General features: G+C 41.5%; 3 protein-coding genes, 1 long non-coding RNA gene, 1 other non-coding gene and 3 pseudogenes across 5 annotated transcripts; 5 read left to right on the top strand and 3 right to left on the bottom strand.

Annotated features, from left to right (window-relative positions):
- Positions 1-17252: 17252 nt before the first annotated feature.
- On the bottom strand, positions 17253-17359 carry LOC148843178 (small nucleolar RNA R71). The gene has a single exon (XR_016103918.1). It is a non-coding gene; the product is annotated as a small nucleolar RNA R71 (small nucleolar RNA).
- A 19446-nt stretch (positions 17360-36805) lies between these two features.
- Positions 36806-39387, bottom strand: LOC148843177 (uncharacterized). The gene is made up of 2 exons (XR_016103687.1): positions 38894-39387; positions 36806-37198 (listed from the first exon to the last, which is right to left on the bottom strand). It is a non-coding gene; the product is annotated as an uncharacterized LOC148843177 (long non-coding RNA).
- Positions 39388-39414: 27 nt separating this feature from the next.
- Positions 39415-40751, top strand: LOC148843176 (cytochrome P450 71A9-like; annotated as a pseudogene).
- Positions 40752-46814: 6063 nt separating this feature from the next.
- LOC148843175 (cytochrome P450 71A1-like) lies at positions 46815-48686 on the top strand. Its single transcript, XM_088956974.1, has 2 exons — positions 46815-47777; positions 47899-48686. The coding sequence occupies exons 1-2, from the start codon at positions 46866-46868 to the stop codon at positions 48505-48507; spliced, it is 1521 nt and encodes a 506-aa protein (XP_088813100.1). The 5' UTR covers positions 46815-46865; the 3' UTR covers positions 48508-48686.
- A 327-nt stretch (positions 48687-49013) lies between these two features.
- On the top strand, positions 49014-50337 carry LOC148843174 (cytochrome P450 71A1-like). Its single transcript, XM_088957086.1, has 2 exons — positions 49014-49403; positions 49525-50337. The coding sequence occupies exons 1-2, from the start codon at positions 49029-49031 to the stop codon at positions 50131-50133; spliced, it is 984 nt and encodes a 327-aa protein (XP_088813212.1). The 5' UTR covers positions 49014-49028; the 3' UTR covers positions 50134-50337.
- Positions 50338-50639: 302 nt separating this feature from the next.
- Positions 50640-51961, top strand: LOC148843173 (cytochrome P450 71A1-like). The gene is made up of 2 exons (XM_088957087.1): positions 50640-51029; positions 51151-51961. Exons 1-2 carry the CDS (start codon positions 50655-50657, stop codon positions 51757-51759), a joined length of 984 nt encoding a protein of 327 aa, XP_088813213.1. The 5' UTR covers positions 50640-50654; the 3' UTR covers positions 51760-51961.
- A 10842-nt stretch (positions 51962-62803) lies between these two features.
- On the top strand, positions 62804-62973 carry LOC148843172 (U2 spliceosomal RNA; annotated as a pseudogene).
- Positions 62974-64240: 1267 nt separating this feature from the next.
- Positions 64241-64347, bottom strand: LOC148843171 (U5 spliceosomal RNA; annotated as a pseudogene).
- Between the last annotated feature and the right edge of the window lie 7359 nt (positions 64348-71706).

The following is a 71706-nucleotide window of genomic DNA, read 5'->3' as shown; positions in this document are numbered from 1 at the left end:
AACAAATAGGCCTAGATCTATGCCCCTTAATGAATCGAATGGTCCTTCGACCTTCGTTTGATTCCGACGGCCGGCATAGATCTCATGAGACCCGCCCACTATTACTACGAAAAAAGCCCTGCCCTTTTCCTTCGCTACTAGGAGAGTAAGCAACTTCTATTAGCGTCGGACCTTGAGTCGAATTGATCGGGTCATGTGCAACGTCCATCAATGATGGTTCATTAATGTCCATTGATTTAGACTCCTTCCCCCTTCCCTTATACGAATAAGATCGAGAGGGGCTTTTGCCAGATCTAGAGAGATACTACGAGTCCTCCGTCCCAGATTCCATCGCCGCGGCCATCTGGTTCACCGGTACTACCAAAAAGTCTCATGCTTACGTGACTGTTACTGATGTAACTATTATCTCGGACCACGAAGACCCCGGTCGTGCTTCTGGTTTCCATTCCCATCATCATATTGATGATAAATCTCCTCGTGCTCTGCCATAAGAACTTGGAGTCCGTATCATGGTGAAGGTAAGGTAACGCTGTGATTCTTGCTCAAAAAACAGACTGAACGCGTTCGAGTTATTGGCTCGTCCGACACGGCAGCATTCATGAGTCGCTCGTTCAACTGTCCCTCGGAGACACGGTCGAGAAGTGCCATGCATGGTCGCCCCCCGTCCTTTCTTTCTCTCGGTCCCACCCAGCAAGATACGCGAAGCCAACAAGCGAGAAAACAAGCAACGGATGAGCGCGTCAGCGCGAAAGCATGCGAAAGCCGGAGTGCGCTAACGCGCACTGTAGTTTTATCGCTTGTTTGTTGGTTAGGGGCTCCCTAAAGACTACAGAAATGGATCAAAAAAAGGGGGGACTTCTGCAACGGGCTATGCCACCCATTACTTGAGGGAAGTCGCATCCGTCCCATCGCAAGCACCTACAATGTCATGATCACATTGGTTTACCCTTTTTTCTTTGGTAGTTCAACGGACGGTCGCCCCTCCAACAAGAAAGGGTATAAATATTGAAACTTCTCCCATTTGGATCGGAGAATTTATGGAGGAAATCGGATTTTAAATTTCTAGAAACCGCACGATTATATAGCCAAAGGGAATGCGCCGCGCCTAAAATCATCCCAAGCGCTGCTAATGTGGCTACCAAGCTATTTCTTTGGAAAGCTCCTACTGAGATGGGGAATTCCCCGATAAAGCTGCTAGTACCAGGTGAACTCATATTGGACAAAGTGGAAGAGAAGGAAATGGTAGGGAGATTCGGCATGGTGCTCACTGAACCTCCGTAATATCTAGCAAGTCGAGTCTTATGTCGGTCATATAGAACACCAACACAAAGAAAAAGGGCTGGAGGAACCGGTCCATGACTTGACATCGGTGGAATGCTACCTCCAATTCCATGTATGTTCGATAGAGCCAAAGATTCCCCCCCACTGATCGGAGTACGCCGATTACCCCCCGAACCGTACAAGATAGTTACCACCTACCCATAGTTAGCATGTATCTCCCCGGGTCATACTTTAGTATCACATGTAGACCCCCACCCCAACTCTATCTTCCTTATCAGTGAACTGGAACATAGTGCATAGGTAATGAGGGAGCGCGATCCGGCTGGTCTTAGCTGTCCGCTGCCTTGTTTCCGAACGGGGTAGCAGGGAACCTGAAACGGAGGAGACGGGAAAGCTCCGGGGGGAACCCGGTGTAGAGGCTCCGAAGCTCAAATTAGAATCCTTCAAAAGCAAGGTAAAACCAGATAGCGCAAAGTTTGCATACCTCCGTTGTCGGGGGGCAGGGGGTTCTTATAGTCACTTTGTGTACTCGTCCCGAGGCCCTTGTCAGATCGGGTATGACTACCCTTGTGCTTGTCAATTCGGCCGTCACCCTTTCTGCTGAGACAGAACCGTCACTGCCTAACTGTCTAACTGGAGATGGCGGCGTCAGTGGCGGTGGCAGGTGGCCGTTTAGAGTGCTGCTGCCAAACGTCAGATCCCAAGTCAGTCAGGCGTGGCGCCCTCGGGCACGGACTTCCCTAGTGTCAGGCATGGTACGACTTGTTTGGCTTTGGTGCCCAGAAGATGATGCGAAGTGCTGAGCGAGGCGGTCTTGAGCTCGGAGGTATCTATAGGGCAGGTCAGTTTCGGCGAGGTGTATCCCGAACTGTTACAAGGTGGGTCAGTTCGGCGAAGTGTATCCCGAGCTGTTACAAGGTGGTTCAGTTCGGCGAAGTCTATCCCGAGCTGTTACAAGGTGGCAGTTAGGCGAAGTCTATCCCGAGATGTTACAAGGTGGCAGTTCGGCGAAGTCTATCTCGAGCTGTTACAAGGTGGGTCAGTTCGGCGAAGTCTATCCCGAGCTGTTACAAGGTGGGTCAGTTCGGCGAAGTCTATCCCGAGCTGTTACAAGGTGGGTTAGTTCGGCGAAGTGTGTCCCCTTGTTCCCGCCTAGGCTTGGCCCCTTTTGCCGAGCTGTCGTTTCTGCCACGTGTCACATAATAGAGAGGTCGGGCCAAATCTTCCTTCATCAATTGCCCCCCACTCCTTGCGCCGAGGGTCTTGCCATGGTGCGGGGAGTTTTCGTGAGGTAGCTGGTGGATTTGTCCCGTCCTTCAAACCTTCACTGTACGAGATGCTTTTGCTAGGGTTCTTTCGGTTTCCGAGAAGGTTGGAAACGTGCTTACTCAAGAACGCTGGTGGTTGTGACCGCGCGTTTTAAATTTCAAACCAATTCGCGCCGCTGGGACGTGACAGCGGGTCATTTCAAAAAGGCACGCCACAACTGTACGTGCGCGGTCGACTGTAAGGGAGACGTGCGGCGCGTCAGTTTCGAAAAGACGCGTGTCGAAGCGACGTCGATTTAAAAAAGATGCGCTGACGTTTCGCTTTTTTCGGAAAGACGTGCGCCAGTCACGTCTCGACCTTAAGGGTTGTGCGGTCAGTAAGAACATGGGCCGTCGGATCGTCTTCGGTCTGCATGGTCGATTCTTGGTTACTGTAGATATAAATAGTGGGGGACCCCGGTTGTTGTCACTTCTGTGGTTTGTCTACTGAGTTCGCGTCCAACCCTTCAGCTCGCGTCCAAGTCTTTTCCAGCTCGCGTCAAGTTTGGTTATACAGTTCACGGTTCTTTGCTATTTCTTCAAACCTTCCGGTGAGTACTTTCTTGAATTCGTCTTTTCCCCAATGTCTAGCTTTGATAGCTCAAACGATTCTTCGAGTAGGGCCGATGTAGGTTCCACCAACCGAGTCGTGTCCCCAGACTGCCTCAGTGATCCTGAGGTGGAGTTTGAGGACAACGAACCAATAGGTCGAGTCGCTTCGGGCAGTTTGGCGTCTACCTCCCGTCGAGGTCGGATGCTAGACCGGTTTGGCCCTTCGACCATGACGCCTGAGGGGCTTTAATTCATACTTCTGTCTTACAATCTTCCTGGGGGGTACACATTTTATTCCTTCGGGTAGCTTTCCTTGGGAACACGGTCCTGACGAGATCGTGATTTTTCGAGAGCAGCTTGCCGCAGGGTTGCGACTTCCTTTCCATCCCCTTCTCGTCGAAGTCATAAACCACTTCGGTGTCACCATTGGCCAGCTTCATCCGAACTCTATTCGGAACCTGGTGGGGACAATTTCCCTTTTTTGCGAGCAGAACTTTCCCTTAGACTTAGAGATATTCTCCTCTATATTGATGCTCAAGAGACAGGTGGGTTCTCTTCTAGGGGGGAGATGGGCGTATTACCTTTCTCCTCGCCAGGGTTTTAAGCTTCTGCACGATCTTCCTAATAAGGTCCCGGCTTGGAAGCGGGACTACTTTGGCGTGCGAAGTGCACAAGGATGGCCCTTTCAGACCGGGTGGGGTGAGGCCGCTCCCGATTTGGGCGTAACTCTTGATAAAGAGACGGTGAAGGGTCTCCGGCAAAGGGCACGGCAAGGCTTAAAGTGCCACCACTACTTAAACGGAGGCTAAGCTTATTGCAGCCGGCCTGAGTTCGGGTAGGTTTCTTGCTTGCTTTGTTTTCTTCTTTTTTTTTTTTTTTGATGTCGAACTCGTTTCTGTAGGTGTGATGGATGCGGAATGAACTCGTGGGGGGCGCTTGTTCCAAGGTATGAAGAGGAGCCCCAAGCCCCAGACCATACGCTAGAGGATCTGCCCAAGGAGCCCGAAGTGACTCCACCGGTGCACGAGACTGCCGGGGCACCTTACGCTGAAACCACTCATACGGGCGCTCCTGCGTACTCAAGTGCTCCTGCTCACTCTGGGTCTGCTCATACGCGGGCTGGGCCCTCAGGCTCGGGAGCTCAAGGGGAGTTTAGGAGCGTGTTGACGCCGAACTACGCTCTTCAGAAGAGTAGGGACGCTACTTTCCCCGAGGAGGTCGCGGCGTGGACCGATCTTCCCTTGAATCAGGTCGCTTGCCGCGCCGTAACACATGCCATGGTGGTGAGTTAGATTCAGTCTTCCTTTTTTATTCTGTTGCTTCTGCTGTCATTTTGCTCACTTGTTTCTTTTGGTAGGTGAATTCTTCGATTCATGCCTTGGCGGCCCAAGTGGAGATGAGCTCGCGATAGGCGCGAGTTGCTGAGGCTGCCGCTCATGCTGCTGAAGAACCCTTCTGTGCTGCAGAGGCAAATACCCGGGCTGCTGAGGCGGCTGCTTATGCTGCTGAAAAGGTTGCTCGCGTCGCGATGGCCAGACAGGCGAGGTCTCAGCGTGACGCCGAGGCCATGGGGGTAGTTGTCAAGCATATGGCGGACTTGAAGTTGGATTTGCAGCATCAAGTCGAGTATCTTCAGGAGGACATCAGGGAGAGAACACAGATTTTTTCCCAAGGCATTGAAGACGCCAAGAAGAAGGCAGTTGAAGACTACATTGCCTCCCCGCGTTTTGACGATCTGATGGTGGACTCTTACAGGAGGGGGTTCAAGTTGAGCCGGTGGATGATCCGGAATACATACCCTGACCTCGATGTAAGTGCCATAACCACTTCGCGTATAACTCAGGAGATGGCAAATGCTGCCAATGGCGAGCCGGACTCTGAAGGAGAGGCAGGGCCTTCGGGTGTTGTTGAAGTGCCTTCCGATGGCGAAGAACTGGCTCCGAGCATGTAAATTTTTTTTTTTTTTTTGCCAATGTACTGTTTCTTGCAATGGAGTGTCTTTTTCCCCTTGCTCAACTTCCCCGAGCTGTTTCTTTGCCAGGTTTTTAAATTTCCGTGGTCTTTTATGCCGCGAACTGATTTTTTGCCGAGCTGATAATGTGCTGTACGCCGAAGTTCCTCGGCTTGCCTTGTGGCACATAGGGCCTGATTTCGTCCACTTCGCTAGGTGGTTTATAGGTAGCATCGCCTCAAGTTCACGATGTTCCACGTTCGGGGTACTCGTTTGCCTTCCAAGGTTTCGAGTTCGTATGCGCCCCCGAGCACTATTTTTACTTTATAGGGCCCTTCCCAATTAGGTCCAAGCTTGCCGATGCCGGGTTCGGGCGCCATAATCTTACGGAGGACCAGGTCGCTGACTCGGAAGCTTCGTTGCTTTACTCTGCTATTGTAGTAGCGAGCTACCTGCTGCTGGTATGCCGCTGTTCGGATGTGCGCGAGGTCCCTTACCTCATCCAGTAGGTCGAGGTTGGTGCGTAACTCATCTCCATTCGTCCGATCGTCATATGTTTCTAATCGCAATGTTGGTATTTTGATTTCCGTCGGGATCACTGCTTCAGTGCCGTAGGTGAGGTTGAAGGGGGTTTCTCCCGTGGCTACATTTTCGGTCGTTCGGTGAGCCCATAAGACACTTGGTAGCTCTTCGGCCCACAATCCCTTAGCTCGATCCAGACATGCTTTCAGTCCGCGCAGGATGGCTCTGTTCATTACTTTCGTCTGTTCATTTGCCTGCAGGTGCGCGACTGACGTGAAATTTTGCCGAATCCCCATGTTTTGGCACCACTCTTGGAAATTGATATCCTCGAACTGTTTGCCGTTGTCGGAGATTAGAACCCAAGGTAACCCGAACCGACATACTATGTTCTTCCAAAAGAAGTTCTGTATGTTTCGAGCCGTAACAGTTGCCAGAGGTTCGGCTTCTATCCACTTCGTAAAATAATCTACCGCAACAACTTAGAATTTTCTTCCGCCTGTTGCTGGTGGGAATGGCCCTTGGAGGTCGATGCCCCATTGTGCAAAGGGCCACGGGCTGACGAGGTATTTGAGGTCGGAGGCAGGTTGATGGTGGATGTTAGCGTGCTTCTGACACTTGTCGCATTTTCTGACAAGCTCGACAGCTTCTGCCTTCATCATTGGCCAGTAGTATCCTTGTCGAAATGCCTTTTGGGCGAGTGCTCTGCCCCCCAAGTGTCCGCCGCACAGGCCTTCATGAGTGTCGCGGAGTACGAACTCGGCTTCGCTAGGTCGCAAGCACCGCAAATAGGGGAGCGTGTACGACCGTCGGTATAACCGTTCATCTATTATAACGTATTTGGCCGCCTGGCGCTGCACCCTCTTGGCCGCATTGCGTTCTACAGGGAGGGTTCTGCCTATCAGGAAGCTCGCGAGAATACTAGGCCGAGGTAAGTCCTCTATGTACACAGTTCTCATATTGTTGTGACTCGTACTGGCTAACCGGGACAGGGTGTCGGCCTTAGTGTTTTCTGACCTCGGGATTTGCCTGATGATGTGTGACCGGAAGTTGAGCAGTGCTTCTTTTACTTTGGCCAAATATGCGATCATGGAGAGATCGCGTGCTTCGTATTCGCCGGTAACTTGGTTTACCACGAGTTGAGAATCGTTGCAGATGACCAAGTGTTTTGCCTTAACCTTTCGCGCTAGGTCCAGCCCGGCGATCAGTGCTTCGTACTCTGCCTCGTTGTTGGATGCCGCGAACTCTAAGCGTAGTGCGTATTCTACTTTTGTGCCGCTCGGGCCGCACAAGACTATTCCAGCTCCGCTGCCTTGCCGGTTCGAGGAACCATCCACGTGAAGGATCCAGGGCTCCTCATCCCAATTCGCTCTTCACCTGACCAAGAGAGATGCCACACTGGCTGCTACTTCACGGGGTTCAGACTCTATGGGCTCAGGAGCTCCAAGTTCGCCGCAACTGGGGACCTCGGGCTCGACCTGTGGGGCTTCGTGGCTGAAAGTGCACTCGGCAATAAAATCTGCCAAAGCTTGGGCCTTGATAGCGGTTCTCGGTTTGTACTGGAGGTCGTACTCGTTGAGTTCGATGGCCCATTTCGTCAGTTGACCGGAGACTTTGGGTTTGAGTAAAACTTGTCTAAGAGGTTTGTCAGTTAGGACGATGACGGTGTGAGCCTAGAAGTATGGGCGGAGTTTACGAGCTGCTATTACTAGGGCGTATGCTAGTTTTTCTATCTCCGGGTACCTTGCCTCTACTCCCTGTAAAATTTTACTAACATAATATATGGGTTGTTGGACCCGGTCTGTTTCTTTTATTAGTACCGAACTGACCGCCTCGTCACTCGCCGAGAGGTACAGTTCTAAGACCTCGCCCACCTCGGGCCGGGCTAAGGTTGGCACACTAGCGAGGTAACCTTTTAGTTCGTCGAACGCGAACTGGCAGTCTTGGGTCCACTCGAACCCTTTGCCTTTGACTGCCTTGAAGAAGGGTAGGCAGCGGTCTGCTGACTTGGACAAGAACCGGCTTAGAGCGGCTATGTGGCCGTTTAGCCTCTGAACCTCTTTTACTTTCCGAGGTGGTTTCATATCTAGAATGGCTTTTATTTTGTTCGGGTTGGCCTCAATACCGCGCCGATTGACAATGTAGCCTAGGAACGTGCCCGAGGTGACGCCGAAGACACACTTGTTGGGATTCAACTTCATGCTAAACTGACGCAGGATATGGAAAACAGAATCTAAGTCTTGTATTAACTCTTGTGAAAACTGAGTCTTGACGACCAAGTCGTCTACATAGCACTCTATCTCCGTACCAATCAGGGGCCAAAATAGCTTATTTACAAGTCTCTAGAAAGTTGCCCCGGCATTTTTTCGTCCGAAGGGCATGATTTTGTAGCAATACAGGCCGAACTCGGTAATGAAGCTGGTTTTTTCCTCATCGGATGGGTCCATCCTAACTTGGTTGTAGCCCGAGTAGGCGTCCAGGAAGCTTAGCAACTCGTTTCCCGAGGTCGCGTTCACTAGGCGGTCAATTCTAGGGAGGGGGAAGCAATCTTTCGGGCAAGCTCGGTTCAGGTCGGTATAGTCGACGCACATGCGCCACTTGCCGCTTGCCTTTTTACCAACACTGGGTTGGCCACCCAGCTCGGGTAATGGACTTCCCTTATGAAGTTTGCTGCGAGGAGCTTCTCGACCTCCTCGTCGACTGCTCTCCAGCGTTCTGGGGCTAAGTTGCGTTTCTTCTGTCTAACGGGTCTGACTACAGGGTCAGTATTAAGTTTGTGAGTTATCAGTCCGGGTCTAATGCCGGGCATGTCGACCGCAGACCAGGCAAAAATATCTAAATTTTGAAGTAAAAAACTCACCAATTCGGCTCGTAGGGGGTCTTCGATGGAAGCTCCGATGCTTAGTGTGCGAGATGGGTCCGTAGCTGAAGTCGGGATTGCGACTGTTTCCTTCATGGGCGAAGCTCGCTCCTCACCTTGCTCCGTCGGCCACTCCAGTTCGAGTTCGTCGGCCGCCTTGGTTTTTCCCTTCAGGGCGGCATCGTAGCACTTGCGGGCCTCGAGCTGGTCGCCCGGCGCTACCCCTATACCGAAGTCCGTAGGGTACTTCATGGCCAAATAGTAGGTGGAGACCGCCGCCCATAGGATATGCGTGATCGGCCGCCCTATTATGGCATTGTATGGGGAGGGGGTCGCGACTACCAGGAAATCATGGTTGAGTCTGACCGCACAAGGCCATGTGCCGACTTCCACAGGGACAGTTACTTTTCTAAGGGGCCTAACTTCCTCTCCGCTGAAACCTACCAGGGGAGTGTTCGCGGGCTTCAGCTCGCTCCTCTTTAACTGCAGCTGGTCAAATGCTGATTTGAAGAGGATGTCCGCTGAGCTGCCCGAATCTACGAGTACGTGCCTGACCTCGAAGTCGCTGATCCTTAGCTTAATGACAAGCGCGTCATCATGGGGGTGGTGGACTCCTCGCGCGTCGTCCTCCGTGAAAAAGATTGGTTCTTTGGTCTTTGGTCTCTTTGGGGAGTTCCGTTCTTCGAGGGCCGCTTCGCGAACTGAAGTCCGGGCTGCTGCCGAGGTACACCCCACTACCACCGAACCTCCCACTATTACATGGATGGTTCCGCGAACTGGCCTTTCTTCCGGAGGCTGCTTCTGCAACGGATGAGTCCCTCTATCTCGTCCCGGAAGTTATTACACTGTTCGGTGCTATGACCATGGTCTCTATGGAAACTACAATACAAATTCTTGTTTCTCTCGTTCGGATTTCCTTTTAGGCGAGGTGGCCACTTAACGTACGGAGCATCTTTGATCGTCATTAAGATCTCTGTCCGCCTCGTGTTTAACGGTGTGTAGTCCGTCCGAACTACTAGGGGGGCCCGGAAGGACTGGTTCGTCTTCGGCTCCCGGGTCGGGTTTTTTCTATTCACCGGGTTGGAGAGCTCGCCTTCTCTCTTTCTTTTCTCGTTCCCGCCTTCGGTTCGTTGGTTGATTTCTTCCTCTGTCCTCATGAACTTATCCACGAGTTTAAGGAATTCGGCCACGGTCGCGGGCTGGTTGGCCACCATGTGCCATTTGAACTCTTTGTGCGTCACCCCTCTTTTGGCCGCCGCGAGCTGCACTACGGGGTCCAACCGCGGTATTTGCAAGCATGCTTCGTTGAACCGCTTGATGTAGCCCCGAATAGATTCTCCTTCTCTTTGGACCACTCTGAAGATGCTTTCCTCTGTTCGGGGGCACCGTCGGCTGGTGACGAAGTGTGTGGTGAAGACTTGCACGAACTGGGCCCAGCACTTTATCGACCCGGGGGCCAGGTTCCTGTACCAAGTGCGGGCTACCCCCCTGAGGGTGGTGGTAAAGGCCACGCACATGCACGATTCGCTAGCCCTGGCGAGGTGCATTTGCGATTGAAAGGCGTCAACCTGGTCGTTGGGGTCGAAGGACCCGTCGTACTTGTCCAGAGGTGGGAGCTTGAAGTCTCTGGGTAAGGGGACCACCAGGAGTTCCGATGTGAGGGGGGAAGGAACGAAGAGAGCCAGGGCAGCCCCTACCTCGTCCGAGATCGTGTCTTTGCCTCTGAATTCCGACAAGGCGCGGATGGCGGTTTGGCGACTTCGCCGGCGCCTTCGCCGTTGAGCGGGCCTTGTGTTGGCGCTGCTGGTCTCCGTGTTACCGAGCTCGATGGGCCCGGAGTGCTGGTAGTCTGCCACCAGGGTGCTGAATCGGTTTTCGGTGAGCGGGAGCTCGGGCTTGGAGCGCCGGGGTGCCAACCTCGCGGGCGAGGTTCCCGACCCACCTGCGGGTTGCGAGGCGGGGATGAAATTTTTCTCTCTTCGGCCTGGGGACGAGGCCTGGCTGTTGGGGTGGTTCTGGGGCCGGGAGGCCTTCGCCTGGCGGGGGCACCCATCCTGCGGGGAGGCCTTGACCGGCCTCGGAGCGGGGTGGCGAGGTGGAAGTAGTGGTTGGTTCAGTGGCAGTTGGGGGAACTGCTGTTGATAGTGATACTGGGAGATGTTGTGCAGCACTTGGTGCTGGTGAAGCTGGTGTTGCTGGAACTGTTGCATTTGGGCTTGCATTGCCCGCATGCACTGCATCAGGTCCTCCAATCGGTTTTGGCAAGCTGCCAGGGGGACGGCAGTTGGTTCAGTGAAGGTTGTCTCAATGGGGAGAGGAAAGGGGACGCTTGTGGTAGGATGGTTTACGGGTGCCACTGCTTGTGGCGCATTCAAGATGGGGATCCCATCCGCCGAAAGGGGGATGGTGAACTGTCCAATGCACACTACGGGGACATGAAGTTGCTCCCCGGTGGCATTTGTCTCCGTGCCACGTCTGGTGTTGTTGGAGGAGGCCATGAGTGTTGGGTTCTTTGAAGAAAAAAGGGGTATCGAAGTTTGGAGGGAGGCTTTTTGAAGCGTATTCCCACAGACGGCGCCAATTGATGGAGCGCGATCCGGCTGGTCTTAGCTGTCCGCTGCCTTGCTTCCGAATGGGGTAGCAGGGAACCAGAAATGGAGGAGACAGGAAAGCTCCGGGGGGAACCCGGTGTAGAGGCTCCGAAGCTCAAATTAGAATCCTTCAAAAGCAAGGTAATACCAGATAGCGCAAAGTTTGCATACCTCCGTTGTCAGGGGGCAGGGGGCTCTTATAGTCACTTCGTGTACTCGTCCCGAGGCCCTTGTCAGATCGGGTATGATTACCCTTGTGCTTGTCAATTCGGCCGTCGTCCTTTCTGCTGAGACAGAACCGTCACTGCCTAACCGTCTAACTGGAGATGGCGGCGTCAGTGGCGGTGGCAGGTGGCCGTTTAGAGTGCTGCTGCCAAACGTCAGATCCCAAGTCAGTTAGGCGTGGCGCCCTCGGGCACGGACTTCCCTAGTGTCATGCATGGTACGACTTGTTTGGCTTTGGTGCCCAGAAGATGATGCGAAGTGCTGAGCGAGGCGGTCTTGAGCTCGGAGGTCTTGAGCTCGGAGGTATCTATAGGGCATGTCAGTTTCGACGAGGTGTATCCCGAACTGTTACAAGGTGGGTCAGTTCGGAGAAGTGTATCCCGAGCTGTTACAAGGTGGGTCAGTTCGGCGAAGTCTATCCCGAGCTGTTACAAGGTGGCAGTTAGGTGAAGTCTATCCCAAGATGTTACAAGGTGGCAGTTCGGCGAAGTCTATCCCGAGATGTTACAAGGTGGCAGTTTGGCGAAGTCTATCCCGAGATGTTACTAGGTGGCAGTTCGGCGAAGTCTATCCCGAGCTGTTACAAGGTGGCAGTTCGGTGAAGTCTATCCCGAGCTGTTACAAGTTGGGTCAGTTCGGTGAAGTGTGTCCCCTTGTTCCCGCCTAGGCTTGGCCCCTTTTGCCGAGCTGTCTTTTCTGCCACGTGTCACATAATAGAGAGGTCGGGCCAAATCTTCCTTCATCAGGTACTCTTCGATAGAGCCAAAGATTCCCCCCCACTGATCGGAGTACGCCGATTACCCCCTGAACCGTACAAGATAGTTACCACCTATCATACGGCTTTCTAACTTCACTTCTTTTTCTGGTCGTTCCGCTGTGTCGGATCGATGGTAGTATAAGAGATCTGTAACCCCCCGACATTTTTGACATAATGGTTCCTGCTTCCTACCCATAGTTAGCATGTATCTCCCCGGGTCATACTTTAGTATCACATGTAGACCCCCACCCCAACACTATCTTCCTTATCAGTGAACTGGAACACAGTGCATAGGTACTCTTCGATGCAGCGGGGACAAGACGACGTGACATACTATGATCACGTACACAAGTGCTGCCCTTCTGTGATGGTTCATCCACCATCAACGCCATCAGCACGCCATCCAAGTGTTTTGGGTTGGGTCCTTGTACTCTTTTTGTAAGGGGGGTATACCAATGGCAATTATGTAAATAGTAGTATGCATGTACAATATTTTGATGTATTATTCTGTCACTCCCCCAAAAGCTTAATGTACTCTTTGAGGGGAGGTAGGTAGTTGAGTGAGCTCATAAGCGTGTAAAGGTTAAGCACAAGATCCCCTCGACACTGTACTGTGTGCTTGTGCTTACCACTGATTAATGCAATACAAGTGGCTTTTGTCTAATTTGTGTGCCCTCTTGTTTCCTTTTGTGTGTTGTTGCTTGCATTTGTAGGCTTTCTCGACCCCAATCGAGCGCCGCATGGGGCCCCGTCGACTAGCCCCGTGACAGTTGGTATCAGAGCACCATTGACACTAGCGGTTGTCAAGCCCAACGAGTCCCTGTCGTGCCCCGCAACAACACCTGCCCGATGAAGAATCGTGACACGCAAGAGGAGATCCAAGAAGGGACCTCACGGATTTATTATGAGGACGAGCCTAGAGATAGCTCTCCCAAAGACAAAGGCGTCAGCTCAAAGCATAGCAAGCGTGACAAGTCAGTTGACAAGCTTGCAACCATGGACAAGCGCATCATGCGCTGTGAAGCAGTGGTTGGAGAAACTCGTGACCGCGTGGACGAGCTTCAACTCAACCTTGAGACCGTAGCTTCGGTCGTGGAAAGATTGGAGGACTAGTTCGGTGATAGCTCCAACAAGCCAGACAACCCACTAGAAGACCTGGTGAAGTGCCTACAGATCCAGCTCAAAGACTTGAAGGGCGAAGTGACCCTTCTGAAGAGGCTAATGGCCAATACAGCTTGCACACCTGCTGCTCTAGCCCCTCCAAAGATCAAAGTCTGCGAGCCTACCTCATATGCAGGGACCCGCGATGCCCAGGAGTTTGACAACTTCCTGTGGCAAATGGAACAATATTTCACTGCCGTCGAACTTGTTGAGGAGGCATCCAAGGTGCGTACTGTTATTATGTATCTTACTAATGTTGCTATGTTATGGTGGCATAGGAGATGTGCCGATGCGGAGCGAGGATTATGCTCCATTAATACCTAGTTCGTGTTCAAGAGCGAGATAAAGCGCTAGTTCTATCTAGAGAACGTGGAGTACCAAGCCCGTCGGAAGCTCAAAAACCTAAAACAGACGGGCTCATTACATGAGTACGTGAAGGAGTTCTCCGCACTATCGCTCGAGATCACGGATGATGAACCTACAATTTATCTATATTTTATGAGGTTTTTGCATGAAATTTTATGATGGTTTAATTAAATTTTGCCCTATTTTAGCTTGATTGCAAGAAAGATTTCAGGGGAGCCAAATCAACAAAAAGAAGGCAAAAGCAAGAAAAGAAAACCCAAAATTTATCAAGATCAGCCCGGCCCAGCCATGAGAGCAAGAGAATTTCATTCGGCCCAAGAAGAGCAAGTGAAACTCTTTGGAAAATCCAAGGGAAGAAGCCTAGCAAGAAGGAAATTTCGGCCCAGCCCAATTTTAGCCCAAATAACAGCCTAGAGTGTAGCCCACATGAGCTCAAAAGCAAGCTAAGTTGTAGCCCAAATAGCAGCCCAAAGGGAGCTAGGGGCGGCAACTTCTAGGAGTTTCTTGAAGAGAAGGAGGGAGCACTCTAGAAGGTTCATGAGGGGTGTAATACACCCCATTATAGAGGCTTCAAGAAGGGGCAAGAGCCCCCTTGAAAAACTATATAAGGAGGCCTCTAGGAGAGGAGAAAGTTGTTCAATTGCTTGAGAGGAAGGCTCTCCTACTCTTAGAGGTTCGGCCACCTTGAGAGAAGAGAAGAGAAGAAGGCTAGGCGCAAGGAAGAAGAAGAAGAAGGGCTGAAGGAAGTTCAAGACAAGCAAGCTAGAAGAAGAAGGTGAGTTCGAATTGAGGGTTTGTGATTCAAAGATCTTTTGTAATAAATCATTTGTAGTTTCATTCTCTTTTGATTTGAATTCAGTTTCTTAGTTATATGTTATTTCTTCTTTCTCCTTGTTTCCATTCTTCCTTGATGTATTTCAGCTTGTAAAATTTCAGTTCAGCAATCTAATTCTTTTTGATTCATTCAAATGGTCATGCATTGTACTTGAAGTTTCTTGAATAAGGGTGTGATTGTAGAGTAATTCGGCCAATTAACCTTCAAAACTCAGATCTGAATTCTCAGATCTGAGATTGCAAGATCTGAATTGCTTGAAAGAGAATTCAGATCTGCAATTTTCAGATTGGGCGAATTAATCTACAACTTGGAATTCCTAGAGTGCTTGAGAGAGACTCTAGGAATTCAGATCTACTATTCAAGAACTGAATTGAGTGCAAGGTTAGAGATAACTTGCACAATTCAGTTGATGATCAATTCAGATTTGAATTGATGCCTTAGAAGTGTTTGAAGAAATGCATGCATGGGGATTAGATTCTTGCTAGAGATAGAAGAACCGTCACTCATGCATAGGATGAACATGCGCTTGAGAGAGGCTGTTCATGACCTTGGGGTTTCACCAAACCAAGGCTCAATCATGATTCATTCGAATGATCCAAATTGATAGATTGCTGAATTCTGAGATTGACATTTACTGCTTACTCTTCTAACCTGAATTGAAGGCAATTGGGCCAATGATTCAGATAGATTTTAATTTAGGATTTCTTAGCTTTCATTAGAGTTTTGATTTATTTGTTGATCAGATAAGAAGTGCTCAATTTAGTATTGGTAATTATTTCCTAAATCCTCGTGGGAACGATACTTCACTCACTACTTTATTACTTGAACGGCTAGTGCACTTGCTAGTGTCACAATGAGCCACACATCAAGTTTTTGGCGCCGTTGCCGGGGATTTAGAGAAACAATATTAGGAAACATTGAGCATTCTTAATCTGATCTCATTCAGCATTGCATTCATAGTTGGGTTAATTTGCTAACATTTTCATTTCAGCTTGGACTGCAACTGCTGTACTACTGTAGTTATGTTTCTTCTTTCTTAAGTAGATTACTTTCTTTTTCTGGTTTCAGTTTCATTTTAATAAAGGCATATTTGATTTCTATTCAATCTTGATGTTGTTCCCTTCAAAAATAAAAAAAAAAGAAAAAATTCACATAAACATGAGTGTTGCAGATCTGAGTTGCATTCGGCACTCAGATCAGCAGATTTCAGATCTGCAGCACTCAGCCAAAAAGAGTTGCTTGTGTTTCAGACTTTATTATTTTTTTTTTCTTTCATTACAAAAAGAAGAAAAAAAAAACAAATGAAAAAAAAAGGGGAGATCTTTTGAACAACAAGAGGAGCAATTGAGAATTCGGATCAGAATTCAGATTTGAATTCAGATCTGAATTCTGCTATTGCAGATCTGCAACAGTTCAGATCTGAGTTCCTCTGAACTCAGACCTGAACTGATGAAATTTTGAGGGGAATTGGGTGTCATCACCACCCCAATTCACCCTAGGGCACTTCTGCTATTCCCTAAAAACAATTTGGTAGCAATAACTGAAGGTAAGGCAATTGAGAATTCAGATCCAAACTCAGACTTGAGTTCAGATCTGAATTCTGCTGTTACAGATCTGCTCAGTTCAGATCTGAATTCCTCTAAACTCAGATCTGAACCGATGCAAGTTTGAGGTGAATTGGGTGCCATCACTACCCCAATCCACCCTATGATACATCCAACCTGCCTCAAGGGTGAATGGATAGCAAGGAATGAGAGAAATTCAAATCTGAAATGCAGTTGATATGATGTGAGGACTGAACTGATACAGAGCATACTATGAATTCTGGGTGGACTGAATTCTTGGCTTTACCCACTTGTAACCGAGCTACATTAGCTAAGGAGGTGTATGTTTGGATTGAATAATTGTTATGCCTCAGATACTTAAGAAAAATTAGCACTTTCCAAATATTTCTATTAGCATTCAGATCTGATTTCAGCCCTAAAGCATCACAGATTTGATTCCAACCTTAATGGATGTATATTGTAGTGTATACCAATGAGTGTGTATGAGATATACAGCTCAGATCTGAATTATTATTTGTTAATTTCTCTAGACTAACAATACCAAAGACTTGTAGATCTGAACTCAGATCTAAATTGGGTCTGAATTCAGATGTTGCAATCGATGGATGTAGATAAAGGAACCTTGAATAAGATGATTGGTTTAAATCTGCTTTTAGTATAATCGGCTTCATTTCTTCATGATAGGATGTAGGTTTTGTATTCCAATACTTCACTTTACATTTTCAGTGTGATAGGATTAGTTATTTATTTTCTTTTGTGAATATTGGCATTTTTATTGCTTTGACTTTAACAGTTTATGACAAGCAGACCTGAACTGGAAGAGATCCTTTACGACCCGGAGATTGAACGGACTCTCCGTGTCCGTTTGAGAGCTGCTAAGCAAGTCAGACAAGAAGCACAAGAAATGGTTGAACAAAGAACTATGATGGATTATGCCAAGCCCACCCTCACCGGGACTGTCTCCAGCATTATCAGGCCAACTATTGCTGCCAATAACTTCGAAATTAAACCGGCCATAATCCAAATGATACAAAATACGGTTCAGTTTTGTGGTATGGCCCATGAGGATCCGAATGCCCATATTGCTAACTTCTTGGAAATCTGTGACACCTTCAAACACAATGGGGTAAGTGATGATGCCATCCGGCTGAGGTTATTCCCATTTTCTTTGAAGGATAAAGCCAAAGCTTGGTTGAACTCATTACCGGCAGGATCTATAGCCACATGGGACGAAATGGCCAGCCGTTTTCTCTCTAAATATTTTCCCCCTTCTAAAACTGCTAAAATGAGGAATGACATCACTACTTTTTTCCAGCAAGAGGGGGAATCTTTATATGAGTCATGGGAACGATACAAGGAGCTGTTAAGGAGAGTTCCTCACCATGGCCTCCCCATTTGGCTGCAAGTGCAGACTTTCTATAATGGTCTTACTGACTCAAATAAGACCATATTAGATGCTGCAGCCGGAGGATCCATAAATAATAAAACTCCTGAGGTTGCCCATGCACTTATTGAGGAAATGGCAGCCAACAACTATCAATGGCATTCGAAAAGGACTCAAACTAGGAAGCAGCAAGGCTTGCATAATGTTGACACTTATACAGCACTAGCTGCACAAATAGGAGCACTCAGTAAAAAAATAGATGAAATGCAGATAGCTGCCATGCATGTGTAGCCTCTTAATTGTGAATTGTGTGGGGGAGGCCACATCAGTACAGACTGCCAAGTTGGCAATCAGTTCAGACCATCTACTGAACAAGTTGACTATGTCAGCAATTCGTCAAGACAGCAGGGTTACCAGAGTCACCATACTTTTCATCCAGGATGGAGGGGACATTCAAACCAGTCCTGGCCAAATCAGCATATTTCCAAGCCGTTCCACCAGACTTATCATCAGCCTGAACCAAAATCCAATTTGGAGGAACTGATGACAAAATTTATAGCAGGTGCAGAAACTAGGTTCCAGAACCAGGAAGCCTCAATCAAAAACCTGGAAAACTAAGTGGGGCAATTGGCACAATTAATCTCTTCCAGACTGCCTGGAACTCTTCCAAGCAACACTGAAGTGAATCCACGAGAGCAGGTGCAAGCTATTACCTTAAGAAGTGGAAAAGAGTTGCCTGAGGTAGAAAAGAAGAATTGGGCTGAACCCAAGGCAGAAACAAGCCTTGGGACCAGACAACAGAAGACGGAACAACCAGAAGCACAACAAGGGATGCACCAACAACCACAAGTTCCATTCCCTAACAGGCTGAAGCAACAAAAATTGGAGAAGGAATTTGGTAAGTTTCTTGAAATATTTAAAAGTTTACATATTAATATTCCTTTTGCTGATGCTTTAGCCCAGATGCCACACTATGCAAGGTTTTTGAGGGAATTATTGGCAAACAAAAGGAAACTGGGAGATGTGGCTACAGTTGCATTAAATGAGGAATGTTCTACTATCCTTCTGAACAAGCTGCCTCAGAAACTCAAAGATCCAGGGAGTTTCACTATTCCTTGTACCATTGGCAGTTTAAAAATTGAAAAAGCTTTATGTGACCTGGGAGCTAGCATCAATTTAATGCCATATTCTATCTTCAAGAAATTGGGGTTGAATGAACCCCAACCCACTAGAGTGGCATTACAATTGGCTGATAGATCCATTAGACATCCTAGGGGGATCATAGAAGATGTGTTAGTTAAAGTTGACAAATTCATTTTTCCAGTTGATTTCATTGTGTTAGACATGCAAGAAGATGTGGAGGTCCCGCTTATCCTAGGGAGACCTTTCCTGGCTACCGGGAAAGCAATGATTGATGTCCAACAAGGACAACTCAGCCTTAGGATACAAGATGAGGAGATAATTTTTAAAATGTCTGATGCTATGAAACATGCACCCTCTAGTGATGATTCTTGTTTTATGATTGATACCATTGAATTGACAATTGATGAATGCTTCCAGGTAAGTAGAATAACTGATCCTCTTGAACTCTGCCTCCAGCAGGGAGAACTTGAAGAAGCAGAAAATGAAAAAATAAACCTCATGATAGCATACCTGAACGATAAGCATCAATTCAAGGGAAAGGGGTTTCTTAAATTAGAGAACTTAGGCAAATTGCCCGGACCATCAGGTAAGTCATCACCCCAAGAACGCCCCACCCTTGAACTGAAGCAATTACCATCCCATTTAGAGTATGCTTTCCTTGAGAAACCATCAGATCTCCCCGTGATAATTTCCGCAGCGCTGAATCCCTTACAAAGAGAAAAATTATTAAGAGTGCTGCGGGAACACAAAAATGCTATAGCTTGGAAGGTAGAAGATATCAAAGGCATTAATCCATCAATCTGCACTCACAGAATTTTGATGGAAGAGGACAGCAAGCCTTCCGTTCAGCCCCAAATGCGCCTGAACCCCAACATGAAAGAAGTGGTAAAGGCTGAAATAATTAAGTTGTTAGATGCTGGGATCATTTATCCTATTTCTGATAGTTCTTGGGTAAGCCCTGTGCAAGTTGTGCCCAAAAAAGGGGGTACGACTGTTGTTCCAAATGAGAAAAATGAACTCATCCCTACTAGAACCGTTACCGGATGGCGTGTGTGTATTGACTATAGAAAATTAAATGAAGCCACCCGGAAGGACCATTTCCCTCTCCCATTTATGGATCAAATGTTGGAGAGGCTAGCCGGGCATGAGTATTATTGTTTCTTGGATGGATATTCAGGGTATAACCAGATACCAATTGCACCAGAAGATCAAGAAAAGACCACTTTTACTTGCCCATATGGAACCTTTGCATACCGAAGGATGCCCTTTGGGTTATGCAATGCCCTAGTAACCTTTCAGCGATGTATGATGTCTATATTTTCTGATATGGTTGAAAATTTTATTGAGATCTTCATGGATGATTTTTCAGTTTTTGGCTCTTCGTTTGATGCATGTTTGAATAATCTGGAACAGGTGCTTACTAGATGTAAAGAAACACATCTTGTGTTAAATTGGGAGAAATGTCATTTTATGGTGCAAGAAGGCATAGTGCTTGGACACAAGATCTCTCAAAGAGGTATAGAAGTCGACAAGGCCAAGGTGGAGGCAATTGAAAAATTGCCAACCCCAACATCTGTTCGTTCTTTGAGAAGTTTCTTAGGACATGTCGGATTCTATAGAAGGTTTATTAAAGATTTCTCAAAAATTTCCAAGCCATTATCTACCTTGCTTCAGAAAGAAGTGCCTTTTGAATTTTCAACTGAATGTCTTCATGCTTTCAACATCTTGAAAGACAAATTGATCCATGCACCTATCATGGTAGCACCAGATTGGACCCTCCCATTTGAATTGATGTGTGATACGAGTGATTTTGCTATACGAGCTGTTTTAGGACAAAGAATGAACAAACATTTTCAGCCAATTTACTATGCTAGCAGAACCTTGACTGGACCCCAACTCAATTACACCACCACAGAAAAGGAGCTGTTAGCAGTAATATTTGCACTTGATAAGTTTCGTTCATATCTGATATTATCCAAGGTTGTTGTCCACACAGATCACTCGGCATTAAGGCACTTGCTTACCAAGCAAAACTCAAAACCAAGACTGATCAGGTGGATCCTTTTATTGCAAGAGTTTGACATTGAGATTAGAGACCTGAAGGGTGCTGCAAACCTGGCTGCTGACCATCTCTCCCGGTTGGACACGGTAAGCTCAAAAGATGAGATAACCAGCAACATTCGAGAAGAATTTCCGGATGAGCAGTTGTACTCAATACAGAAATACTCATATCCTTGGTATGCTGATTTTGCTAATTATCTACCTGCACAAGTCCTTCCTCCTAACCTTTCATATCAACAGAAAAAGAAATTCTTTTCTGATGTAAAATACTATCTGTGGGAGGAACCCTTTTTGTATAAATTGTGTGCATATCAGATCATAAGGAGATGTGTCCCCGAGGAGGAGATGGAGTCGGTACTCCAATTTTGCCATGATAAAGAAGCAGGAGGTCATTTTGGAGCTAGTCGCACTGCAGCCAAGGTTTTGCAATCAGGTTTTTATTGGCCCACACTTTTCAAAGATGCCCATCGGTATGTGTCCACATGTGACAAATGCCAAAGATCGGGAAACATTTCCCGACGGAATGAAATGCCCCTTTCCAATATTTTAATCTGTGAAATCTTTGATGTTTGGGGTATAGATTTCATGGGACCTTTCCCGAATTCTTTTGGGAATAAGTACATCCTCGTTGCAGTTGACTATGTATCCAAATGGGTAGAAGCCATGGCTTTACCCACAAATAACTCAAGAAGGGTGGTACACTTCCTAAAGAAGCTATTCTCCCGATTTGGCACTCCGCGAGCTATAATTAGTGATAGGGGAACTCACTTCTACAATAGCCAATTTGAGAGGTTAATGCAGAAATATAGAATTACACATAAATTAGCTACCCCTTATCACCCTCAAACCAGTGGCCAAGTGGAGTTGGCTAACAGGGAACTCAAAAGAATTCTGGAAAAGACCGTAGCATCCGCCAGAAAAGATTGGTCCATCAAATTAGATGATGCATTATGGGCATACAAAACTGCATTTAAGACACCCATTGGCATGTCCCCCTACAGATTGGTCTTTGGTAAAGCATGCCATTTACCAGTTGAATTGGAACACAAGGCCTATTGGGCTCTTAAATTCTTAAATTTTGACATTCAGGCCACAGGGGCTAAAAGGCGGTTGCAATTGAATGAATTGGATGAATTCAGACTTACCACCTATGAGAATGCCAAAGTTTATAAAGAAAGAATAAAAAATTGGCATGATAAGAACTTGCTGAGACGGGACTTTTATGTAGGCCAACAGGTATTGTTATATAATTCCCATCTCCGCTTGTTTCCAGGTAAGCTGAGATCCAGGTGGTCTGGACCCTTTACCATTTCACAGGTTTTTCCCCATGGGGATATAGAACTCACCCACCCGGTTCAGGGCACGTTTAAAGTAAATGGTCAGCGCCTGAAACCATATTTAATGGGTAGTACTGTACCCCCTCCATCCACTGTTTATCTAGATAACCAATAATCTCTTATGCTTGCTCATGAACAAGTTAAGGAATCTTTTTGTCATTTATCTTTTTAGAATATTAGTTAGTAAAATAAAGATCTTTTTCTCAAAATTCCAATTCTTTAAGGACTCAGTTCATCATTTTCTTTTCTTCAGTTTGCTCTAGCAAGTGTGACTCCCTAACACTACGAGCATTGAGGACAATGTTCATCTTAAGTGTGGGGGAGTGAGCCCGAGGCTAGGGTATGGGGGTTGAAACCATGCACCTCATGCACCCCAACACACATATGCAGGCAATGACATAACCTAAAAAAAAAAAAAAAGACTGGAACCCCTCAAGTTCATTACTATTTATTTGATGATTTTTTTTTTAAGAAGGAATTCAATGAGTTGAGGGAGACTGATGTACTTGTTAAGTTTTTATTCTTGTGAATGACCCAATTTGATTTATGCATGAGAAAAGGGGAGCTGAATATGCTTTTCAGCATGACTAGCCCTAACTATCTTCATGTGTATGGAAGCCCTTGATTTCATGGTTAATGGTCAAGAGAGCTAGTGCACATCTGAAGTGCTGATTCTTGAGGTTCAATAATTGCAAAGAAGGACAAAAGCCCAAATTGACTCCGCTATTTTGAGCTGAATAGTAAAACTAGCAGCTTAGAACATGAGTCCTGCCTCAAGTAAGTGACCAGTGTGAGATGGAGCATAAGATGCACTCAAACCAAAAAAAAAAAAAAAAAAAAAAGAGAGAAAAGTGTGAGATGGAGCATAAAATGCACTCACACCGAAAAAAAAAAGGGTGAGATGGAGCATAAGATGCACTCACCCTTAAAAATAAGTAATTGTGGTGACAACCGAGGTTCAAAGGGGCACTCTAAAGTTGAACTCTCATTGAGATTTAGTTACAGATGTGAAACTTAGTGAAATTTGATTATTAACCTTGACAATTAAGGAGTTGATTTATATATGAATTAGGAGTGAAGGCTAGACTATGATGAAATTCATATTCTCCTTTCCTCGGATCTGATACATATCTTAAATGGTAATTTACAAGAATAAGAGTTGAGCACTTACAAAAGTTCCCCGACTACTCAATGCATTTCTATCTTAAAAAGTTCACCAGGTAAATGGTGAGAACAGAAGGAGGGAATGATAAGTTTATAGCTGATGTCTTTGCTTGAGGACAAGCAAAAGCTTAAGTGTGGGGGTATTTGATGAACCTACAATTTATCTATATTTTATGAGGTTTTTGCATGAAATTTTATGATGGTTTAATTAAATTTTGCCCTATTTTAGCTTGATTGCAAGAAAGATTTCAGGGGAGCCAAATCAACAAAAAGAAGGCAAAAGCAAGAAAAGAAAATCCAAAATTTATCAAGATCAGCCTGGCCCAGCCATGAGAGCAAGAGAATTTCATTCGGCCCAAGAAGAGCAAGTGAAACTCTTTGGAAAATCCAAGGGAAGAAGCCTAGCAAGAAGGAAATTTCGGCCCAGCCCAATTTTAGCCCAAATAACAGCCTAGAGTGTAGCCCACATGAGCTCAAAAGCAAGCTAAGTTGTAGCCCAAATAGCAGCCCAAAGGGAGCTAGGGGCGGCAACTTCTAAGAGTTTCTTGAAGAGAAGGAGGGAGCACTCTAGAAGGTTCATGAGGGGTGTAATACACCCCATTCTAGAGGCTTCAAGAAGGGGCAAGAGCCCCCTTGAAAAACTATATAAGGAGGCCTCTAGGAGGGGAGAAAGTTGTTCAATTGCTTGAGAGGAAGGCTCTCCTACTCTTAGAGGTTCGGCCACCTTGAGAGAAGAGAAGAGAAGAAGGCTAGGCGCAAGGAAGAAGAAGAAGAAGGGCTAAAGGAAGTTCAAGACAAGCAAGCTAGAAGAAGAAGGTGAGTTCGAATTGAGGGTTTGTGATTCAAAGATCTTTTGTAATAAATCATTTGTAGTTTCATTCTCTTTTGATTTGAATTCAGTTTCTTAGTTATATGTTATTTCTTCTTTCTCCTTGTTTCCATTCTTCCTTGATGTATTTCAGCTTGTAAAATTTCAGTTCAGCAATCTAATTCTTTTTGATTCATTCAAATGGTCATGCATTGTACTTGAAGTTTCTTGAATAAGGGTGTGATTGTAGAGTAATTCGGCCAATTAACCTTCAAAACTCAGATCTGAATTCTCAGATCTGAGATTGCAAGATCTGAATTGCTTGAAAGAGAATTCAGATCTGCAATTTTCAGATTGGGTGAATTAATCTATAGCTTGGAATTCCTAGAGTGCTTGAGAGAGACTCTAGGAATTCAGATCTACTATTCAAGAACTGAATTGAGTGCAAGGTTAGAGATAACTTGTACAATTTAGTTGGTGATCAATTCAGATTTGAATTGATGCCTTAGAAGTGTTTGAAGAAATGGATGCATGAGGATTAGATTCTTGCTAGAGATAGAAGAACCGTCACTCATGCATAGGATGAACATGCGCTTGAGAGAGGCTGTTCATGACCTTGGGGTTTCACCAAACCAAGGCTCAATCATGATTCATTCGAATGATCCAAATTAATAGATTGCTGAATTCTGAGATTGACATTTACTGCTTACTCTTCTAACCTGAATTGAAGGCAATTGGGCCAATGATTTAAATAGATTTTAATTTAGGATTTCTTAGCTTTCATTAGAGTTTTGATTTATTTGTTGATCAGATAAGAAGTGCTCAATTTAGTATTGGTAATTGTTTCCTAAATCCTCATGGGAACGATACTTCACTCACTACTTTATTACTTGAACGGCTAGTGCACTTGCTAGTGTCACAATGAGCCACACATCAACGGACATGTCAGATAAAGACCTGCTCTTCAACTTCATGGACGGCCTACAACAATGGGCCGAGCTTGATCTCTAGAGACGAGGTGTGAAGGACCTCACCACAGCCATGGCCATTGCTGAACAACTAGTAGACAACAGACGACCAAGCAAAGATGGCCCCAAACCCAACTCATATCAAGGCGTAGGGAAGGTTGGAGGTGATAGGAAACCTTACTACGTGCCCAAGGGAGACTCTGGGCCAAGTAAACCCAACACTATGAAGTTCTACAGGAGACCCGAAGGAGACCCTGGATACAGGGGTGGCCAATTTGTGAAGATAACACCTCCGGCACCATGTTTCATATGTGAGGGAAAACATTGGACTAAGGATTGTCCTAGTCGAGGGAAGCTCAATGCCTTGCTTGCAAAGCTTAGTGATGATGAGCATAACGATGAGGAGAAGGAACCAGGGGAGACAAGAATGGGGGCTCTACGAAGACTCAATGCAATGAAGAAGAAGACGAGCCCACAAGGAGCATCGAATTTCAAGCCGAAGGGACTGATGTATGTAAACATTCGCTTGAATGGTAAGCCCACAAGAGCCATGGTGGATACAGGTGCTACCCACAACTTTATCTCTATGGAGGAGGCATCCCGAGTAGAACTCACACCTACCAAGGAAGTTGGATGGTTGAAGGCTGTGAACTCTAATGCCAAACCCATACAAGGTGTAGCTCATGGGGTGGTCTTGCAACTTGATGACTGGGAAGGGACGATAGACCTCTCAGTTGTGCCCATGGATGATTTTCAGGTTGTTCTCGGCATGGACTTCTTAACTCAAGTAAAGGCAGTGCCCATGCCCTTCCTCAACAAAGTGTGCATATTCGAAGATCAGGCTCCTTGCATGGTTCCAGTTGTACCAGAGACCACGTCCACCCCCAAGATGCTCTCAGCATTGCAACTCAAGGATGGAGTGCGGAAAGGACATGCCACTTACCTAGCCACATTGGTGGACTCCGACTTGCCTGACCCACCAACCGGGCATATCCCGCCAGCGATTGCTATGGCACTAGAAGAATTTCAGGATGTCATGCCTCCCACATTGCCGAAGAAGCTTCCCCCAAGGAGAGAAGTTGATCACAAGATTGAGTTGGAGCCTGGAACCAAACCACCGGCACGCCCACCATACAGAATGTCTCATCCTGAGCTGGCCGAGCTACGAAAGCAGTTGAATGAGTTGTTGGATGTTGGATTGATTCGGCCTTCTAAGGCCCCTTTCGGAGCACCAGTCCTGTTTCAAAAGAAGCATGATGGATCTCTTCGGCTCTGTATTGACTACCGAGCTCTCAACAAGATCACCATCAAGAACAAATATCCCATACCTTTGGTGGCCGACCTCTTTGACCAGCTCAGCAGGGCCAAGTACTTCACCAAGCTAGACCTAAGGTCGGGGTACTATCAAGTGCGTATAGCTAAAGGAGATGAACACAAAACAGCTTGTGTTACTCGATATGGGTCCTTTGAATTTCGGGTCGTGCCCTTTGGGCTCACCAATGCTCCAGCCACCTTTTGTACATTGATGAACAGAATATTTCATCCATACCTAGACCAATTTGTGGTTGTGTATATTGATGACATTGTAATTTACAGTAGAAACTTGGAGGAACATGTTGACCACCTCCGTACTGTTTTCCAGGTCTTGCGGGACAACAATCTATTTTTTAAGAAGGAGAAATGTTCTTTTGCCACAGAAGAGATGGCCTTCCTCGGACATATAATCCGAGCAGGCACAATCAGCATGGATCCAACCAAAATCAAGGCCATTCAAGATTGGGCACCGCCCACCAGGGTCACCGAACTTCGCTCCTTCCTTTGCCTCGTGAACTACTATCGAAGATTCTTCTCTGGATTCTCAGCACGAGCCACTGCTCTCACCAACTTACTGAAGAAGTCTAGTACGTGGACCTGGAGTGAACGTTGCCAAAGAGCTTTTGATGACTTGAAGAGAGTTTTCTCAGTAGAACCTGTCCTCGACTTGCCTGATCCAAGCAAGCCGTATGAGTTACACATAGATGCTTCTGATTTTGCCATTGGTGGGGTCTTGATGCAAGAAGGACATCCCATCACCTTTGAAAGCTACAAATTAAATGATACAGAGAGGAGGTACACTATGCAAGAGAAGGAGATGACAGCCATCGTCCACTGCCTCCGCACATGGCGACACTACCTGTTTGGCTCCAAGTTCGTGGTCAAGACTGACAACATAGCTACTAGTTATTTTTAGTCACAGAAGAAGTTGAGCCCTAAGCAAGCTCGATGGTAAGATTTCTTAGCGGAGTTTGACATGACTCTAGAATACAAGCCAGGGCCGATGAACAGGGTTGCTGATGCACTTAGCAGGAAGGCCGAGCTTGCAGCACTATCCACAGGTGAAGGTCCCTCGCAAAGCCAGATCAAACTGGACATCATTAAGAGCATCAAGGAAGGACTCCAGAAGGACCCCATCACTCAGAGCCTAATGACAACGGCTCGTGAAGGGAAGACTAGGCGGTTTTGGGTTGAAGAAGGCCTTCTTTTGACAAAGGGAAGGCGGATATTTGTACCGAGAGTTGAAGACTTGAGGAAGACTCTTCTACGTGAATGTCATGACAGATTCTGGGCAGGACAGCGTACCTTGGCACTTCTACAACATGCCTACTATTGGCCTCATATGGAGCAAGATGTTCGAGAATACACAAGGACATGCCTAATTTGCCAACAAGACAAGCCTGAGCGTGCCAAGCCTCTTGGACTCCTGCAATCTCTTCCAACTCCCTCACAACCTTGGGAGAGTGTTTCCATGGAGTTCATCAGCGGTCTTCCTAAAGTGGGAGACTATGCATCCATCATTGTTGTCATTGATAGATTTTCCAAGTATGCCACTTTCACCCCAGCACCAAGGCACCTTTCAGCTGAAGACACGGCCTACCTTTTCTTCAAGCACGTGGTGAAATATTGGGGAGTCCCATAGAACATTGTTAGTGATCGAGATCCCCGATTCACTAGTGCTTTCTGGACAGAACTATTCAAGCTTCTTGGCTCGAACTTGAACTTCTCCAGCAGCAGCCATCCAAAGTCAGATGGGCAGGCAGAGAGAATGAACTCCCTCCTTGAAGAGTACCTCTGCCATTTTGTATCAGTTACACAGAAGAATTGGATTCGATTGCTGGACATTGCACAATTCTCCGTCAACTCACAAAAGAGTTCCTCCACCAATCAAAGTCCTTTTGAAGTCATCACCGGCCAACTACCAAGATGTCTGCACAACATCGCCAACGACCATCAAGGAAGAAGCCCTCGAGCCTTCACTTTCACCAGAGAATGGAAAGAATGCCTTGACATCACTCGAGCCTCCCTAGACAAAGCCTCCAGAAGAATGAAGAAATGGGTCGATTTGGGTAGACGACCCGAGAACTTCCAAATAGGTGACCTGGCCTTAGTAAAACTCCATACCCATTGCCTTAGGTTCTTTCGAAGAGTATACCCTGGGCTTGTGAGAAAATATGAGGGACCCTGCAAAATAATAGCCAAAGTAGGAGCTTCAACCTACAGACTCAAATTACCCCCTAGCTAAAAGTACACTCTGTCTTTCATGTAAGTCAACTTAAACCCTACCATGCCGACAACCAAGATACCTCCCGAAACCAAAGTCAATGCCCACACCCATCCTACCAACCACCCAAGAACCGATCCCTTGACTCCATCCTCGACCATAGGTTGTCTCAATCCTCCCAAACATCAGAATGAGAGTACCTGGTGAAGTGGAAGGGACCTGTAGAAGAAGACACCTAGGAGCTAGCAGAAGACCTCCTTCCGTTCGCGGAGAAGCTAAACAAGTACCTGAGGAAGAATCTTCGAGGACGAAGATTGAATTGAGTGGGGGAGACTGTGACGGTTCAGCCACCATTAGCGCCATCAGCACGCCATCCAAGTGTTTTGGGTTGGGTCTTTGTACTCTTTTTGTAAGGGGGTATGTCAATGGCAATTATGTAAATAGTAGTATGTATGTACAGTATTTTGATGTATTATTCTATCACTCCCCCAAAAGCTTAACGTACTCTTTGAGGGGAGGTAGGTAGTCGAGTGAGCTCATAAGCGTGTAAAGGTTAAGCAGGAGATCCCCTTGACACTGTACTGTGTGCTTGTGCTTACCACTGATTAATGCAATACAAATGGCTTTTGTCTAATTTGTGTGCACTCCTGTTTCCTTTTGTGTGTTGTTGCTTACATTTGTAGGCTTTCTCGACCCCAATCGAGCGTCGCACGGGCCCCGTCAACTAGCCCCATGACACTTCGGCTCGGCAATATGGAACCTCTCAACAGCTCCCGTTCCTTTATGGGGTCCTATCGGGATAGGTAGGCCCAAGCCTTTCCCCTCCCCCCGACCGAGCACTAGTTCCCCACGGCTGACAAATAGGAGTTTAGGCCGTAAAAGAAAGGCACCGGCCCCCATCCCCCCCCACTGGGATTTTGCTTTCCTTATCTACGTGGGCACTGCGTGAGCACTGGCGAAAAAGAGGTCGGCTTTACTGAAGAAGGGGCGGGCCGGGTGCTTGTGGGCCCCCTCTGCAGCAAGTGCTTGTTGGACCCCCACCACTTTCCCGAGAGGGGGCCGGGCTGTGTTTCCCCAACGGCCGACCAGTGGCGGCAGAAAACGAACTCGGGTGGGCTCCGCACGGTTCGCATTTTCTTGTGTTGAGAGCTTCTCATTCTCTTATAAAAGCCCGCGTCCACGCCGGGGACGGGTAAAGCCCAGCGAAGCAGCAGGGAGCACTGAGCAATGGCGGGGATGAGGGCGACTCCGCCCATGGGTTGGACCACACCACAGGCGGAAGTCCTTCCACGGCAGGAGAAGGGCAGGGCAGCGTCCTCGTTGTCGGACCGGAACAAGAAACGAAAGCTAGTTGTTGGAGGGGCTCGTGGAGTGCGACTCCACAGAAGAGTACGCGCGCTAGCGCGCTACAACTAGCACTTGGAAGCCAGCTGAAAAAACGGATGCAACAAGCGAGACAAAAAGCAACACAAGATTTCCCCCTTCTTCTATATCCCTATTTATACACCTCCATCTCTCTTATTCCATTTTATACTTAGCCGATGTGGGACAAAAAGCAACAGCTGGTCAAACTGATTGCTTTATATCTAAGCCAGTCTCATACTCCAGTACTATTCTCCTGTGACAAACCTTTTCTTTGGATCTTGAAGGTCCAAGTGCCCATATTTGTGGTCCAAGGTCCCTTAGTTTGCCATGTGTTATACGGTCATAGGCCACATAAGATGAGTGCCACCTATGACATGATTTAGACAAAAACTCTCATGTTCAAAGCCAAAACGTTATAAACATACCAGAAATGCATATTTTAATAGTTTGTAAAAATAATATTACAATCAATCATAATGGGAATCTGAGGACAATGTAGATATCATATAATAACTTTACTAATAACATAACAACCAATGTATATCTAATTAATCTGTAGACATATTAGACCCATGAAAATGTACAAGATCCCATAAATTAAAATGTGTATCCACAAGATACAAGTTAATATCAATGTGTATCGCCACTGTATCGACAAATATGGACTGGTACGTGTCGTTACAAACTGATAACGCACACCTTTTAGTTAAAAACCCATGATTGCTAAGATTCAAACTCAAATCCTGACATCGGTACCACCATGCGACTAACGTCTTGAGCCACTATGCCATCATGCAACTTGTCGTATTAAGTAAAATAAAATACCTGTTATTAACTTTATTATTAACATGAGACCTAAATAAATAATATATGTTTATGTTCAAAACGAAAAACTTAAAATAAAAAAAAAAACAACATTAAAAATTAGTATTCATAAACATTAATGAAGTAAACAATCTATCAAATTTACATTTATATCAAAAATTGTTTTTTACTCTCAATAAATTTATACAAATAAAACTATTAATAATAGAATAATTACTTTAGTACTTAAAATTCATAAATTTGTACATTATATGTATCTTCAAAGTTTAATATATTTTTTATAAAATATTCATTGATATTTTAATTTAGACTAAAAAGTAACATATTTATTATATTTATAAATAATTTTTTAACAAAATTTTCAAGAATAATATTAAATTTATATAAAAATGATTTGTTATTTCAGAAATTTTATAGAAATAAAAATGTTAATAATGGAATCATTACTTTAGTAATTAAAGTTTATCAATTTCATATGATCTGTATCTTAGAAATTTTGATATATTTTCAGTTAAGATTAAAGTAAAAATATAAAAATAATATATACAGAAAATTTATGAGTTTCATATTATAATGATTTTGATATTATCAAACTTTTTAAATTTTAATATTTAATTGACTTTTATGTCAATGTTGAAAAGTACAAATAGAAAACAATTTCTATAGTAATAAAAATATAATAATTGCATATGTTTTGTGACTTTTGGAAGATGATATTTTAGACCGAAAGCTACCATCTTTGATAGATCACACACTTTTCAATAAAAATATTCGAAAAGGTATGGGCAGGTCCAATGCAGATTTCTGAGTCCTATTGCAGACCTATAAACATTTAAAATGTAAAAAACCTCTACTCTATATACAAATGTCCGCTTGTAAATTGACATCAATTCCGAATTGGCATCTACCCCAACTATACTTTGGGCCTAAAAATTCTGACCTTGGGTTGAACCATCATTCTCCCTAAAAAATAAAATTCGTTATATGAAAATTTAAATAAGAATTAATAAATTAATAAATTAATTAAGAATAGATAGAGAGTAGTTATTAGTTTCATTGTTTTATGCAAAAGGAAGAAATAATTAAATAAAATATTAAACAATAGAAGTAACTTGATTGAGATGACTAACTTGAAACTTTTATTGATGGGGAGAGGGAGACGAGTGTCCAACATCTTATTCAAATAACAAAAGAAAAAACTAATTGATTTTTCTGACACGTGATACAGGTAAAGACAAAATTGTACAAAAAACTCCAGAGAGATGAATATGTTTTGAATCTTTTATACTTACATATGTTCGGATCGGTTTCGATTCGGTTTATAAAATCATAACTCGAAACCAAATCAAATGATCGGGTTCTAAAGTTTTTCAAATCGAAACCGATTGATTGTCTTTGAGAACTGAATAAACCGATCAGTCGGTTTGATCGTTGTTTACAATTTTGTGAACAGTCCTAATTGGTAAAGCCTTCCCAAGTAAGTTTCCAAAAACTTATCCAGGGGAAAGTTTGTTTCTGTCGGTTTAGGGGTGTTAATTGGACCAGACTTTGTCTAATCCAATTTGGTCCAATATGAGTCCATTTCAGTTGACTAAATCCAATTCAATCCAATGAATACTTTGGACCTTTTTGGACCGGTCCAATTTAATGTCTTTACTATCCAATCTATTCAAATTGGTTCCAACCCAAACCTGATCCATTGACCCCAATATTCTTATTTTCTATTAATAGTCCAGATATTAGTTCCATCTGACCCAATCCAATATAAATCCATTATGAATGGACCAAGTCCAATACAATCCAATAAATACTTTGGATTTGGTCATCAAACTTAATTACCCCCAAATGAGCGGGGCTTATGACGTTATGATTGAATGAAACTAATCCAAGTCCCACATTGTTCTTAATTCCTTGAACGTTAGGCTGTGTTTGGTTTGAAGAGAAAGGTAGGGAAAAGAAGGAAATCCCTACCTTTTTCTTTAAGCCAAACACTGCCTTAAGGGAGATGGGATCAATTATTTTAGGTCTATAAAGATGCCACGCATCTAACCGAGTGTTTGATGAAATTTTGTGGAAAATATTTTCCATGAAAAGTGACTTCATTCTTTTTTCTAAAAGGATCAAAGCACGAGCCCATACTCTAACATTATATAGCTAGTTGAGGGGGAAAAGCCAAAAGGGTTCCCTAATTTGTTTATAATTTATCACCTTCAACCTTAAAAATACCTCCCTCTCTCCTTTGGTAGAATGATAGGAGAGGCACTTAGTGTTAGACAGTTTTGTATGCCCTTAGCTTCAAACTGATTTGATGTACTTTTGTTATTTAGTGAAAATAAATAAAGTGCATGTTTGATTCATGTTGTTTGGTTTAATTCTGTGTAAAACCCTAAAATTGGACATTTATAGAGACTCATGTTAGTTTTAAATGTTCACAGCCGTTGGATAAGTCTGGGGATATTTATCCTGCCAAGGCTGATACTGGTGTGCCACCAAGTGTTGGGATGGCCTGTCTCAGCCATCAGGGTAAGACCCGAGGCACATGCAGTATGGGATTACTTGAATCCTTGAACCGGACCAGATTTCCAGTATTGCCTTGGACCTTGGAGATAGATGGGCAAAACTGGAAAGTTACACCTGACCCCTAGACTCGATTATGACATTTCACTAGGTGTTGGATCAGGCTGCCTTTGATATGCCATTCAGTGAGATCCTTAGCGGGGACCAAAACTTGGGTATGTTGGGGCAGTTTGAGAATTCATCTGAGTGGGTGATCATAGTGATAGAATCAGCCACTTTGTCAGACAAAGGGTAATGATCGGGAATGCACTCTCTCTGATGGAAACCAAACTGCCGGCAGTTGATTTCAATCGTTGGAATTTTGTTTTGCAAAATTAATATATTTATATATATATATATATATATATATATATGTGCAGTTTCAAATTGTTTGCAAATGGTTTTAATTCCCGGGATCCATGTGAGAGGAGAGTGCGGCACTGTTCCTTGCAGCCGAGGGAGAGGTCCTCTCTTGTCGGGCAGTGCTTGATCATTAAGGGCTGAGAGGTTAAGTGTAAGACCATTGAGGATAATACCTGATGGGCTAATCTTGCACCTGCCCACAGTCCCTGGGTTTTTATAAGATGGCTTGGCCCAGGGACCACTTAATGTAAGTGTTAGGCCCATAGGGTCCATATGATGGACTCAAGGGGTTCATTGAGTTTTTCAGTGAATTCGGCTGGGCCTTGTATTAAAGGCTGGGCCGAACCCATGTGGCTGGTGTGTAGATCAATGCTTGGGTCCCACGCCATACAAAGAAGCCCAACTGGGCAGCAGATTGGAAAGTAATTAGACACTGAACACTTAATGGGCCAAAAGCCCATTTCGAGGTGGGCTGATATGATCACCCATTCATGGGGCGAATTTGAGATTAAAGTTAGTAAAAGGATTGGGCCTTTAGCCTTATCCACTCTTAGAGACCAAATTCAAATTAGATTTGAATCTGGTAACCTCCTGATAAGATCAGGAGTAAGCTAACTCTATCTGCAGAAAGGATTAAGATTATCCCCTATCCAAATACTGATTTGGATTGGGATAACTCCTAAAAAGGAGGTTTCTTAATCAAGAAGAAAGGAGGAGATTTCGAACCACCTTGAAGAGGTATAGGATATCTCCTGTGATTTCAGATCTCAATTGATACTCTCCAGAAAAAGAGAAAAAGCAGTTCAGCCCTTTTCGGTTTTTGGAGATCTCCTCCTGCCGCCGCCATCTGCCATTGCAAGATTAGATCTTTGCAGAAAAGAAAGTCAAGAAATCTGTTCTTGACATCAGTCTTGCAAGAAAGACTGAAAAAGATTCAGTGTTTAGTACTTTCAGAGGATTCTTGTGAAGGATCCAGTGTGTAGGACGCACCCTGCTGGTTCTGTTCCATTCACAGCTGTGTCATCTTTAGCAGGAACGGATCTTGGAGCATTCTTTGGGCGTGAACACCACCTTTGGGAGATACTGCTTCTCCGTATCAGGTATATTCCTCCCATTTTATCTTTTGGTACAGATCTGATTTGATTATGGTTCAAGTAGGATCCTTGAATATTGTATTCTAAATTTAGGGAATATGATTCCCAGTTGGGAGAAGGTAGGAAATTTTTTGAAATTCGCCCACCCATTCCGCAACCTTTATGACGTCCATTAGATGGATCCTACCATTCTTTCACTTAGCCACAGGGATGCTTGTCTGAGCACAGCCTCATTTCTTATTTGCTTTGAAAATAGAAATTAAAAATGGTCTCACATTATATTAAATTAACTAATTTTAATTTTGGGGGAAGGTCCACCAATAATAACTTTCTATTAAGTGTTGTCCATGCATTGTACTACTGCATGGGTGTGGTGTACCCCTTCCAATTCTAAATACAAGCTTTTAGATCTTAGTTGCAGCTGCTTTTATCTTAAAACATCTCTTAGAAAATAAGATTGTTAATTCTAAATTATAAGAGATGAAACAATTCAAATATTTCTTTTATTGGACATGTACAACTTGATATCAAATTCGCTTGTATTGGCTCTAATGCCTTAATTTTACCGGTAGTCTAGTGTTCAAATTATACAACTTTCTGATAGTAATTAATTTCATTATAATTTGGGTTTTTTTTTTTGAGATTATAGTATCTTTTGGTCAAATATGTTTGGTGTTTTCAAGGGGTTCAAGGTTCTCTTTTATTGATTTGTAATGTTATTTTTAGTATGAACCACTTATCTATTTGATTAGGTCATTGGATCATTGGTAAGACAATAATATTTCTCTCTCCAGTATTTTGTATTCTTAACAATAATATTTCTCTCTCCGGTATTAATAATGTGATGTAAAATATATTACATTCCTGGTTCTACGCCTTTGTGCCATGCCCTTCGAGGTAAGCCCAAACAAGACCATGTTAGGGTCTTAAATTCTAAGTTCCCACACAAAAATAATGATTTTATATTGTTTTTGATCAATAACTGGAATTCATTAGATTAAAATCAATAGTGATTTTATAATTTTAATTGCTTTTTATGAAGATTATTAGGATGAATGAATGAGCAACATTACCAAATAGGGGGTTCTTGGAGCTTTGGTGAGCGAGCAAAGCGAGTGAACCGGAACAGGGGTCCGGAGGCAGAGCCCCTGGCCTAGCTGTTAGATTAAAAAAAAAAGCAAAAAAGCGTTAAATTTTCAAAAGGCACATGCTTGGGGTGAGGCACAAGGCTGCACCTAGGACCTAGGCAAAGCACATACCCTAAAATGTGCCTTGCCTATGCGCCTAAATGTGCCTTTTAAATCACTGCCACCAGGGTAGATCAGTCGGATAAACTAGTAATATTATTACTACCACAAATGCATCTTGTGTATCCTTGTAATATTATTATTACCAGAATACATCTCTTCCACCTGTTCCCATATATGTTTTGATGCATCAAGGATTATCAGTCCACTACTTATCTTCAGTTGCATAGAGTTCCACAATCAGGTTTTAATTTGAGCATTTTGTTTCACCCAATCAGTAGGTAGAGGTGCCTTCTTTCGTTTCTTATCAGTCAACTACTTAATTTCCTTTGTCAGTAAGGAAAACCTCAACGGACTTTGCCCAAATAACATAATTAATTCCATTTAAGTTTAATGGAACTCATTTGAATAGGGAGAAACTCAGGAGACACCATAACAGCAACCTTGGAATCCATATTTTCTCACTCTTTTCAATGTAACGGATCTGGTAGGACATCTCAAATTAGATTTATCTACAATCCAACAAGGTCTCTCACAATGGAAAGAAATGCCCAATTTTTAACACAACTTCAAGAACTCACCTGAAAATTTAAGGAGATTACAGCAGCAGCTTCCATATAAAGAATGCATCAAACGATCATCACACAGCAGCAGCAATCATAATACCTTTATTTAACTCTTCACAAGCCAGAAATCACCACACCCCCTCTTGGTCTAGCCAAATCAAGGGTGACACTCACAGCAGAAGCAGCTCACAAACAATGGTGATGGTCACTGCCATCACTAATCACCGTAACAAAACCGAAAAGTGGAGTTCTTAGAAGAAAAGAGAGAGAGACCAATAAAAGAAAATTTGATGGGAGGTTCAAGAGAAAGAAAGGAAGAATATTGATGGATCTACCTTGATCTTGCTCTGGTACCATGAAATAAGTAGAACAAAGAATTGTAGTGAAGAGGGGAGAAAACAGAACCTGGAATGCAATAGAAGAGAAAAGCCCATATAACTGCTGGGCATTTATATTGAGTATAATTAGTTGTGTTTACAATAATGCCCCTGTTAAGTGTAAAATGAGGACAGGAGCACTCACAATAAAAGAAAAGAAAAATTAATACCCTGTTGCCCAATGAACTCTAGCATACTCTATAAACAGTATATAAAACATGGCCAAATCTGTCTGTAACCACTACTGCTCAACAATCCCCTCGTCCACCTTGCACCTTCTATATCTGTCTTAGCAACCCACAGTCCTGAAACTTCAACTCCCTGCATCCAAAACTCGAGCAACAATAGACACTGACCCCCACCCCAAGGAAAAGTATTCTTTCTTTCCGTCTTCCAGTTTCTTAAATGCTTTTCTTGCATATTCTTCTCCACCTAAAAAGAATAACCCCAATTAGATAAGTCCATGTACAATGATTCAGACATTTTTTTAGTGCAGGGGTGGGGGGATTTAAATCAAAAGCAGTGGTGATTGGGTAGGTGCACTGGAGAAATAAATAATCATAATGATATTTGTTCATCATGGATGGTTATGAGGGATTGGAAGGCTGTAATTGAAGAGTGTATTCTGCCTTGAATTGACTTTAGTATAGCTCTTTGTTATGGTTGACAGCTTTCAGGTGAGATTTAAGGATCTGATAACACTTAGATGATGAGAGGGGAATTTCTTGGATCTGGGCTTTTAGTTTGGCAACCATGTATTTAGATTATAGTTGGTGATTTAGCAACATAATCAATAAGAAATCCTAAGTAAAATACTATTTCTAATGCCACAGGATGCGTATAAATTCCTATAAATTAAATGGTAACAAGTAAGAATCTTACTTGGGTTACTTCTGTACAATTGATTGCTATATCACTGTTGACATATCTATTCTGTTGGTAAATTTTTGTTTCTTTCTTGTAGGTATGAGAATTTGATTTTTGTTTCTGACTTTGAATTTGTCTATCATTAGCCTCTATGGTAGTATCAGATGAGAAGGCCCAGTTCTTTACTCAAGTGGATTTTAGTGGTTCTTGTGTATTCCAGTTAGTGGACTAAGCTGATACAAAGGTTTATGATAACATCAAATGTTTTCTGATTTGGCAGCTTGATCTATGATTTGTAATTCATGGTTGACTTTAATCCTTGTCAGTGTTCTGAATTATTTCCCTAGGTTGAATGCCAATTAGATTTGGGTAGGATTACTCCTCTTGATGTAAACTGATTTTAAATTTGAATTCTATGTGAGAAAGGAGTTTTCTGGATGAAGAAGAGAGACAGGTTTCAGTGGAGAAGGGCTTTCTCAATTGTGTTGTGGAGTATTAGAATGTGTGGCCTCCTCCGTGGGGGTGTTGTTGGAACGTTTGATGTGGGTTTGGCCCTTTTGTGGGGGTCCCTGGGTTTGTTGCCAATTTGTAGCATCTATTTTAGTAGGGGAATCATTTTGATTGCCATGAATAAACTTATACATGGTCTTTGCGACGAACATTATCCATCCAGTTTTTTAGAAATACTCAGTTTTCCTGGACATGTGGCAACTTATGTTTTATACCTTGATAGGTATTAATTACAAAAGGTGTAGCCTGTGATCTGACTTAAGTGGTACTTCAAGGCATTTGTATAAAGGTACATGATAAAGTTTTGATATGTGCTTGCCTTCACTCTTTACTCTAGATAGCTATTTTTCTTTGTTCACACGGAGGGATATTTGACCAAATCTTAAATGGAGTCTTAGCCTCGAGAGTTGAATGCGGAGATCGGTTCACCAAATAGGATATCGTGGAAACTGCCTCAGCCCAAAAGGACTTATCCAAACTTGTATTATATAACATGCAACAAGCCCTTTCCAAGAGTGTGCAGTTCATCCGCTCTGCCACACCATTCTGTTGTGGTTGACCAACACAGGTGTGGTGTCTAATGATACATTCCTTCAAACAATAATTTGTAAAGTCAGACTCACAAAACTCGATCCCATTATCAGTCCTCAACCTTTTAATCTACTTCCCTGTCTACTTCTCGATCATAGTTTTCCACTACAAGAAGACTTCAAATACATCATTTTTATTTTTGAAAAAATACACCCATACCTTTTTGGAGAAATCATCGATGAATGTCAGAAGATAATTTGCTCCACCCTTCGAAGAAACACGAAAAATGCCCCATAAATTTGAATGAATGTAATCAAGTGTACCTTTGGTTGTATGTACCCCTTTAGCAAAGCTAACATTTTTGTGTTTACCAAACACACAATGTTCACAGAATTCAAGAGTACCTATGACATGCCCACAAAGTAAACAACGCTTGCTCAAAAAAGTCATCCATTTTCTCGCTCATATGTCTGAGCCTCATATGCCACATCTTTGTAAAATCTTCCTTGGACATGGATGACAAGACCAAATCAGAAGATTCTATCACAGTACTTCCCTGCAATACATATAATCTACCAACCTTGTTAGCTTTCATAACTACCAAAGCACCTTTAATTACTTTAAGAACTCCACCTTCAGCTGAATATCTGCAACCCCTGTAGTCGAGTGTACCCAAAGAAATCAGGTTCTTCTTCAGATCAGGAACATGACGGACTTCATTTAATGTCCTCACAATACCATCATGCATACGCACCCGGACGATCCCTTTACCGACAAGCTTCTTCTCCTCCTCTTGTTTGTTTTGAACAACAGAAGGATTTATGAAAGGCAAAGTGATTATGGGCATCTTCCACCAGGTCCCCATAAGCTTCCCTTTATTGGGAACTTACATCAACTTAGCAGAAAATCTCCTCACCGTGCACTACACAAACTTGCTATGAGATATGGTCCGCTCATGTCTCTGCAACTTGGTTCTTCATTGCCTACAGTGGTGGTTTCTTCAGCTAGAATGGCAAGAGAGATCATGAAAACTCGTGATATCAACTTCTCTAGCAGGCCCTCTTTGCTTTCCCAACAAAAGTTGTCTTACGGTGGGACTGACATGGCTTTTGCACCCTACGGCGATTTTTGGAGAGAGATAAGGAAGATATGTGTGGTTGAGCTCTTTAGCACCAAGAGGGTGCAGTCCTTTCGGTTCATTAGAGAGGAGGAGATTTTTCAACTTGTCAAGTCTATTTCCCAGCAATAAGCCAATTCTTCTGACCCCATCATCAATTTGAGTGCGATGGTGTTTGCCCTTACAAACAACATCATTTGTAGGATTGCATTTGGCAAGAAATTCCAGCATGAAGGATCCAAAAAATGTTTACTTCAGGAACTCCTCAGCGAAACTCAAGACTTGTTAGCTTCCACTACTTTTACCGACTATTTTCCATCCGTGGGGTGGGTGTTTGATATTGTCACTGGACTACACGGGAGGCTCCAAAGGAATTTCCGTGACTTGGATTTGTTTTACAATCAAATCATCGATGAGCACCTTCATCATAACAGAACCAAGAAGCCTGAGAAAGAAGACATCACTGACATCTTGCTTCAAATGCAACAGGATCAATCTACCTCATTTCATCTTGAAGTGGACCACATCAAAGCACATGTCTTCATTATTCAAACGTACATGTTTAATGTTGGCATGTGCTCACCTTTTAGATGGCTATTTGTGTTTGCCCATACTACAAAATATTGTGATGATATTTGCCACAGGAACATTATGTACCATTGCACGTTAAGTAGTTGTTTGCGCAAGAGGATTTGTATAATTGATTCCATGGTTTTCAAAACTAGAAACTGGTCATCTGACAGGTTACGTTTTACCCTAAAACCGCTATTTGGTAAAAAACTGTTAATTTGATTAATAAACTATTAACCTGAACGGTCAAACTGTTCAATCCAATATAGAACAGTTTTTTATGATTTTTTGAGATTTTTATTTTTATTTTTGTCAGAGCGGGCTATTCAGTCGGACATGAAACTTATTCAACAGCAGCCAAGACCCAAAACAGGGACTGACATTGGGTAATGGACTACTTTACCTAGAGTTTTAGGTGCAAGTTATCATAATGTTAGGGATTAATAACAAATTTCTGACATGGAACTTATTCAACAGCGAGGATGAATGGATTTCCTTCCATCAGTCAAGTCTCCATGTTTGTAAGGTTTGCTAGGAACTGGCCAGTTTCCTTCTATGACTTTTGTTGGTGACCAGCATCGTGTTTCTACTGATTGCTCTTGTTGGTACGTACTATAACTGAGACTGCTTGAAGGTTCTCTTTGCGGCTTTTGATCAATGAAATATGTACAAGTTTGTTTACCTATAGTTCTCTCATAGACTAGCTTTGTGATTTATTACGAGTTAGTCATCGTAGACTTAACCAATCAATCTCTACTGTTTGCATGTTATAATTTTCTTGCTTCTCAACAAATTGGTCCTAGCTTTCACCTGTTGCCATTGCCATGGGAGAGCGTTGAGAAAAAGAAAGCAAACTTGTGGAGTTTTCTTCGATGTGAATTATTTTTCTTGTTGAGTCGTAAACATAAATAAAAAAATATCTTGTTTGAAAATAAATTGATTCTCAAAACAATAATCACAGAAAATATGTTTTTGATTATGTGCTTTTTTGTTTCCATGACAGAAAACAAAATTATCACCATTATCATCTAAGCCTTGTCATAACTCCTAGCCATGGTTTTCAAAATCAGACTGGATGGGATGGTTGGGCTGGAAAAACTGGGAATCGGTCAATTGTGACCAGTTATGTTTTACCCCAGAACTGCCTTTTTAGCCAAAAACTATTGATTTAGTCAGCAAACTGCCGATTCAGGCAGTCAAACCGTTTGAACTGTAAAGTGGTTTTTGGCCGTTTTTTATTGTTTAATTTTTTTTGTCAGATTCGGTTCAAATGGTTGGACTGTTCGACCTGGAAACCGGACCCCTGAATGGTTTGTTGTCCAATTCAGTTTTAAAAACCTTGCTCCTAGCTACATGGGGTTTGGTTTGGCTATATGAATCCTGTTTCAACATTCTATTATGTTTAGTGCCATGTTCGTTAAATTATCAATTATGAGCCCTTGAATCATTTTTTACTACTTTAATACATGTCCTTTTTGGTCTGCCCCAGTTCCTCTAGTCCCACAGATCACGTCTTATGGGTGCTTGTACATGACCAAACAATCTCAGTTTGCTTTCCCTTGTTCTATCCAAAGTTCAAAGTATAGATACAGCCTGATACGTCAGTAGAGTGTATTGGACTGTATCGGGGCTCATTCCCCCTTTTTTTTTAGTCTTTTTAAAACCTGGTTTAGAGGGTAGGTTTAAAGCCTGTTTACCCTTTGAACTGGGTTAAGCTTCGAAACACCCCCTATAGAGGTGTATCAAAAAATCTCTGATACGATATGTATTAATCGATACAGGCCGATATATATCAAAATTTCAAACCTTGTTTCTATCACCAATTGGGGATATACTTCCAGGCTCCTTCAAAGAACATTCTTCAAAGTAATAATACGTGACTGGGCGTGCCGCCTTACGTCAGATTTCAGAATGGCTCCATGTCGATTTTATCATAAAAGGATCAAAGTTTTCTTAATAAATTGACATAATTCAAAAAAGAAAACTCAATAATCATAGGGATAAGAAATACTATAAAAAGGATAGCAAGAATCCAAAATTACAAAGGAAAAGACTGTGATATAAATGTGGCGTAAGAAAATGCAATAGAGCATCCTAGAATTAAAAGAGAAAAACAACGCAAAAAAATTATAAAAAAAAAGATTAAGAGAATTGTAAAATAATTAAAATCAAAGATTGGCGTAAGAAAAAGCTTAACCAAGTGCAAATTGTAAAATAATTAAAATCAAAGATTGACTTAAATAAAATCTACTAAACACACACTACTAGTAAAATATTAGATTTACTCTAATTGTCATCTACTTAAGACAGCTCTTTTCATGATGATTTTTACTCTGCTCGAGGTAACCCTTTTCCCCGTGAATTCACATAGGCACCCCACATCCCATCCCAGCCGTATATTAGAAACATTTTCCCATTTGAGAGATGTTCTCAATACGCTAAGATGTGCATATGGGTGACCGTATGGTGCCAATCTGAACTCTCTCCCGCTCTTATGGGGGCTGCAGTCACATCACAAGTATCAAGGAGGAAAAAAAAAAGGTAATCCTTTTCACCCTTAAACCCTTTTTGTAATTAGAATTTGGGATGTTGAAAATCTGACTTTATTACTAACTTATGGAACACTTAAAGCCAAATAGCTTGTTAGCCAAGCTGTTTAACCTTTAAAATGGCATTTTGTGGACCCCAACGATCAAAGGATTACCACATTCTATCACCCTTTAGAGAGAGAGAGAGAGGAGTAAGTCTTTTTATATTTTTGTATTCAAGCGTGAGGTAGCAAGATAAGTGACTGGTTTTGTTGATATTGTTTGACGTTTTAAAGTAATGCTACATGCCTAAACAAGCATTCCTTTTCGTTCATAGTGTGAACTGTGAAGTGTGAAAGAAAACAAAATAAAAAAGGAATTCCTAAGCGTCTAAACCTACCTTGATACCATTTTAGCAAAAAAAAAAAACTCTCTCCTTTTTAGGGCATAAAATGCCGGTTGTATCATTTAACATGGAGTCGTCCAACAGAATTGAATTAGTCCTCGTTAGATTTCCATTTTTTTTTCTATGTTATGAATGAAGGTTTTTCTTTTTTAGGCAAGGTTAAAAATATTGATGCACCCTACGGGCGTTTCAATACTTGTTTTTTTTTTATTTTTTTTATTTTTTTCAAAACTGGTTCAGGGGAGTCGGTCTAGGACCCCTCCATCTCCTGAACTGGTCAGATCCCCGATACATCCTGGGCATATCAGAAGGGTCCCGGAACAATACATATCGGCCAATACAGGCCGATACATAACGATACTTTGCACTTTGTTTTTAGGAAGAAAAATCAAGAATTCAAAAATCAAAAAAAAAAAAAAGAAGAAACGAGAATTGTGTCTAAATTATTTATAGAAAATTTTTAAATAGGTATATAGGTCAATAGGTGGGATCTACAATAGGGAACAATTCTGTTAGTTGAGTCATTCAAATAATAACTTTGAATGGGACATGAATCTTCTACCTCTTTTGGTTTTTGTCCAGAAATCAGCCAAATTCCTCTTTCTATCTTAGTTGGGTGGTTGGGTATCGGTGTTGGGAACATTGTACTACTTTCTGAGTAAAACGGTGTTGGGCATGTGGAGTTGTAAGTATAATTTTTTCATATAATTTTATTTGGAATTGGTACTGCCATATAGGTGTTTTTTCTACAAAACAACACTGGTTTTGTTTGGTATCAATGTCGATAATTACGTTTTTGATGGAGTGCAATCCGGCCGGTCTTAGCTATCAATGAACTCACCTCTGAGCTGGAGCGTCGGGGAGCCTGAAATGGGAAAGATGAGAGAACTCCAGGGGGAACCCGGTGTGATAACTCCGAAACTCAAGTCAGTAATCTCTCAAAGGCAAAGTGTAGACCAGATAGCGCAAAGTTCACATACCTTGTTCGTTGGGGGTAGGGGGCCTTTTATAATCACTTCGCGCACTCGCTCCGAGGCCCTTGCCAGGTCGGGTATGATTACCCTTGCATCTGTCAACTCGGGCGTCATCCTTTCTGTTGGGACAGAACCGTCACTGCCTTTTGTCAGAGCCGTCTCTCTAATTGGAGATGGCGGTGTCAAGAGGCGGTGGCAGGTGGCCGTTTGGAGAGCGGCCGTCAAGCATTAGATCCCAAGTCGGTCAGGTGCACCGCCCTCAGGTACAGACTTCCTTGGTGTCAGGCCTAGTACAGTTTATTTGGTTTTGGTGCCCTGAGGGCAATGTAGAGTGGTGAGCGAGGCGAAGTCTTGAGTTCGGAGGTATGTATAGGGTAGGTCAGTTCGGCGAGGTGTATCCCGAGCTGTTACAAGGCATGCCAGTTTGGCGATGTGTATCCCGAACTGTTACAAGGCAGGCCAGTTTGGCGAGGTGTATCCCGAACTGTTATAAGGCAGGCCAGTTCGGCGAAGTATGTCCCAAACTGTTACAAGACAGGCCAGTTCGGTGAAGTATGTCCCGAACCAGTTCGACGAAGTATGTCCCGAACAATACAAGGCAGGCCAGTTCGGCGAAGTATGTCCCGAACGATACAAGGCAGGCCAGTTCGGGTTACTTGTTTGGGGCAAGGGTGAGTTCGGGCCCCTAGTAGGGAGTTCTAACCGCTGGTTTCTCCCCTTGGTGCTCGCGCCTTAGGCTTGCTTTTGTGATGAGCTGTTGCATCTGCCACGTGTCGCATAACTGTGAGGTCGGGCTAAATCTTCCTTCATCAGTTTTCAACATTGATCTTATTATCCAACGTTCAAGACGATGCCACATTGATACCATATCATTGCATCGTTGGCAGCAATGTACCATTTTTTCAGAAATTATCGAACTCGGCATTGCTCCAGACCACACTTTTCCAATTTCTAAGGCATGATCTAAAGCAACATTTTTTCTGAGAAAACAATACCAAACAAAAAGGCATTGCTTCCAACACCGTTTTGTCTGACCGTTTTTTGGCACCATGCCAAACACCGCCTATATATATAGGCTCACTATTGATAGGGTCTGGATTAAAAGTAGGCTTGCTGTTGGTGGGCTCTCGATAACATAGGGCTGATGCGAGCTACAGGAGTAAACACTGAACATTTGGTTGGTCCGGAGGGCCCACTTTTTAAGGGGTCTGTGACTCTGGATCAGCCATTGGATTCTTCAACATGGCAGAGATAGGTGGGGTGATCTAGGGAGGCTCTTGACGTGAAAATACAACTGAAGTGAATTAGTTGCAATGTTGCTTATCTGATTTCTTTTAGCCTTCAAAAAATACATCTGATATAACAACTAAAAGCTCGTTTACATCTGTAAATAATCAGTGAAGGCAGATTTATTTAAAAAAATGTCCTAATTAATCTCCAAAAATTCAGTTGCACATAAAGGAGAAGTTCACAAAATGAATTGAATTTGTATTACTATAAAAATGAAATTTTATTTTCCACTTGGTAGCTTAGGTGGAGTCATTTGTCCAAATTCTGTGTTTTTTTTTTTTTCTGCTAAATTGTGATTGTTGGTTGAGACATCTTCTTCATTGCATTCGATGAGCTTCAGCTTACTAACTCTTTGCCATGTGACAGAAAAGAACCATTATCTTACATTTTTTAATTAAAATATAAAGCAGGAAACACCCAAGGGTCATTATTGATGGGGAAAGTACATTATAGGTTTGGTTGTTCAAAGTATGGGGATGATATGGACAAGGGGACTCTGTACATGGTCCAGCGTCCCTCTTTCAGAAGGATTGTTCGATTTATTATGTCAATTTTCCATACTGTTGGTGTTGGGCATAAATTGTTGTTGGAATTTTCAGTTGTTTCAATTACCCATTTCAAACCTAAACTTGTGATATATCTTTCAAATATCTTGAATTTTCCTGAATCCAAAAATCTCTGAAAATTCATGGGATAAAATTTGCTGTTTTAATTTTTTTTTTCTTTTTTGAAGGGTTCTTTTGGAATTATTGCTACTCAATTGTTAGTATTGTTTCCTTGGAGTGCATTAATATGGTAGGACCAGAAAATCTGTAAGAAGGCCTCTACTCTATGATCCAGACCTCTTTTACCAGGATCCAGACCTACCATTAAATAAAAGCTGCCTTCTGGGAAAATCAGCACGATCAGATGAAGTCAACAATCCTATTTCCACACATATTTCTTTGAAGTTTTTTAAGATTCCAACACTTGTTTTTCTTCCACTAGCCAAAATAATGTAAATATTGTCTATCTGTTCAAAATGGCATGAGACAAGTAGCTAGATCTGGTGATTTTCTTCCGGCCCTACTACCGTAATTATGAAGCAAATAAAATATAAGAAAATACAGAAGAGACAACTTTGGCGGTAGTTTGGCCTAACAAAAACAAAAAAAGACCCGTAATGCTGCTTCTTCTTTTTATTTTAGTTCTTTGGCGGTATTGCGTACCAATTAATCTCACTTGTTATTATAAAGCAATCATCCCCTCATTCTCTCTCTCACACACACAGCACAATTATATTACAAACTCGTAGCAAAGTTACATCATGTTAATGCTTCTTCTTTTTATTTTAGTTCTTCCTCTCCTCCTCCTGTTTGTTTTGAAAAACAGAAGGATTTATGAAAGGCAAAGTGATTATGGGCATCTTCCACCAGGTCCCCATAAGCTTCCCTTTATTGGGAACTTACATCAACTTAGCAGAAAATCTCCTCACCGTGCACTACACAAACTTGCTATGAGATATGGTCCGCTCATGTCTCTGCAACTTGGTTCTTCATTGCCTACAGTGGTGGTTTCTTCAGCTAGAATGGCAAGAGAGATCATGAAAACTCATGATATCAACTTCTCTAGCAGGCCCTCTTTGCTTTCCCAACAAAAGTTGTCTTACGGTGGGACTGACATGGCTTTTGCACCCTACGGCGATTTTTGGAGAGAGATAAGGAAGATATGTGTGGTTGAGCTCTTTAGCACCAAGAGGGTGCAGTCCTTTCGGTTCATTAGAGAGGAGGAGATTTTTCAACTTGTCAAGTCTATTTCCCAGCAATCAGCCAATTCTTCTGACCCCATCATCAATTTGAGTGCGATGGTGTTTGCCCTTACAAACAACATCATTTGTAGGATTGCATTTGGCAAGAAATTCCAGCATGAAGGATCCAAAAAATGTTTACTTCAGGAACTCCTCAGCGAAGCTCAAGACTTGTTAGCTTCCACTACTTTTACCGACTATTTTCCATCCGTGGGGTGGGTGTTTGATATTGTCACTGGACTACACGGGAGGCTCCAAAGGAATTTCCGTGACATGGATTTGTTTTACAATCAAATCATCGATGAGCACCTTCATCATAACAGAACCAAGAAGCCTGAGAAAGAAGACATCACTGACATCTTGCTTCAAATGCAACAGGATCAATCTACCTCATTTCATCTTGAAGTGGACCACATCAAAGCACTATTCATGGTATTATTATTCAACAACAAAATTTATCCATATTTGTTGCTGTTGTTGTTTTCCTTCATTCAATTCTTATCCTTTTTAATTTAAGAGATTTTTTACTTAACCCTGTTTTTGTCTTTGACAGAATTTTCTTATAGGTGGAACAGACACAAGTGCTGCGACAGTGATTTGGGCGATGACAGAAGTAATAAAGAAGCCAATAGTGATGAAGAAAACGCAGGATGAACTCAGAAGTCTTATAGGAAATAAAGGGCACGTAGATGAAGACGATCTTAACCAACTTCATTACCTGAAATGTGTGGTGAAGGAGACATTGAGATTGCACCCACCTGTTCCTTTGTTGGTTTCACGTGAAACAATAAATCACTGTAAAATTGATGGGTATGATATTTATCCCAAAACTCAGGTTATTGTGAATGCTTGGGCTATAGGAATGGATCCCGAAATATGGAAGAACCCAGAAGAGTTTATACCAGAAAGGTTCATAGATGGGTCTGTTGATTTCAAGGGTCAACATTTTGAATTTATACCGTTTGGAGCAGGCCGAAGAATATGCCCTGGGATATATCTCGGAGTTGTTGCCGTAGAGCTTACCCTTGCAAATCTGCTGTACTCATTTAACTGGGAACTTCCTGACGGAATGAGGAAGGAAGATATCGACATGGTCGAGCAGAATGGTCTGACAATGCATAAGAAGATTCCTCTTCGCCTTTTAGCCACTAGTTATATCTGATGAATTATGTCGAGAAAGTCGTCAAATGATAATAAATTTGTAGTCGTGTTTTATGGTGGTGTCGAACTAGTACAAGTAGTCGGTGGAAGATGTAGGATTTTGTGAATAGAACAGATGTACTTATTATTTGAAATAAACACGTTTGGTTTGGGTGAATGTTAAATTTATTTATATTAAAAGACTTTTTCTTTCTTCTTGCTTTATTCTTTATTTATTTATAGAAATTAAGACTATACACATGTGCATATTTAGTTTAAAAATCATTAAAAAGATAACAAGGAAAAATTAAAACACTCATGGCTCTTCATTGTCTCTCATAAAATCCATATTTACTCTCTAATAAGATTGCACCCTACGGCGATTTTTGGAGAGAGATAAGGAAGATATGTGTGGTTGAGCTCTTTAGCACCAAGAGGGTGCAGTCCTTTCGGTTCGTTAGAGAGGAGGAGATTTTTCAACTTGTCAAGTCTATTTCCCAGCAATCAGACAATTCTTCTGACCTCATCATCAATTTGAGTGAGATGGTGTTTGCCCTTACAAACAACATCATTTGTAGGATTGCATTTGGCAAGAAATTCCAGCATGAAGGGTCCAAAAAATGTCTACTTCAGGAACTCCTCAACGAAACTCAAGCCTTGTTAGCTACCACTACTTTTACCGACTATTTTCCATCCATGGGGTGGGTGTTTGATATTGTCACTGGACTACACGGGAGGCTCCAAAGGAATTTCCGTGACTTGGATTTGTTTTACAATCAAATCATCGAGGAGCACCTTCATCATAACAGAACCAAGAAGCCTGAGAAAGAAGACATCACTGACATCTTGCTTCAAATGCAACAGGATCAATCTACCTCATTTCATCTTGAAGTGGACCACATCAAAGCACTATTCATGGTATTATTATTCAACAACAAAATTTATCCATATTTGTTGCTGTTGTTGTTTTCCTTCATTCAATTCTTATCCTTTTTAATTTAAGAGATTTTTTACTTAACCCTGTTTTTGTCTTTGACAGAATTTTCTTATAGGTGGAACAGACACAAGTGCTGCGACAGTGATTTGGGCGATGACAGAAGTAATAAAGAAGCCAATAGTGATGAAGAAAACGCAGGATGAACTCAGAAGTCTTATAGGAAATAAAGGGCACGTAGATGAAGACGATCTTAACCAACTTCATTACCTGAAATGTGTGGTGAAGGAGACATTGAGATTGCACCCACCTGGTCCTTTGTTGGTTTCACGTGAAACAATAAATCACTGTAAAATTGATGGGTATGATATTTATCCCAAAACTCAGGTTATTGTGAATGCTTGGGCTATAGGAATGGATCCCGAAATATGGAAGAACCCAGAAGAGTTTATACCAGAAAGGTTCATAGATGGGTCTGTTGATTTCAAGGGTCAACATTTTGAATTTATACCGTTTGGAGCAGGCCGAAGAATATGCCCTGGGATATATCTCGGAGTTGTTGCCGTAGAGCTTACCCTTGCAAATCTGCTGTACTCATTTAACTGGGAACTTCCTGACGGAATGAGGAAGGAAGATATCGACATGGTCGAGCAGAATGGTCTGACAATGCATAAGAAGATTCCTCTTCGCCTTTTAGCCACTAGTTATATCTGATGAATTATGTCGAGAAAGTCGTCAAATGATAATAAATTTGTAGTCGTGTTTTATGGTGGTGTCGAACTAGTACAAGTAGTCGGTGGAAGATGTAGGATTTTGTGAATAGAACAGATGTACTTATTATTTGAAATAAACACGTTTGGTTTGGGTGAATGTTAAATTTATTTATATTAAAAGACTTTTTCTTTCTTCTTGCTTTAATCTTTATTTATTTATAGAAATTAAGACTATACACATGTGCATATTTAGTTTAAAAATCATTAAAAAGATAACAAGGAAAAATTAAAACACTCATGGCTCTTCATTGTCTCTCATAAAATCCATATTTACTCTCTAATAAGATTGCACCCTACGGCGATTTTTGGAGAGAGATAAGGAAGATATGTGTGGTTGAGCTCTTTAGCACCAAGAGGGTGCAGTCCTTTCGGTTCATTAGAGAGGAGGAGATTTTTCAACTTGTCAAGTCTATTTCCCAGCAATCAGACAATTCTTCTGACCTCATCATCAATTTGAGTGAGATGGTGTTTGCCCTTACAAACAACATCATTTGTAGGATTGCATTTGGCAAGAAATTCCAGCATGAAGGGTCCAAAAAATGTCTACTTCAGGAACTCCTCAACGAAACTCAAGCCTTGTTAGCTACCACTACTTTTACCGACTATTTTCCATCCATGGGGTGGGTGTTTGATATTGTCACTGGACTACACGGGAGGCTCCAAAGGAATTTCCGTGACTTGGATTTGTTTTACAATCAAATCATCGAGGAGCACCTTCATCATAACAGAACCAAGAAGCCTGAGAAAGAAGACATCACTGACATCTTGCTTCAAATGCAACAGGATCAATCTACCTCATTTCATCTTGAAGTGGACCACATCAAAGCACTATTCATGGTATTATTATTCAACAACAAAATTTATCCATATTTGTTGCTGTTGTTGTTTTCCTTCATTCAATTCTTATCCTTTTTAATTTAAGATATTTTTTACTTAACCCTGTTTTTTTCTTTGACAGAATTTTCTTATAGGTGGAACAGACGCAAGTGCTGCGACCGTGATTTGGGCGATGGCAGAAGTAATAAAGAAGCCAATAGTGATGAAGAAAACGCAGGATGAACTCAGAAGTCTTATAGGAAATAAAGGGCACGTAGATGAAGACGATCTTAACCAACTTCATTACCTGAAATGTGTGGTGAAGGAGACATTGAGATTGCACCCACCTGGTCCTTTGTTGGTTTCACGTGAAACAATAAATCACTGTAAAATTGATGGGTATGATATTTATCCCAAAACTCAGGTTATTGTGAATGCTTGGGCTATAGGAATGGATCCCGAAATATGGAAGAACCCAGAAGAGTTTATACCAGAAAGGTTCATAGATGGGTCTGTTGATTTCAAGGGTCAACATTTTGAATTTATACCGTTTGGAGCAGGCCGAAGAATATGCCCTGGGATATATCTCGGAGTTGTTGCCGTAGAGCTTACCCTTGCAAATCTGCTGTACTCATTTAACTGGGAACTTCCTGACGGAATGAGGAAGGAAGATATCGACATGGTCGAGCAGAATGGTCTGACAATGCATAAGAAGATTCCTCTTCGCCTTTTAGCCACTAGTTATATCTGATGAATTATGTCGAGAAAGTCGTCAAATGATAATAAATTTGTAGTCGTGTTTTATGGTGGTGTCGAACTAGTACAAGTAGTCGGTGGAAGATGTAGGATTTTGTGAATAGAACAGATGTACTTATTATTTGAAATAAACACGTTTGGTTTGGGTGAATGTTAAATTTATTTATATTAAAAGACTTTTTCTTTCTTCTTGCTTTATTCTTTATTTATTTATAGAAATTAAGACTATACACATGTGCATATTTAGTTTAAAAATCATTAAAAAGATAACAAGGCAAAATTAAAACACTCATGGCTCTTCATTGTCTCTCATAAAATCCATATTTACTATCTAATAAGATTGCTCTCTTTAATGTTTGTAACATTTTCCTTCTCCATTAAATCCATATTTTTCTCTTAAATCTCCTTTATTCCCTTTTCCTTTATTTAATAAAGTACGGGTGTTAATTAGATGGATTGGGTTAGGTTAAGGGCCAACCTAAATATGAACCATAACTTGAACCCAAACTAATGTCAATACCCACATTTACCCACCAATGCATGGAGTAACCAATTTTCTTATATAAAAATCTAAAGAAACCATTTCTCATTTCCATGGATTATTACATTTTTGTCTATTTTTGTATTAATTTAATGTAAATTTATTTCAGGGATTCTTTTGGTTCAACAATAAATGTAGTAAGAAAGTATTTAACATGGGCCTTTGATTATCTTCTTAGTTCAATTTTGAAATTGTTTTTTAACTTGTTTATTGATCTCATGCTAAGCACATATTTTGTTTTTTTCCTTAAAATACATTTTTAAAACGTATCGCCTCCTCCTATTCTCCTTTCTCACACATGCGAATATTCATTTTTGAATGAAATCATTAAAAATGTAACAAGACAAAATTAAAACCCTCATTGGTCTTCATTGTTTCTCATAAATTCTATATTTACTTGCTAACAACACTATTATTCTCTCACTCTCTCACTCCTTAATAGTCAATGTTTGTAACATCTCCCATCCTGCTCTAATATATATATATATATATAGATATATATATATATTAAAGGAAGGCTTTCAGGCCAAAGCTCCCTCCTAGACATGTGTCATCCCATTTTTATAAGAAATAGAATTCAAATTCAACTACCCACATTTTCAGGAAATAGTAATTCAATTCATTCATGGGTTAGCACACGTTGCTTTCTCTATGAATCAATAAGTACTTTAGTTCAATTAATTTAACTAAATTAATTCATTCATTTACATAAGTAACAAATTGATAAGAGAAATACAAAATTATTCAATTATGAATAAAAATGATTAAATAATTCAAAACATTTACTTAAACAGAACATTATTAAATAATTAATAAATTGAGAAAAATACTATAATATGATTAAACAAATATAATTGATTATTCACTATAGAATGGATAGTTAAATAATAAAATGATTAAGTAATTTACTAATTAAGAATTAAATTAACAAGAAAATATTGAATAATTTAATTTATTCAAATAAAAAATTGATTAAGCAATTAATATTGACTAATTCAACAAGAAAATAATTGAGAAATCAATAAAATGTTTAAAAATTAAAAAATTGATAAAATAATTGCGATAGCCATGGAAAACCGTCTTGGACGTAACAATTATCTTGCAAATGTAAACTCCTTTCATGGCAAACCGTCTCTAGGCATACAACACACCAGAATACAGCCCATGAAAGAAGGTACTCCCAAAAAAAATATTGGGTTGTAAAAGCATCCACAAAAAAATTATGCCAGAACGGAAACGATTGGGTCGCATCAGAAAAATTATGCCAGAAACAAAGAATATTCCTCCTCATTGAAGAACAACTCACTAGAATACAACACACCAGAATGCAGAAGAATTGAATACGACAACATCTTTAACCTTCGTGAAATCAATCCATTGAAGAACAAGAACCACTTCTCAAAACAAAGACGACATTTTTTATGAAAATACCTGCATGGAGAAACCAATAAAAAAGACGACAATCGACCGACAAAAGAACACACCATGAAAAAATCAAAAACCTGTTGCAAGAATACTCCTCTTCGCTTTTAGCCGCTAGTTATATATGATGAATTATGTTGAGAAATTCATCAAATGATAATAAATTTGGTGTCGTTATTTATGGTGGTGTCGAACTAGTACAAGTAGTGTGTGGCAGATGTAGGATTACGTGAAGTTGTGAACAGAACAGAATTACTTATTATTTGAAATATACACGTTTGGTTTGAGTGGATGTTATATTTATTTATAAAAGATTTTATGTTCCCTGTTTATTATCTCCATCTTATATATATCTATTGATAGGAAATGGGTGTTTTTTGCGTGCAGGAAATGAAATCTATTCATACCAGTAGATCTCACGTGAGAGCAACCCAGATCCGTAATAAGGGCAGTATTTCCCTTTAATTATTGCCATTATCAATTATAAATAATTACAATTACTAATTATTACAGTAATTAATTACTGTAATTTAATAATTACTGATTATTATAATAATTTAATAAATATATAATTAGTGATTCTAGTTAATAATTACTGTTATTATAAATATCGTTAATAAATACTGTTAACAATAGTTTACTTTAAATTAAAATTATAAATGCTGTTATTAAAAAATACTGTTAATAAATTTAGTAACCCGGTTTTAATAATTACTGATTATTACAGAATTTAATAAATATATAATTAGTGATTATAATTAATAATTACTGTTATTATAAATAGTTAAAAATAAATACTAATATTGTTATCTACTCGTGCCAGTACATCCCGTGTGAGAGCAACCTAGATCCATAGCAAGGGTAGTATTTCCCATTAATTACTACCATTATCGGTTTTAAATAATTACTGTTATTATAAATATTGATAATAAATAGATATTTACTTTAATTTTACTTTAAATTAGAATTATAAATAATGTTATTAATAAATTTAGTAATTATTGTTATTTTAAAAATAATACAAATGTCATTAAAAGTATTGCATTTGATTATTTAATAAAATATTATAATTACTGACTATTATTGATAAATACTATTAATTTAATTTAATTTTGCTAATTATTAATTTAATAAATTCTTTTAATAAATCCTATTCATAAAATTAATAATTACTGTTATTTTAAAAATAACGAAATAATATTATTAAAACTATCATTATTGATTATTTAATAAAATGTTATAATTACTTACTATTATTGATAAATATTGTTAATAATGTACTGACAATAGACAGTTCGACCATTCGGTTTGAATGGATGGCCCGTTCTAACAATTAAAATTACAAGAAAAAATTTACGAAACCATTTCGGCCACTGGTTTTCGGGTCAACGGTTCGAACGAAAAATCCATTCTGACAATAAAAGTTATAGGCAAAATATTGAGTGTGTGAGGTCTATTAAGTAGTATCATACGTGTTATGTCATTCGAGCATGTGACTCATATGACCCAAAAATGGAACCGTTCTGGCCACTTGTTTTTGGATTGATGGTTCGACCGTTCAGTATGAACGGATGGCCTGTTTAGACAACAAAAAATTTCAAAACCGTTCTAGCCACTGGTTTTTGGGTCGACGGTTTGACCATCAGATTTGAACGGACAACCCATTCTGACAACAAAAATTACAAGCAAAAAATTGAGTGTGTAAGGTCCATTAAGCAGTATCATACGTGTTATGTCATTTGAGTGTGTGACTCAGACGACCCGATAATGAAACCGTTTTGGCCACCAGCTTTCAGGTTGACGGTTTGACCGTTCGGTTTGAATGGACTGCCTGTTCTAACAATAAAAGTAAAAAAAAAAAAAGGCCAAATACCATTGAATGGGCCAATGAGTTGACAATTCGACCACTCAGGTCAATGGGTCATTGACCAATTCAATGGCTTTGGCAAGGGACTGGGATTAGGGTAAAACGAAATCAGTTGCTTGGATGGTTCCTAATTAAAAAAATAAAAAGAAAGACAAAAAACCATTGAACGAGTCAACGGATCGATAGTTCGACCGCTCGGGTCAATGGGTCGTTGACCGATTCAACGGTTTTTGGCCAGGGACCGGGATTGGGGTAAAATGGAACCGGTTTCTTGGATGGTTCTCGGGCCGAAATGTCCATCTGTTCGAGTAAACAATGGTTCGAGAACCTTGGTTTTTATGCTTTTGGATTTTCACTATTCAAAGGTTTCTTCTATTGTGGGTTTTATTCGAGCTCGTGCAATATATTCCTTTTTTTTTCATTTTTTGTTTTTTTTTTCATGTTTGGTCTTCTTCTTCAAGATCTTTCAAAATGGTCTAGGGTTTACCACCATTTTATTTCTTCCCTTTTGTTTTTCTTTGGGTTTTCTTGTGCACTTTTTTTTTTTTTTTTATTTCTTATAAGAGGATCTGCTTTGTTTCGTTCTTTGATTGCATGTATGTTTAGCTCCGTCTCAAAGTGGAAATTTGGACTCAATTTTTTGGTTTTTTTCCTTGGTTTTTCCAATTTAGTGGATTTACCACCAATTTTTTATGAGTTTAAGGTTACTTTAGATTTATCTTTCAAGGTTTTGGAATCCTTTGCAATGTCCACCATTCCCATGATTATGACTAGAAAGTTATTTCGTCTAATTATTGACACCTAGGAAAAATGACCCAGAAACAAAACCGTTATGGCCATCGGTTTCCAGGTCTACGGTTCAACCGTCCAATTCAAATGGATGGCCCATTATGACAACAAAAAATAAAAAATTAAAAAATAATTAAAAAATAAAAAACAGCCAAAAACCGTTGAATTGGTCGATGGTTAAATTGCCCGGGTCAATGGGTTGTTGATTGATTCAATGATTTTTGACCAGAGACCTAGTTTGGGGTAAAATAGAACCGGTTTCCTAGACGGTTCCTAGGCCGAACGGTCCTACCGTTTGTGTCAACTGAGAATTCTTGGTGTAAAACAAAAAACAACTATGGAGTAGAACTCGAAACTATCACTATATGATCGTATTCTTTTATATGAAATAATTTACTGAAGCAATATTTAAAAAACAAGTACAGGATGATCTCTTTTAAGTTTTTATATGAATTTCAAGATTTGAATACTTATAATTCCATTAAAGCCCTTATAGATAACTTATCTAGAGCACCTCAAAGCAATTGAACCAAATTAACTGAATGTTCAGAAATAAAGCATACTCTAATTGAACCCCGACCAGAGAGACCCGTAGAATTAGGACGCTATTTTAATTTTGTTTTGGATAGTTGGGTTGGATTCGGGTATAGCAGGACATTGCGCCAAACAAGATGGATATAGCCAAGCCCATAAAGTTAGGTCATAGCCAACCACACACGTGCATAATATGAGCGCTTTCATTACATTAGTAGACTTATAAAACGATCGATGTATCCTAACAGAAAGAAAGAAAATTAATGGAAAATAAAAATATTACTCCATGATTGATTCTTGGCTCCATCGATGCACCAATTAACAGAAATTTCACTGCAATTTTGAATTTTAAAGAAAAATAAGAGCATGGGATATACATTTTTGGCAGTAGGTAATTTCTATAGTACTTTAAAGCATAAATTCACATCAATACTAATTGATTGGTTACAGGTTATCAATTCTTTTAAGTTATGTTTAGTTTGAAGGAAAAGGTAGGGAATGGAAGGGAAAGGCAAAGAAATCAATACAATATTTGTAAAGGTCTCTTTACTTTTCCTATTCTTTCCTTACATTTTCCTTCAAATCAAACATAACTTTTAATGTTATAATTGAATTAGTTGAACACAATAGATGTTCATAATGCTGTAAAATTAATAATAACACTCTACACTAGTTATGGGCCCACAATAAACCAACTTTTAGGTGGGGCATTATTATTTGTTCCACAACATGTACACAGCTAGTATAGGCACCATAAGAACGATTTCACAAAATTAAATTTAAGGTTTCTTTCTCCAACTTTACTTTATCTCTTTCTATCATTTTCCTTTCATTTCTGAATAGCTGGAAATTTAGGGGAAGCAAACTTCCACCAGGTCCCTTTAAGCAGCTTCCATTTATTGGAAACTTGGTAGCACATCTCCTAAATAATTGAATATAGATGAAGGCAATATTTTTTTTCTTCCATCATCTATAAAATCTTGCCTTAGGTTTACTTAATTACACAACACTTGTGGGATCAAGGATCAAAGTATTGGCATCGGGTATCGTATCGGATAAGTCGGATACGGATATGTTTTGGAAATGCATGGATACAAACGAAAGATATACAAATGTTTGGATAGCTAGTGAAATGCATCCAAATCAAATAAATACATTAATAATACTAAACCAAAAGCTGAATTATCTATGAATAAGATATAAAGACATGATAAATGCATACTTTTAATAGGTTATATGAAGAGAAATTTTACAATAAACAATGTCGGGACTCTAGAGCATTCAAACATTGTACAATAATTATCATTCTTTCAATTTTATAATTATAGTTTTCAATTTTTATTAATTTTGGAATATTTATTAATTTAGTGTTTTATTTAAATAACAACTATTTTTAACTAATAAATATGTTTTCATTTTTACATATAATGTTTTTGTTTTACACATAATTATAAAATATAACAAATAAATCATTTAAGGTAGATACAATAAATTATATTTAATTTTCAGTTATTATTAAATCTTTTGGGAAAATTAAATTTTAAATTATTCATTCCAGTTTCTATAATTATAATTTTCTATTCTCCATTAATTTTGTTAGGAAAATTTATTTATTTAGTATTTTTATATAATAACTATGTTTTCATTTTTAACATATAATTATGTGTAAACTAAAATATATAAATCATCTAAGGTTGATGAAATATATTATTTTTATAATTTTTAGTTTTTATTTTTTTGGAAAAATTAAATCTTAAATTATTTATTTCAGTTTTCATAATAATATTTTATAACTTGTATTAAAGATGAAAAACTATCCAAAAGTACTCAATTGTACAATTTTATCAAATTAGACATGGATACGCCTCCGTATCGGTATGTATCATCGTATCCACTGACATGGTGCGATATAACCCAATATAGAGGCATATCATACCAATACGCATGACTCATAAGATACTTATTGAGTCGTAGCGTATCCTGTATCCATGATCATGGATACGAATACAATATGCCCCGTATCAGGAGTATCGTATTGATACCTTAATCCTTTTGTGGGATGGGGTTTGATTTGATTATTAAAAATAATTAATGGTCTATGTCAAATCAAAATTAGCCTTCACACCCACTTTGTAGCCCTTCTAGCCGCATATGGGAAATTTCTCAATACTTGTATTGTTTGGCAACTCTTTTTAGAAGATTTTAGGTAACCTAACAGCTGAAAGACGATCTGAATTTTTACATTAAGATCTTAGCAACTTGAAGACCATTAGTTAAGGTGTGTTTTTTTGTACGAAGATGAATTGAAAAACAAAAACAAAAAGAAAATAGCTTAATATGTGCTTTGCATATCTTATTTGGGCTATGGCTTTTATTGGTTAAATCTTTTTCTAATCAAACGGAAAAAAGGCCAAAACACAAATTATCGAATTTCTAAAAAGCCAACAACTTGCAGGAAAAACAGTTAAATGGGGCTTCACAGGAAATGCTTTATATGCATGGAGGCAAGGACTCTGAGATGGACAGATGTTATCTTTGGAGGTTCTGAAGGGTTAGGTGCTTGAGCAGAGTTGGATAACCCATTTGTCAAATCAAAACCAAAATCAGCTTTTCCTAAAGTATCCATATTGTATACAGTATTCACTTTCCAATGACATCATGATGGGAATTCCGATATCATGGGAATATAAATAAAAGGAGAATGATCAATCAGCCCATCAGAATTTTATAGCTCCAAATTACAGGGGAATGCACCATGATCGTGAATTGATGCCAAATATGTGATTTATAGGGGAGAGAGGGCTAGTAGTAGGGGGGCTGGAATTCAGAATTCTACATCTTGTGTATCCGTACTTCTCTGTAAATTAAACCAGAAAAAGTATGGAGCAGGTCCAATGCAAATTTATGATTTCCAATGCATAATTATAAATATTCAAAATGTCAAAAACTCCTACTATAGAGCTATAAAATTACCAGCCAATTTTTTTGTTGGTGGCATTTACTGGTTTATTTGACCCAATATTAAGGAAGAGACGTCGGCAAATAAGCAAAAGCCTTACAAACACTCTCCACTCTCCACAACATATATATATATATATACAAGGTCCACTCATGTCTCTGCAACTTGGTTCTTCATTGCCTATAGTGGTGGTTTCTTCAGCTAGAATGGCAAGAGAGATCATGAAAACTGAGAAGAAGAAGAAGAGGAAAAAGAAGAGAGGAGAGTCAGACGTGTTCGAATGGGCACAGTTCATCAACCGGCACTGTTCACTAATATAAGAGCAATACAAAATTTACATGAAAGGACCAGGATGCCCCTGATTAGTGATGGAACACCTAGTCTAATAAAACACAAGATACAATTAGGCCTAGTTACTAAGGCTCATTAACTAGAGACTCTAATACCCAACCCAGACAAGAGAATAACAACATATCAATCGAACCAACACTCATCATCTCAACTTCTCTAGCAGGCCCTCTTTGCTTTGCCAACGAAAGTTGTCTTACGGTGGGATTGACTTGACTTTTGCACCCTACGGAGATTCTTGGAGAGAGATAAGGAAGATATGTGTGGTTGAGCTCTTTAACACCAAGAGGGTGCAGTCCTTTTGGTTTAAAATTTTGTATAATAATTTTGTATAATTTAGCACCAAGGGGGTACACGTTCATTCGTGCGACACCCCTGCCAAATTCTATAATGTTCAAAGATTCTTTAAATCCTATACCTCAAAATAAGCACTTTTGATGCACAGTTAAGACCATGTTTGATGATTAAGTACTTGTTAGTACTTCTTAGAAATACTTATTTTAACAATCACTTAAGGTTGTTTGGTAACCCACATTTCAAATCACTTATTATGTTTTTAAGCACTTATTGGGGTGGGGATGTTTGGTAAGCTATTTTCCTCATAAGTGCTTATATTGACACAAATGACAATTTTAGCCCTCACTTCACAACCTCATCTTCTGGTTCTTATTCTAATGCATCCAACAACTGTTTCTGATTCTTCTTATGTTTAGTAGAATTGTGATTAGAGCTCTTTGCAAGAGCTTCTTCAGCATCCAGAATTTCTTCATCCACTAATGAATCAAGAACAAAATTTCTTTTACCCATTTTCTGCAAATCAATACAAACCCATTAACGGAAATGTGTTTTCCTTTGAAGGAAGGGTTCCTCTACTTCTGAAGCTCTTCAAAAGGCCATGTAACTTTTTATTCTTCAGCAACCAAAGCAATCTTCGAATTGTCAACTTCTTTTTGCAAGGTTACTGAAACACATCAACAAGAAAGAAATTTTCTGCAACCTTTCGGTATATCAAACAAAACCCTTTAGCGGAACCAGCAAATTAATTATGTCGACATTTCCTGCACCTTTATCAACAGGGAAGACGTAGAACTATTAATTCTAACCCATTTTCTGCATCTAATATAAAACCAGTCAACCGTAAGTAAATTTGCATCCATTAATTTCCTCTGAAGGTCTTGTCATATTTAATGGTAACAACTATAACTCCTTGAGATCATGTTAGCACTGATCTCAGAGGTCCATTTATTTCTTCCTATAAACAAGCAAAAACGAGAGATGAAGGGAGATCGGGAAGAAGAGGAACAAGTGAACAGCAGAACAACAGCAATTTCTCATACTGACTCTTCTGCTTCTATAATCGAGCTTCTTTTCACCTCTCCAACAGGAGAGTTCACAAGTGTAAATCTACAAAGAACAGGGAGTTCAAGTTAGAAAAAAAAACACAAAAAAAAAAAAAAACGATTAAATGAGAAAAAATCTTCAGAACATAGAAGAAAGAGGCCAAACGACAGGTCCGTTGGCCACTGTTCCTCACCGCCTATCGTCGCTGGTGGACCTACAACTGGTGTGCCGCTACCTGGGTTTGAGGTTCGAATGAATGGAGGAGGAGGTATAACCTTCACAGGGGTATTTTAGGCATTATAAAAATTTATCAAAGACTGATTCATCCCATTTTTTTGGAGAAGTACTTAAAACAAAACAACTTGAAATCACTTTTTCAAAGTACTTTAAAAAAAAAGTACATCCCCACTCAAACACTACCTAAATCTTAATTATTTACTTGTTGAAAGAAGTACTCCTCATTCAAGTGCAGACTGTGTATTAGCCCCACTTGATGAAAGGAGTCAGTGATCAACAGAAATGGTTACCTCACTACAGCCTATTATTTCCTTGCTATTGGTAGATATGCTAGGTTGTAGAAACCATTTTTTCTGACTTTTCTTCAGTTAACTAGCTTGCTTTTTTAGGGGGAAGAATTGAATGATTATTACTTGTGCCAAAGGGGAAGAGAATCCTGGCCTCCAGGGAAGATCAGATAAAGAATTTATTTTTCCTCTTGAATGAAATTGTCCAATAAATAATTACAAAATAATCTTTCTTACAAACACAACTATTAATATAAGGCATACAAACGAAAGTTAAAGAAAGAAAGAAAAGAAATAGATTATAACATCACATGATCACAGCCATGGCTGAAGTATCACCTGTTCGTTGATGGATGATCAGGTCTAACCAGACCAGCCATATCCTTCATTCATGTTACTGAGAGAGAATATTGTTTTAGGGAAGAAATAAGAAGGAAATTGAAAGATACAAATTTTTATCATGAATTTTGAAAAAAAAAATTGACGCATACTTATTTCAGAATTTGAAAATAAAGATCAATTCATCATTTAGGCTCAGTTTAGGAAGAGTACAAATAAAAATATTTACGTACAAATACATACAAAATAATATAAAATACAAGATTTTGCACTCTAAACATTTGTATTAATACTTCTTCCAAACTGAGCTTTAGTCCCACATGGGAGAGGAAGGAGAGCTGAATTATAAATACAATTTGAGAGGCAAAACAAAGCATACCTTTCTCGGCCTTTTGTCTAAGATCAAGTGTAGTATCTGTTCTTATCAGTTTAATATCTGATACGGGGCCATCAGCCCACATGATATTAAATTAATTGTTCTTTGGAGAAGGCCCACTTCAGTAGCTTGCAGAAATCGAGTTCTAAATCTGAAAAGAAAACACCAAAAAGTGTTCATGTTTTGTATTTGCTCCAGTTTCTTTTGTCCCATGGATGGAGAAAATTAATTGCATTATGAGATGCCTTTGTTTTAAAAGTTTTGACTGTTTAGTATGTGATCAAACAAGTGCACTTTGCAGGCATACCCTTGATTGATCAACTTGATTGTTTAGTATTAGAATGTCACTCTACCACTTGATATATGAAAAGAATGCTTCATCTCATTGTTTTATGGAAAACTTTTATGAGATACTCCTCTACTAAAACAATAAGATCCTCTCTCTCTCTCAAGGTTCTTTAGCTAGCTAGGTGCTGCAACAAGTGCAAACAAGACTCCAAGTTCATACCAACCTATTCCTTGGATACATCATTCATTTCCATGATGAGAAAATATGAGGAATATTGGAAAGGTGAAGTCTTTGTATCAAGATGATCTCTGATTTTTCTATTATACTCTAATACAATTTGTACATGATATTCCTGTGTTGGGATTCACATGTAAAGAAATCTCAGTCTTCTCCACTCTTATTTTTATTATCTGATTCCAAGTTATTTCAACTGACGAAGCTTATATGTTGCATATGTGTTCAAGATTCATGGTATTTTTTGTTCATCAGTTTGTTGTATTAAATCATCCAACGCAAAGCTTAATACTTGGATAAAGATTGATCAGAACTAGGACTGAAACTAAAATGTATAATAAGGACTATGTGGTATATTTGGGGTTGCCACATAAACTGCTACCCGTGACGAGAGTTTAGTATTAGAACAAAAATTTTAAACAATATTTCTATTTTAAGTCTTCAAATTGGTTCTTCTTAACAGAATTATCTTGAAAACACTAGAGAGTGATAAATTGACCTATTATCTTTACCCTTTCCTTCAATTCTAAAATAAATCTATTAGAAACAAATAACTTGTGACTGTCACTTTCCAGCTCTAAACTACATATCTATATGGCAGTTAACAAAGATAACATTATGTTTTTTTTCACAGTAGAACTCTTGAATTTGTTCCTCTCTCTCTCTCTCTCTCTCTCTCTCTGCAACAAATCTGAGTTCTATACAGATGTGTAACAGAATGAGATACAGATCATTGGCTAAAAGCCACGATCAAAATCTTTTGAAAATAATTCTCACTTAAAAATATCAACTACCTTACAAAAAAAATATAAGATGCTATGTTGTCTTCTCTTTCTGGAACACTACAGGAATGAGAATGGCATCTGGAGAGGAGATATTAGGTAGTTCAATAAGGCTATGATCGTTGACGAGGCCATCCCAAGAAAGAGAAAAACCCTCCAAGCCACTTAGAGAGGCGAGCACACGGCATTCTTTAGTAAAAGGCGAAAGATTTGTTTGCTCTGTGCTAACCGCGCAACTGCGTGAATCGATTTAGAAGATGAAAGTATCTGATATAGGGGCCTGGGTGAGTGGTCTTTTTCTCTTCTAACCGATGTGGGACTTTATAATCATCTGGGTGGTATGATTCATGGTTCATACACTTATGAAGAAATTTTGTGACTTTCTTATTTGTTTGTTTCCGTATGAAACCAGAGTGGAGACAAATTTAGTCCCACTGCCCGACTGGTTTGACAAATCCCCACGCTTCTCTAAGTATTTTTCTATTTCAATGTTTCATTAATTTAGGCTGTCTGACATGGTGATCGTTTCCTTTATACTGGAAGAGCAGTTCGGCAATGGTCGATCATTGGTTTCAATTGCATCTCAATTCTCAACCTGGTCAAATGGTCAAGCTACTAGAGGGCAATAAGCTGGAGTTTTATAAGCACAAGAACCAAAGGAAGAAGGGGAAGGCTGCAGGAGGTGCTGCTTAAGATTTTCATAACAGAATTTTGTATCCCAAGGTTGAATTGTAGATCAGTTTAAATAGGTTTTTACTTCATCCAACTATTTCCCTTTTCCTCAAAGGCAGCATTTGGCATTACTTATTTTAAGGATTTATCTCCTCTTTTCAGTTAAAATAATAAGGAATGACAAAAGCAGCCTATACCCACTTCCCATCCATACTTGAATGAAATTTCAAACATAAACAGCAGAAATCTTCAGAAACCGAACCATAAAGCAATATATTATGGTTCAGAAACACAGAACTGAACCATAAACCTTCAGGCCATTCTTAACCAAAGGAGACATTCTGGAAATATTGCAACTCATTCTAATTGGATTTCTCTTTTACCACACCCTTCAATTGTCCTCACATCAAATTACAGTTCTGTAAACCATGAAGTAAGAAAACACTCGAACCCATGATACAATCTTCTTGTATGTCGATTTAGCAAACCAATGCCTTAAGCCACTCAGCCATACCTCCAAGTTGATGATCGGAATTGGATGTGCCGGGTTTGGTTGGTTGCCCGAAGGGCTATCTGATCCGATCAACTGCGTAAGCCGTAGCGCGCTAGCGCGCGTACTCTTCCTCTATGAGCGAGACTCTATCCAGATCTATGGATCTCCCCAGCATCCAAGCGAGACTCCATCCAAATCTGCCACTCGTTGGGCGACGCCTTCTTTTCTATGAGCACCCCACCACTGAATGATGATCTTTGCCAGTCTTCGCCTCCGACCCGACCAGGAGAGAACACATGGTCAAGCCAAGCCCTTACCCGCCTGAATGGAATTCATATCTCCTTCGTCTGGTCGAGAAGGGAGGGGAACTGGACCGTGACTCTTCTATTACATTACATTACGGAGAAGGCCATTCTCGTCATGAGCGATCCACGTCCTACCATAGTGCCCGGAGAACCAGGCTTGCTTAGCTTACCAAGCTAGCTTACTAAGCTAAGCGCGAAGGAATTTTTCGTTGATTGCACGAGCTAGCCAGCATGCGAAGAAACAAGCGAGAAAACTACAGGCGCGCTAGCAGCATGATGAAAAACTACTGCGCGCGCTCGTTCAAAAGTACTGAATGCGCTACCGCGCCGCGCGTCAGCGCTCAAGGTTGCTCCGGCTCGAAAGCCGGAGCGCTAGCAGCATGATGAAAAACGTGAGCAGCAAGAAAGCCGGGTGCAACAAGCGAGAAAACCACAGTGGGCTAACGCGCACTCCGGCTTTCGAGCCTACTTGATTGAGCGCTAGCGCCAATCGAACGGCGCCGCTGCAAGCTCCGGCAGCAAGTTCAGGCGCCCGCTAGGGCGCCGCAACGCACTTTACCATTGCAGCAAGATTCAATGGCAATGGCATTGCTATTAGCGGCGCCGCTGCAAGCTCCGGCAGCAACGCGCCCGCTAGAGCGCGTCAGCGCTCAGTCCGTTGCTTGTTTCGCTGGATGCGCTAACGCGCCTTTACTAATAAAATAATAAAAATAGAAGCGCTTATTTCTACTTATTTCTCAAAGTCAAGCAAGAAACCTTTCGAGATTTGACTTACGCCCTTTATTATTATTAGTAAGCTTGTTTGTTTTATATCATATCAATAAAGGCGAAAGATTGACTGGAGCAAGGGCAACAAGCAACGGGTGAGCGATTTTATATCATATCAATAAAGGCTTTCCTTTGTTTGATTGCTCGTTAGCGCTTTAGTTTGATTGCAGGAGCGAAAAAGGGCAAGGCATCACAATGACACCTGCGCCCTCAACAGCCCACTTAATGACTCTCATCTTGTCTTTCAGTTCGTCCAGCCGTCTTCTAGCTTCGACCAAAACCTTCTCCGGGTCCGCCTGAGGCGGCCTGGCCTCTTTTGCTAATTGGTCTGCTTCTTTATTGAGCTTTCGCGGGAGGAGCTGCCCCTATCTCTAAAGGGGGCCCAGTCTGTTTCGATTCCTTTTTGGGAGATCTTCGGATGTCTTTTTGATTAGATTGAGGAGCCTTCTTTCTGCCCTGCCGTGTATCCTGTGTCATCCAATGGAGTTCCTTATTCATGCGGACTCTTTCAATCAATACCAATGGGAAGAGTCACAAGGGAATAAGAGAAAGAGGAGGAAAACAGCCAGAGTAACACCTTCATTGCGTTTCCCTACGGCTGACAAGTGGTCGAGTGAATTGTTGAACAGTGGCGTGAAGTCAAGTTACGTAGACTGAATTTGACTGAAACGTTCCGTAGTAGCTTGACTCTACGTGTCTGGCAAGCTCCGAAGGCTCCACTCGTTAGGGGGACTTGTAATAAACATTTTGAGTCTTAAAAAAGGGAGTAGGCGACTTCCTCAGGTGTCAACCATCCGGTAATTGCATACTTATTCGCTTTTAGACTGCTCTGAGTCTGTAGCCTTGTAACTAGCATTCTCTGCTTCAATATTGGTCTAAGCGCATTCTTTCAAAGGCTTGGTCTTCTTGTGTGTGTTTGTGCTTTGGCTTATTTATCGTTGGTGCAGTAAATAGCTGCAACTCCAGGACCCGTTGTAAACGATCGGGTTATCCATGAGGGCTAATCCCAATAGGCGATCATGTGGACTTCACTCCAGGAGTATACCCAAATGGAGTATATGACTGCAGCAAGCAAAACCGTCTGTATGTTGTAGTGGTCGGCATTCTCTTGATTAGCAGATAATAAGGCCATTCATGGCCAATTGTCGACATATGTATTGAATCTCTGAGCACCCGAATCCTATGTCTGGCCTTCTATTGATAGTCAAGGTCGGTAACAATATAGCCCCATAAGCAACAGGATTAGCAGATACTGTGCAGATCTGTAACCCCGTTGCAGAGTAGGACAGGGTTGTATAAGTCCACTGCTCCGCTATTATCACACATGCCTCTTCTCAAACCGTCGCATAGCATAGGTCTCGCCAGTGACAGTCAAGTTCTGTCCCTTGCTAACAACTGGCCTATAACAATTTATTCTATAGATGATCAATATTTTTTTATTCGAATTAAAATATAAAAGATATCGGGACGAATAGCATAGATCATATCATTTTGAAGGTGCCAATAACTCGGTTGGAAGGGGAATAGGTTGTTAGATTCGTCGCCTTCGGTTCGATCCAAGGTCCGTGCTTCGGCATCAGTATCGGAAACTCTACCCAATTCCGACGATTTCCTTCCATACTCGGCAAGCTGCAGCTGGTTTGGGACTCTGCGAGGAGGATCACTTCATTGCCTTCACGAGCGGGATCACGTCCTCCATTACGAGCTTGTACAAAAGCTTAGAAGGCAACCCTATTAGCTACTCCACTATATGAATTGGCTCGTATCCCATAGCCCGCCGAAATTGTAGTACGGCCCCCCATCCTCATCTCAGTTAGGGCAGAGCAGACATACTAAAAGCGAGGAATGCTTCATTCAAGTTATGATTGTGTAATAAAAAAAATTCGACAAATGCGCATTTCTAGAGTGTCATGAGTGGGATAAGGAGTCGATAGAGCTTTCCCTCTAGTTGACAAGACTTCTTATCCATAAACTGTTCCTAGTGTGGGTGGCATGCCTTCCTCGAACAAAAGTAACTTGGAGCCTGCCATCCGATCTTGAAGATGAGCCCCGGGAAACGGGAGTGGCATACGAAAACTATTCCTCCCCACTAAAAAGAGCGATTGAGAGTGGATTTCAGGTTCGATAGTGTCGAGAAGGCCGGTGACCGTACTTTCGTAAAAGCACCATTGGGCGGTGGTTCCTCTCTTTCTTTCCTCTTGAACCTCGAACAAAAAATCGATCTCGCCATCAGCTCGACTAAGAGTTCCGAATCGAAAAAGTAAACTGAACTTGACTTAAGACGAAGGAACCGAGTGCCGAAAAAAAAACCGGTTTCTTAAGGCTTCAAACTACTAGTCATTAAGACTACTATGAAAGAAAAGTAAGGAACTCCTTTCACTTAGAAGTTTTGCCTGCGTGCATTATACCTACCCCTTTTTTAAAGAACTTGATTTCAATCTCAACAAAGAAATGAAAGCATAACTCTTTGCTTGTTGTCCTCTTACTCTTTTAGCCTGCCTTGTGGAGGTCTCTCGGGTGTCTACGGCAGATCCGATCAGTCTCGTGAAGAGAAGTCTTTTCCGATCTTCCACTAAGAAAGGTATCGTCACAACCAGGTCTCGGGGCTCCCACTGCTTGGGAGATTTTCTCTTCATCCGGGGGTTCATTTCGTTCATTATGAACTCAAAAGTGTAAGGCTGATTAGTGAGGTCTTAAAAACTTCATACAATGAATGATCAGCCATTCCATTTGTGCTTTCAGCAAGTAGGCGACGCGAATCTATGGTTTCTATGTTTCAACCGGATACCAATTGCTTGGATGCATTTGAAAGCCTCGAGATGACTCTTGCAGAAAAAATTCATTCTAGTTGGGAAAGGTTTGTCTTGTGTCTCCGTAACAAATGATCCATTTATTGATGGGCGAACGACGGGGATTGAACCCGCGCGTGGTGGATTCACAATCCACTGCCTTGATCCACTTGGCTACATCCGCCCCTACCCCCGCACAGGTTTAAGTCTCTATCTACGATCAGATCCTTTCTGAACCCCACTATGACCGCTATCAAAGAGAAGCTTTTTCCTATACTATAGTTGCAAGTCTATTGTTGTGTTTCGGAATTAGGGGGCTTCAACAAGCAAGTAGAAGCAAAGCTTCAAACAAAGAGGTTGGGCCATTGATTTGACTTCACTTTACTTTAAAGATAGGGGCCGGGCGGGCAGTGAAGGCTCGTTTAGTAGACAGCGAGCGAGCAGCAAGCTACGGCGAAAAGCAGCGAGCTCCGCTTTCAGAAGCGAGCTAGAGTAGTGCGCTAGCCTTTTTCCGCAGGCAGCTCTGCTAGTTGTAGCGCGCTAGCGCGCGGAGACTCTATCATGTTCTTACGAATCTACAACTCTCTTTACTGAGCGAGACTCTATCCAGATCTAAATAATCCGCCAAAGAGCCTTCTTCTAACTAGGAGAGTAAGCAAGCTACTGGAAGCAGCAAACGGAGGAGCAAGTTCAGGAGATTCAATCCACTCGACTAAGAAGGAGAGGAGATGAAATCGGCTCGCCCTAATGACTAAATAAGGAGAGGAGATGGAAGATGGAAAGCCGCAACGCGTCAGGTTGCTCTTTGCCTGCAAACTAGGTTGGGCGCGTTTAGGGCGCTGCTAGTGCGCCCAGCTTCAAAACGGCTGCGCTAACAGCATGATGAAAAACTACAGCGCAACAAGCAACGGATTGAGCGCTAGTGCGGCGCTAACGCGCAGCTAGCGCAACGGCAGCGTGCTAGCGCGTGCATCCGTTTTGAATCTTGCTGCTAGCCGCGTTAGCGCGCAGTAGATTTTCATCATGCTATTAGCGCAACGGCTTGAGTGCGTCAGCGCTCATCCGTTGCTTCTTTCTGAGCATGCTTTGCCGAAGTGTGACGGTCTGACACAGGCTTAGCCTTGCCTACGCTTGGCAGGCTTACGTTAGGGACATGCCCGTCATTTTCGCCTGTAAGATTTTTGGGAGAACTGATGTCATCTTCAGGCAGACCACCAAAAGCTTAACGTACTCTTTGAGGAGGGGTGGTCGACCTCCTTGGGTGCCTAACCTTGGCACTCCTAGACCATCATCCCCTTGCGGGGCGGCCCTGGTTAACGGCTAACATGGCTACCAGGGTTCCCCATGGGTGCACACTTGCTCATGGGGATAGTGTTGGACCAGCATTGCGCTGCCGATACTCAAGGGAGGCTTGGCATGCGGGCTTGGCTCAAGTACGTCCCTTCACAACGCCAGTCCCTTGTCCAAGCTGAGTGAGCTACCCCGTTGCCCTTGGCGCACGGGTGTGTTCTGTCCCAAGCGGTTGCCTATCATCATGGCACACAGGTGCCTGTCATCATCGGCTTACAGGAGACCCATCACATCGGTGCCAAGTCACCTCATCGGCGCATGGTCGCCTTCCATTATGGTTGTCCCCCTTTAGCACGTAAGCGGCGCCTCCCATGGACCGGTCTGAGCCAGGAGAGTGCCCCGGCCATTGGACTTGAGGTCCTGATCCAGTGCTACTGACTTTGGTGGAGCCATCCCATCGGGCAACTCCTAGCCTCTATGTGTTACAAAGGCTTGTTCTGGCCTGCCTTGGCCAGGACGCCGCACGGGTCCTTCTGCTGTAGAACTACCCCCGTGACAGTTGGTATCAGAGCAAGTTGGCCAATTGCAGCCGCAGTTGGTTTTCAGCAGATTAGCCCAGAGCCAGTTGAAGCAGTCATTTCGACAAGCAGCATTTTGCGGGGTGCGGTCCCTAGGCACTTCTACCCAGGATCGAGCAAAATTCAAATCAGGCCTGGAGAGAGGCCATTTCAGTGTTCGTGTCCCCTTTCCAATGACACTAAAACAGCTTCCCTTGTGGTTGCAGACACATTGGTTGCTGTCCTCATGTGGGGGCAGATGCGTGAGCCTTGATAGGAATGTGGGTACACTTCCCGAGCATATTGCTTATCAGGCCTAGCTAGAGGCCATTCAATGTTCGCGTTCCCATTCCAATGACCCTAAAACTTCCCTTGTGGGTGCAGGCGCATTGGTTGTTGTCCCCATGCGGGGGCAGACGCGTGGGCCTTGTTAGGAATGTGGTTACGCTAGCAGTTGGAGCATGGCGGCCCTACACCGGCAAAGTTTCAGGTGGACATGCTCAGTTTTCAGGTTGAACACTTGCAGCAGCAGAAGCTCATCACAAGGCGAGTGCATGTTCGGCAACTCATGGGTAAAAGTTGCCACACTCGCGTTCGAAGCGGTCAGATCTCCTTGAGGCAGCAGCAGTGGGGCCCCCTCGGAGCGAACATGTAGCCCGAGCCAGCGAGGTGAAGCATAGTTTCGAAGGCCGTGAGAGCATAAGCCATGTCTAGGTTTGAGTA

The sequence above is a fragment of the Nelumbo lutea genome, chromosome 8 (assembly GCF_056320005.1).
Source record: "Nelumbo lutea isolate HS-2025 chromosome 8, American lotus-T2T, whole genome shotgun sequence".
Classification (NCBI taxonomy): domain Eukaryota; kingdom Viridiplantae; phylum Streptophyta; class Magnoliopsida; order Proteales; family Nelumbonaceae; genus Nelumbo; species Nelumbo lutea.
The sequence above is the reverse complement of the archived record's forward strand: the minus strand, read 5'-3'. Positions and strand labels throughout refer to the sequence as shown.

Excerpts from the sequence above, each read along its gene's own strand:
- LOC148843175 (XM_088956974.1), top strand. The coding sequence starts at position 46,866 with ATGTTAATGCTTCTTCTTTTTATTTTAGTTCTTCCTCTCCTCCTCCTG. Across the intron at positions 47,778-47,898 it reads ACATCAAAGCACTATTCATG|AATTTTCTTATAGGTGGAAC; the intron begins GTATTATTATTC and ends TGTCTTTGACAG.
- LOC148843174 (XM_088957086.1), top strand. The coding sequence starts at position 49,029 with ATGGTGTTTGCCCTTACAAACAACATCATTTGTAGGATTGCATTTGGC. Across the intron at positions 49,404-49,524 it reads ACATCAAAGCACTATTCATG|AATTTTCTTATAGGTGGAAC; the intron begins GTATTATTATTC and ends TGTCTTTGACAG.
- LOC148843173 (XM_088957087.1), top strand. The coding sequence starts at position 50,655 with ATGGTGTTTGCCCTTACAAACAACATCATTTGTAGGATTGCATTTGGC. Across the intron at positions 51,030-51,150 it reads ACATCAAAGCACTATTCATG|AATTTTCTTATAGGTGGAAC; the intron begins GTATTATTATTC and ends TTTCTTTGACAG.